The sequence below is a fragment of the Microchirus variegatus genome (assembly GCF_963457635.1).
Source record: "Microchirus variegatus genome assembly, chromosome: 16".
Classification (NCBI taxonomy): domain Eukaryota; kingdom Metazoa; phylum Chordata; class Actinopteri; order Pleuronectiformes; family Soleidae; genus Microchirus; species Microchirus variegatus.
The window spans coordinates 14,702,115-14,774,203 of NC_139817.1; the positions used below are offsets into that span (position 1 = coordinate 14,702,115).

General features: G+C 39.5%; 1 protein-coding gene across 1 annotated transcript; it reads left to right on the forward strand.

Moving 5' to 3' along the window:
• Positions 1-22,269: 22,269 nt before the first annotated feature.
• Positions 22,270-34,340, forward strand: tmem38b (transmembrane protein 38B; the record flags this gene model as incomplete). The annotated part of the gene is made up of 6 exons (XM_083903288.1): positions 22,270-22,393; positions 29,515-29,671; positions 30,780-30,964; positions 31,056-31,143; positions 32,303-32,420; positions 34,041-34,340. 6 exons carry the CDS (start codon positions 22,270-22,272, stop codon positions 34,338-34,340), a joined length of 972 nt encoding a protein of 323 aa, XP_083759414.1.
• Positions 34,341-72,089: the final 37,749 nt, after the last annotated feature.

Genomic DNA, 72,089 nt, shown 5'->3' on the forward strand with positions numbered 1-72,089 from the left:
GTGTGTGTGTGTATGTGTGTGTATGTGAAGTGAAGCTTTGTGACGCTGTATGATAGGGATGCAACGGTACAGTTTTCCCACGGTTCGGTATGCATCATGGTTTTGGGGCCACAGTAACGGTATGGTTTCGATACGGTAATCTTTATATAAAACTGCTCAGACGAGCAAAGGCAATATTACATTGTAAAAATAATTAAAAGCACAGATTTTCAGCTTTAAACTCTCTCCACCGTTCAAAAGCATGTCCTATATAGACCCTCGCTTTGCCGCAAACTTTATCTTGGCGTTTTTGACATTCATACCCAGATGTTTTAGGTTTCACAACAATAAAAAAACAATTGTTACAATAATTAATTTCGGTTTTTCGGTTTCGGGCCAACTGTTTCCTGATTTTCGCTGCATCCCTATTTGTATCGTTCTTGCCAATAAAGACATTTATTGTTCATGTGTTCCCTCATCTGCTTTACAAAGTACCAATCACCCTCCGCTCAGTCGCTCTGCTCCATCGCCATGTCCTCCCTTTAGTGAAATGTTCCTAGAAAAACCCCTCACACCCTTACCACACACGCACCTAGATGTCCAAGATTAGTCGGGTCTGTGGTGGTCATGGCCCCGAGGAGCTGCGGTGGGCGTCCCTTATTTTCATTTCTGAAAGGTGGCAACCCTAATTTGGCGGTTGCATTTGTTATCCTTGCTACTAAGACAAGACATTGCTATCTATCTATCTATCTATCTATCTATCTATCTATCTATCTATCTATCTATCTATCTATCTATCTATCTATCTATCTATCTATCTATCTATCTATCTATCTATCTATCTATCTATCTATCTATCTATCTATCTATCTATCTATCTATCTATCTATCTATCTATCTATCTATCTATCTATCTACGATTCAATCTGCTTCCCCTTTCCTCCATCTCCCAGTGTGTAATCCTGCCTCACCTTTTCCCCCTCAATGTCACTCTCTGTCCTTATATGGAAACAACAGGCAAAAGCTTTCTTTTTCTTGTCAAGGTTCCTCTCAGTGTGATAATAGAGCAGTTAAAGCAGCCATCTTGCACTATAAATACTATTAATGCTTTATTAGAGGATTATTCATTTCAACGGTCTCTCATGGACATGGAGTATTACCAACTACATTTGTAAGTCTCATCAGAGGGAAATAAGAGTCAAATTGAAATTAGGATGGAAATGTAATTAAAACAAGAATAAATCAATCAATGACACACAGAGAGAGACTTAAAATGGAACTTAAAAAGTAATATTTTAAGTCTGATCACCTTCCTCTGACGGTGTCTTAGTTATTTTGAGTTATTTTTACTCGAAAGCATCACCTAAGAGTTGCTCAACCACGTGAGCCAACTGGGTTTCCTGTGTAGCTGCACGGACAGGCAGAAAAGACACAATCAGACACATATACTGCACACGCTCTGCGCCACAGGACAAAAAGAGACAGCTAACAAATCCACCGCAGTTATAAATCAAAGGGCTGATATGACGAGACAGATGGCAGGTGTGTGTGTGTGTGTGTGTGTGTGTGTGTGTGTGTGTGTGTGTGTGTGTGTGTGTGTGTGTGTGTGTGTGTGTGTGTGTGTGTGTGTGTGTGTGCAACTCACGTTCAACACAGCTATGACTGTCATGTACATGCTTGACATAAACCTTCCCAGGTGTTGCCTCGTTCACAAGGCTTCACTAGCAGTCAGTGTGTGTGTGCGTGTGCGTGTGTGTGTCTAGATGCACGACTGTCTGGGGGCAAACCAACACTTTCATGAGTGAGTGTGTTTTTTTCTATGCTCAGGTTTCGGTGCCAGTGCACAAGTGTGCGTGTTGTGTCATGCCTTTTGTCTCAGAGCGAGCGTTCACAGTAAATCTTGTGCTGTGCCTCAGAGCAGTTGGCACAGGGAGGGAGAGACAAAAGAGCATTTCCTTGAAGCCGAAGCAGCTCTCAAATGTGCATTCTTCTCATACCGAAAGGGTAACAAGTAAGCCAACAAAGATATCTTGTACTTATTGTGTCAAAGGTCCCATGAGTAACATTAGAAATTGAACATACTGTGAAGTATATTTGTAATTTTGGTTTGGTTTTTGTAGCCCTATGTCAGATGTGAATATCTCTAGCTACCACAAGACCCTTGAGAGGACAAAGCAATAGAAAATGAATGTACGAATGAATAAATGAATGTATGAATGCCTTTCATATGTACTTTTTTTTGACGGAGGCCACCATATCGCACTATGTTTCTACAGCAGCCTGACGAAACAGCCAAAGCGTCCATTTAAAGGTGCAGTAAGTAGTTTATAGTACCATCTTGAGGAGAGGCTGAAATTTACAACAAAGAACTGCTCCTCTGCTCACCCCCTCCCTTCCCTGAGCGCTACGGTGTCCGCAGCCGGTCCTCGTCGTCTTTCTCCGTGTCAGCAGATGAGGTTCGTGAGGCGAGGGAGAGGGCGAGCTACCGCGGCCGTAGCAGATGAAGCGGAGAGAGTGGAGGCGGGACTTCTGCTACAAGTAAAGCGACACTTGATTTGTTCTCTCGCGTTTGTCTATACAGGCTCCTGTAGAAACACGGCGTCGTGGCAATGCAGTAGCGGCCCGCGACCATGTTATTTTACATGACTTTTTGAAACACTACGAAAATGAAACAAAGAATATTATACAGCGACTAGACAATGCAGGAGCACATAATATGTATACAAAAGTGGATTTTGGGTCATATAAACCCACAGTGTCCCTTTAACACACAAAACCTGTCTCATTTTAGTTTGTGTGGCTGGCTTCCTCTTTTACCCCTAACATGCCCTCACTCTGATTGAGTGGAGAGGTTCCTGTGGGTGTGACGCGTGACTGGACCTTGACGTCGCTGTCACTCGCTGGCTCCACACACCACACAGGAAGCGGATCACGACGGATCTAGTGAAGGGAAGCAGGGAAGCAGGGAAGCAGGAAGTTGGCCTGATAAGCAAGAGCAACCGCAGACAATGAAACATGTCAGCGAAGAGGACCACATACAGAGACACACCACATGACTGTGTGTTTCATGGGCGGACAGTTTATAGGGGTGATTTGAGCGACGCACTACCAACTAAGAGAAAGAGATTTTTTAATTTTTTTTCCTAACCAATTCCAAAGATCCTTAATACTAATATTCCTTTCAGCCGTCTCTGCCAGCAAAAGTAGTTATTATCAGTGTTCTAGATTACATTTGGGGCGCAGTGCGCACACATCACTAAAACCTCACAGGCAGGTTTCCACAGTTCCAGGCACATTTAAATGCAATAAATAATCACAACAATCACTATTTAATGTAACTATCTGAATAAGTACATATATTTATATCTATATCGATTGTCCCATCGCATCTGAGGGTGAGATTAATGTCTGAAATATCGTGGCTCAGCACAGCGTCAGAAAAGAGGGTTTCTATCGGCTCGTTTACAGCAACTAGGAGGTTTTTGACCATAAAAACAAGTTAATGTATGCAAGTAGACCTCCATAACTAACATATAATTATGTGCAACAGGACCACTCTATGTGAGCTTTAATAATTTCACTGCACTATCTTGTCATATGTTTGTTTTAGGGAAGACTGGGGTAAGGAGCCAAAGGGTAAGTTGAGCCACCCCTTGTTGCTAGGAAACAGCATCATTTCATGGAGTCTGTGAAGGTAAGAGCCACATGGGTAAAGTTGTTAGACATTTATTTCCCAAAAAACATTTTTCACTCTTGAAAGTGAATTTAGTCAATGATAAGTTTCATGAGAATTGTGTTTAGACCAAAATAGATCATTTTGAATGTGTTTTATACATCAATTGTGGTATCTATGTGCTACAACACAATGTCCTAACCCTAGCAAATCCATCATTTCAGCTGTGGGGACTAATAAAGTCAAAATGGTAGCTCTGGGGTAAGTTGAGCCACTGGTATTGTGGCTGATGCCTATATGTCTTAAATATTAAATCAAGATTCTGCATTTGTATGATTACAGAGTGGACATCAGGTGAAAGAGCCACCAGTGAAGTGAGAGAAGGGAAGTCTATTCGAGCAGAATAGAGAAAAGAGGATAGACAGAGTAAAGAAGGAAGGATGATGAGAGGATGAGAGTTTCAGTTCAGATTGTTCAAATGTGTTACTAGTCCATAACTGGCCTTAATGTCAACAAGGACACCAAGAAACTATGATTCTGGACCAAGGATTCAGTTCTAGTGTTTCCTTTCCAAAAACACAGCTGTTAATGTTCTCTTCCCAAGCGCACTTTAAATCATTCTCATGTTAAAATGTTTTTTTACATAACAGTTGTTTAGCAGTAATATGCAATAATAATTTAAAAAAAATGTATTGTACCTGTTGAATTATGTATAATAAATAAAAAAACACATGAATGTGAAGAAGTGACTGTTATTGAGGGAGGGAGAAGGTGAGGGAGGGGTGGGATGGAGGTGGAGAGGAGGGTCACGGTCACGTCATAAAAATCACATTTACGGTCTGTAATTAAAAAATTCAACATAAAGCTTTGTCACCTCTGCAATAGCTTTACACAGACTCATTTAGATCATCCACATTTCTTCATTAGTACATTTAAATGTTGTGACTATCTCTTGACTCCTGTCCATATGCGACTTCTCATAGTCGGGGTAATGATCACTTCCCATGAACAAACTCCTGCTAAAGAATCTGACACCAGGATAAGATCTCATGCTGCCTGATCTAATATTCATTCTTACATGGGTTGTAAAATTGACCACTCTCATGTTTCCTGCTCTTCCTATTTTGTTGAATCTTTAATGCTTTTTAAAGCTCCATCTAGACAGGGCTGACCCCAGGCCGAATTTTAAATTTCCACCCCTCCCTATTTGTTTGATTGTATTTGTAAGCAATGCAAATGCCACCAAAATGGTTTCCAAGCCTTTCACCCCTTAGGTCACTTGAATCTACGTCTACTCAACTTTGCAGTCAGTCCTGAAATGGCTCTGGGTTTGGTTTGGTTCTTTCCGTTCGCAGGGACTAGTTTGGGGCTGGAGCGTACACAGGCCTTGAATGTGTCTCAAAGATGTGAGGAGGACACCAACACTTTTCTCTGGGAAATTAACCAGGAGCCACCCGAGGAATATGCTGTTTTCAGCAAGTGGTGCTGCTTTTTGAGAAGGCTTATTTGTCTTTGTTGGGATGAATAATATGCTTCAGATAACCTGAAAAAGATACATACATTACATGTTTAATTTTCTTATTAAACAATATATAATATAAAACTAAAGGTATTGACAGAATTTAATTCGTTAAGCATAACCACAATTTAAATCTTAGCCCTAATTTTCCTCAGAATTGAGGTTCTGCCTCATAATGGACCATTTTTTTTGTCTATGAGGACTTCTGGTCCTGACAAGATAATAAATACAAGAACAACAGTAGTTGAATAAGTACTTTTTTGTCCTGCTGCTGTTACTGTAATTCCCTAAAACATGAAATTACGTGGGTTTATATTGTATTTATTTATGTCAATTCATAATGATCATTTAGAGTTTATTTATAGGTAACATGTTGGTATACACATCCTGCTAAGTCACTACAGTGGAAAAGGATTTCGACCCTTGTGTACACAGTCAACTCTCACAGGTGGTTTCCCCCCCTGTCTGCTTAACAATTACAGATGTGGACACTGTCAAGTACCTGTTTGACTGCATGTCTGTGCTGTTCACATGAAAGTGCAGCAGGAGTGTACTGTGTGGGTCTGTTGGCATGGCAATCCACAGATCGTGTAAACAGACATCATGCATGAATGTCTTGTCTTTTGCAAGGTACCAGATTGAGAGTGAAAATGGGCGGTGTTTAGTTATTTATATTGTCCTAATTGAATGCCCCCTGTTTATTTCTCCTCTTGTGTCTTCCTGTCCACACGTCTGAACCAGTCCTCTCCTCCCTTCTGCAAAAATACCACCTCAGAGCCATGTAGGTCTCTTTTTTTTCAGGTTTTCCTCAGACAGATTTCATATAAAAGAGTTATACTGTTTGAAAGGTTGAGGGAATAAGGTGAGGGAGAGTCATAGGACTGACATTATTTAGTGGCCCAAATAACCATGGAAAATATGAAAGCTAATGTTATTTTCAATAAACATCATTGGGGAGAAATGTACACTCACTGGCCAATTTATTAGGTACACAGGACAAAGTCGCAGGAGTGGCACCAAGTGTGGTCCTCTGTTGCTGATGCCCATTTGATGTAATAAACTGTATATTTTTCATAATGTAATTTTTTTAAGTGCAATATATTGTAATTTTTCATACTGTCATATTGTTTATACTCTAGTTTTCTCATCAGTGCAATATCCATATCCTTATTTAATAGCTCAACCTTGTTTCCTTACACTGTAAATACCATGTGCATACTGTGTGTATTCTGCAGACGGGTTATAATGTACATTCTACATTCTATTTTTAAACCTATTTTTATAGTCAGTGTTAATATCTTTATATATTGTACTTTATATATTGTATTTCTTTTTGGTAATGCATGTTTATTATTTATTATCCTTATCTTTATTGTCTTGCTGCTGTAACACTGGAAATGTCCCCACTGCGGGACTAATAAAGGACTATCTTATCTTATCTTATTTAAAGGTTTGACCTATTGAGGTTCTGCATACTTTGGGTATTTGAGTTATGATAGAGACAGGCCATGAATCCATGAAATGAAATAAGTCAGTGTCAGTAGTCTGTCAAATGCCACGGAGTGATCTTGTGGAATCAGAGTCTTTGGTGTGATGATACAGAATGAAAACTGGTGTCAAAACATGTAATTGTCAGGACGATATTGATCACAAAGGAAACATGCCACACATTTTAATCTCACCTTGTATTCCTACTCTTCATAATTTTTTTAAAGGACTATTCTTTTAATTAGTTTGCTGTATATTTTGTGGGTTTTATTATCTAATCCCCTGTACCACACCCTCTCTCATACTTTAGTTTAACTCTATTTCCTTTACTCTATTTGTGTGTGATATAGGTAAAAATATAAAAATGTATTATTCTCTGAATTGACTGACTGGATATTTTCTCCTTTTCAAGTAAGTAAGTAGCATGCTAGCCCTTTATTAGTAAATATTAAGCACTTATTAACACGTTATGTAGGAAAAATCTTAATTCATGTCGTAATAGAGGGAGTATTAGGTGTTATACGTGCTTAGTGATTACTAATAAAGGGTTACTAATATATGTTAGTAAGCACCTAGTTGATGGTGAATATGTGTTCCCTAATATAAAGTGTTACCATATATATATATATATGGTAACACTTTATTGTGTGTGTGTGTATATATATTATATACACACACACACACACACACATATATATATATATATATATATATATATACATATATATATGCAGTAGTGTGCAGAAGTCTTAGGCCACCATTAGATTTGTTATTTTAGCAATGCTATTCACGACAATAGAGGATCATTATTTCTATTTTACTTTACTGGAACACATCCAGAAAATATGAATGCTGTTTTTTGTTGTTTTACAAAATAATAATAATAATAAAATAAAAAAATAGATTAAAAAATAAAAACATCCTCTACAGGTGTCAAGTATTTAGCGTGATCTACCCATACACTTGAACAATAACACGGCTCTGTTAATACTGGAACCTTAATTAATGTTACTGGTAAATCCTGTGTTTGTCCTACTAATTCATTTAATCATTATCAGAAAAGATTACTTTACTTTAGGAGCCGCAACTGCTATTGGATGATTAGAAAACCCTTCTCTTGTCAAATTTTGTCAATTTCTTGACTATATTTTCTAATCATTTTGCAACTCGTTTGAACGGTAGTGTAAATAGACTGTTAACTGACATCATCAGATTCCTATCTGACTGATAAAATCTGTTTTGGAGCCACGCAGCTAAAGGCAAATCCACACGTGTGTTTTCCTTTTTTGATTGTGTTTGAATGTTTTTAGAATCTGATGAAGTACGTCGAGAAACAACAACAGTAATCCCCACAGTATCAGATTCACCCCTTATCCAAATGCAAAGCCTTCCTGTTGATTGTGTTACAGCCCACATTCCCTTTTCTAAACAGCTATATCTGTGAGAAAGTCCCGTGTTCATCCTCCCTTGGTCTTTTCTAACATGTCTGGACATGAGTCAGAGGAATGCGTGCTATGCGTAGTTGACGGACGGGTGAGACTTTTTTTTTTCCTTCTTTTTTTTCTGGACATTTAGTGCACCCGACTGTCAACACAAAGTCCAAGAGGCTGTTGCCCCCGAGGCCCATCCACCCTCACCAGATACCAGCATGACAAGAAAGACACAGTGGAATGTCTTTAAAAAAGCTCAAATAAACAAGTGTCCTCCTCTGCAGGTACTAGAGCAGATAATGTGGGGAAACTGCATTTTTTTTTTTGGTTTCCATGTCAAGGTTCTTTGGGAAACAGCAAAGTATAGCATCTGTGTTTTTGAGTACACACACACACACACACACACACACACACACACAGACAGTAATCAGCACCAATTATCCTCCAACATGAAGAGAGTGAAGAGGAGCATTCCTCCACCGGCACAACAACACCGCTCAAGTCAGCCTTGATTAATCTGCAAGTCTGGAGCAGCAACAGGAAATTAGTGGGATTTGAAAGGGGGAATAATAATAATAATAAGTAGCATTTATTCAAAGGCATAACACAACGGCCGATGATTTAATCAGCACGAGGAAGGCATAATATCGAGCTATTTGTGTTTCCAATCGCGAACGTGCTTGTGTCACTCAGGATTAAAATGGGCATAATTCATTCCAAGTGTCCTTGACGGCGAAGCTTTGCACCAAAGAGGCTGTGTCTTCTCACTCAGTTTTCCCACCGTGAGCTGCTGCTGCTGCTGTACACGCTGACTGACGCACAAAAAACACCACTCTTTGTGTGTTTCCTCACCTGTTAAAAGCAAACAGTGGATCTGACCGCGTCTCTGGGGGTTTAGCTGCTTTCAGTTGAACTGTCTGATGATTTAAGAAGGGAGAAGGGCAAACATGATCACCCGTCAAGCTCTTTTAAATGTTTAATGTTTCATTAATTCCAAAGCTTGATTTCTTTTATTTTATTTTAGTAAAGTATATATACTTAGTATAAGTATAAACCGAGTTACATTCTGACCACTGTCAAATGTGATCACAATAATGAATCATGCTTTGCAGTGGAATCCTTCCACTTGTGTCCCATATAATTTTAAAATAGACGTCTCTATATTTACCTCCACGACCTAAGTCTGCCTGTTTATTTGTTGATTTGTCACCAAGTAAACCGGAATGCGCCAAACGTGGTGGAGGGATGAGCCATGAAATGAAATACAAGTCGAGGATTTCACTTTCCCTTACATTGTGGCATTTTTGGTAATAGATAATAGTCGTGATTTGATTCCTAACTTCCTTTGAACCGGTTTCACGTGCGGTTTTGGTAAAACTTTACATTAGGGAACACATTTTCACCACTAACATAGAGAAGTAGCATACTAGCCCTTTATTAGTAATCATTAAAGACATATTAACACCTTATTCTACTCTATTATGACATGAATCAAGATTTTTCAAGAATATATGTGCTTAATATTTACTAATAAAGGGTTAGTATGCTACTTATATGCATGTTAGTAAGCACCTAGTTAATGGTGAATATGTGTTCCCTAATCTAAAGTGTTACTGCAGTATTTATAGGACTATAGCGCTTTTAAATCAAGACCTCAAAATAATAATGTGTTTATGGTTTGTTCTGTTATGGGAACAACATAGTGCCACATTCCCAGTCTGCAATGTTGTGGCTCGTCTTCTCTGACTGAAGTTAAAGGTTAATGTGGTCAATACTGGTTTGACCTCGCTATTGAGTTCTATGTCCACTCTTACACGTGTCGTCTTGATAAACATTCGCTTTTTTTTTTGTCGCAGTGTGAATCATAAGAATGATAGAAATCATGCACTATATCACCATGGCTCTATTTCAGGGATTTTTTTTTTTCTGTTTCCACTTCTTTGTCGTCACACTGTCTCTGACTAACATATAGTCACAGTCTTTTTTTATTTATTTATTTTTTTAAACTGAATAAATTGCCAGAGCCATGTCTTTCACCAGCCCCGGTGGCGTGGTTTTCTCCAGAAACAGACAACACCCAGATTTGGTCACCCTGAAATGATACGGTTAAGCCTGGTAATCGAGAGAAACACACACACACACACACACACTCGCGAATGCCGACACACACACACACACACACACACACACACACACACACACACACCCCCCACACACACACACACACACACACATTCTTGTACTTGCTGCATACTGATGACTGGGTTGCTGACAAAGTGAGGACCAGCATTTCCACTTTATAAATCAACACAATTACAAATATCTACTTCTACAACTACTGGTTGCAGTACCATAAAATGTCTGCAGGTAGAGCCCCAGAGCAAAAAGGGCTGGAAAACTTTGGTCCAACACTTTTTGGTCCAAAAATTTTGGATCAAAATTTGACAAAAACGTCATACTATACTATGTCGTCCAAAATGTGAAAAAATCTTTGACAAAAAATTTTTGGTCCAAAATTTGACAAAAACGTCATACTATACTATGTCGTCCAAAATGTGAAATTTGAATTTTTTTTTTTGCCAAATTGAGTATAGCATGTTATAGCAACCTAAGGAAGTGATTTCAATGAAAACAAAGTGAGGATCGTCCAAAATGTCCTCACTCCGTAAAAATGATCTTACTTTGTTGGTTAAAAACCCTCACTGGTCCTCAGTATGCGGCAAGTACAAGAACACACACACACACACACACACACACACACACACACACACACACACACACACACACACACACACACACATTCTTGTACTTGCTGCATACTGAGGACTGGGTTGCTGACAAAGTGAGGACCAGCATTTCCACCAAATATCTACTTCATGAATGACATCTATATAGAACTACTGGTTGCAGTACCATAACATGTCTGCAGGTGGAGCCCCAGAGCAAAAAGGGCTGGAAAACTTTTTAGATTTTTTTAGTTTATTAAATTTTGGTTGAAAATTTGACAAAAATGTCATACTATACTATGTCGACCAAAATTAAAAGAAAAATTTGACCAAAAATTTTTGGTTGAAAATTTGACAAAATCGTCATACTATATTATGTCGTCCAAAAGTTGAAAAAAAAAATTGAAAAAAAAATGTTGGTCCAAAATTTGAAAAAAAAAGTCATACTATACTATGTCGTCCAAAATGTGAAATTTGAATTTTTTTTTTTGACAAATTGAGTATAGCATGTTATAGCAACCTAAGGAAGTGATTTCAATGAAAACAAAGTGAGGACCGTCCAAAATGTCCTCACTCCGTAAAAATGATCTTACTTTGTTGGTTAAAAACCCTCACTGGTCCTCAGTATGCCGCAAGTACAAGAACACACACACACACACACACACACACACACACACACACACACACACACACACACACACACACACGTGCTTAAGTTATCACATAAGAGCCTAATGAGAGGGAGGAAATTGTTAAGGTTTGTAAAGAGGGTGTAGCTTTGTGTACAGTGCATACAGAGGTGTTTTCATTTGTTTTAATAGCTGGAGGAGCTCCAACTTTCTTGAGTGCGTAATCAAAGAGAAGGACACTCGGGCAGAGTCGCCAGCATTTAGGCTAAGCCTTCATTTGATATGTACGTAATCAGAGACTAAAACAATCTGTTTATGACAAGACTACTAATTTACCGCAATGTGACGCCAGCCACTCGACTCCCCTGCATCACCGTGCGGTCAGAATGACACGTGCGCACGTTGGCAGCCATAGATGCCATAGATAGAATACAGGGTAGTGATATGTCTCGGTCGTGTGTGGTTCAGAGAGCTTAGAGCTCTGTGGATAGGTCTGGAGGGTGACAAGTTTTTCCATCCAGACCCTCAGGCAGCCAATGTCCCACATACGTCCAGTTTTCCCTGAGGCAGAAAACAACGAGCTGACTCACTGACTGACCTTCCGTCGTGCATCTGATGTGCAGCCGACCAAACTGTCCCATGTGTCACAGTTCTGAGTTGTTCAATTCCGTTCAAGCACTTTACAGTTAGAGCTGCAACAAACGATTATTTTTGTAAATTGATTAATCTGTCGATTACTTTCTCGATTAACCGATTGGTCCAGAAAATGTCAGAAAATGTTAAAAAACATGGAAATGACGATGTTCTCGAATGTCTTTGTTTTGTCCACAAACCAAAATGATTCAGTTTTAATGATTTCTTTATTGTTTATTGATTTTTATTGTTATGTGGAGCAAAGAAACGAAGAAAATATGCACATTTAAGAAGCTAAAACGATCAGAAATCTTGTTTTAATCATGAAAAAAAGCTTCAAGTGATAGTTTATAGTTGATCAAAGTAGTTGACAGTTAATTTAGTAAACGATTCATAGAGTAATCGTTTCAGCTCTACTTTACAAAAAAAATAAAAAATCAATCACATGATTGAACTGTATAAAGTTATTGAGGTGGAAATGTTAGGAAGGTTAAGTGAGAACATAAGACATTAGATGAGTAGTTGAGTCTACTAGCAAGTTCTAGCGTTTAAGAAATTGTGGCCTTTTCATACCAATAATGTCATTTTTTAGGTTATTGTACGGTGGCCCTGAGGTGCAAAACGCAAACGCAATCAAAAAACACAACGCAAATCACAAACGCAAATTAGTTTAACGAGGTGTGTTTTCTGCTTTTGAGTTTGCGTTGTGTGATTTGCGTTTCCGTTTTGAGTTAATGTATTTGTGTTTTTGATTTGCGTTTGTGTTTTTGATTTGCGTTTGTGTTTTGTGATTTGCGTTTGTGTTTTGTGATTTGCGCCACCCTATTATTGTGCTTCCTCCTCCTCAAAACACATGAATGCTCTGGCTGGCTACTGTAGAAACAAGTTAGCACCCTCTATGAAGCTTTTCCTAAATTAAGCTATATGAAAGCCCAAACTATTTTGTGCTTCAAAGTGATATTATATTTATATATAATATATTTATGGGTAGAATGTCTACCTCTTCTACCTCAGTTTTGGTCTCATCCTTTGTAATAACTAAAATGCTCCATTACTGTTTTATTTGTTAACCATCTACTGTAGTTATCAAGTTTCTCTTTGTCCCCGTTTGGTGGCTGACAGTTAGTGAAAATGAAAGTTTGTGATGACCTGGAACAAAAACTGCATCGCAAATGAAATGTAAAACCAAAACAGGAGTGAGATGAGGCTAAAAGCTGCCTGGCATGGGCAATAATGATGTGCAGGTTTGTCACTACAGCCTACAGTACCTCTGACTACACAGACGTTTGATCCAACATATGCAAAGCTATTGATTAGAGCAGCTTTAATGAGAAGCACAATAGACAGAGCTGATCAATGTTCCATAAGACTGAGGATTTGCTGCTGGCATGGAATACAGAATAATAATAAGAAGACATTGACATGGCCACGAAATGCCTCTTCTAATGTACTGTACATTTGCTGTAGAATAAGTTATTCTCTCCAGCCTGACAGCTGACCACTTGACAATGCAGCAAAATTGCATGTTCATGAACTTGTACACTGATTATATGCACGTTGGTGAAATGATTGCTGTACTTTATCCTCGTAATTGAAACAACACCCTCCTCTTCAGGATCAGCGTGGCCTCCTTTTTTCACTGTGGCTCCAAAAAAGCTGCGTGGTCTGTTCAAATGGACCACGTTCAGCAGACACTCTGCAGTATTGTGTCTCTCTCTCTCTCTCTCTCTCTCTCTCTCTCTCTCTCTCTCTCTCTCTCTCTCTCTCTCTCTCTCTCACACACACACAGTATATACATAATGTATCATCGAGCCTTCTGTTCCTGCAGTCACCCACAGCAACACAGCCAGAGATACTCTGATATACTGCAGTATGTGAAGGGATTGAGCAAACTAAGAGTCATACTTTGCATACATTGATCTCTGGACACACATGTAAGAGAAGGACATGTCCCAATTTCACAGAGAGGATTTAATATGCTATCATTGTCATAAGAGGTTCAATGTTAAACCAATCTTATGTGAGAAAGACAAAGACATGCATTCTCCTACATATGCTATTCCTCAGGATTTTTCCGTGATTAAGCACAGATCAATGACCCTTCCTCTCTGACTGATAATGATCACAGTGGTTCAATTTGTTGCGGATCTGCACTCCAGATCCTTTTGACCTTGTCCTTCCATATAAACGTAGTGTTGGGGGTTAAAGTAACCAGCTTCCACTCCTGAAACTCCTACTGCTGCAGCATCAATTCAATTCGATTCAGAAAAAAATTCCTTTTACAGCGGACCTAGACCGGAAGTTCCAATTAACGCAGATTTTTTGGTGTGTATCTGCGTCATTACCTTGTTTAAGAAGCCCTGAAGGTTCAAAACAAACAGTTCTGCTGAGAGCTGAGAACGCTGTGTTTTATTGTTATCTCGGGCTCAGCGAGATCTCTGAAAAAAACCGGTCCGGTTACGTAAACAACGGTTCTCCTGAGCAGCAGATCCACCTGCTCCGGGCAATAGTCCGGGCACATCCGGTTATGTACATTGAACCGCAGAAGAAGAATAACGTCCATTGTGGAGGTGTTTCACGAGCGACAGTGTCTTCTGATTCTGGGTCTGACTCCGGGTCAAAGTCATAAAAGGGACTGCGGCGGGGAGTCGTGAAGAAGCTATTTTTAAACACTGTTAAAACAATGTTTTGATAATGAGTAGCAGTGCATCCACTGTTCCAGAGGGGGGAGCTGTGCTTCTGAGAGCAGGTGTGTTGATTATGTCACTTCCGGCCAATCACAAGACAGTTGGGAAGGCTCTATGCTGGCTGGCCAATCACAACACAGTCTGTCTTCTGGGTGTGAGATTTATGTCTGAAATATCGCGGCTCAGCACAGCGTCAGAAAAGACAGATTTCTATCAGCTCATTTACAGCAACTAGGAGGTTTTTGACGATAAAAACAAGTTCATGTATGTAAGTAGACCTCCATAACTAACATATGTGCAAGAGGACCACTCTATGTGAGCTTTAACAGGAAGAAATCTGTGACAGAACCAGACTCAAAAATGTGCAGCTATCTGCCTTGGCCGGTTGGGGTGTAAGGAAAAATGGGGGACAGAGGAGAGGTGTTGTCTTCTTATTGGAAGCTGATCCCAACTTTAAAATTGCTTCAGTATAAATAAAGTTATGTGGCGACAAACAAGCAACAAGCAAGCAAAGGTAACAGGTCTAATATAATCGTTGTAACCATATACGACGGCGTCTCATGTCGCTGCCGCTTGACATATTTAGGCTAACCTCAAATATGTCACCGGCTGCATCCAGAGAGAATTTTGTGGTTACTTTCTGTTTCAGGCAGTGTTGCTGGGGATTTTACATGAAGGACACTGAGTCACCGTGTCTTAAATATACAGTATACGCTGATGTAAGCAAATCTCTTCAGCTCACCTTTGGCTTTGTGAGCAGATAAGAGAGGCTGTGACACAACAATGGCCGATCGTGTTGGCAGAAAACCTCTGTATCAGGTTTATTAAAAAAAAAAGCTGAAGTCCCGGTCTAAAAATATAAGAAAACCTCTTTCACCTCTGAAAATACTAATATATTGGAACAGAGCCTATTTAAACAGCAGGTTTGTCATGTGGCTTTTTTAATGTGTTTATACGAGGAAAAGGTGTATGTTTTATTTTTTTGCGGCCATTAAAGAGCAATTTTTCCCTTGAGCCTGAGCTTCTCAGCAGTACAATCACACCCATGAGCAAGTCAAACATTTTTTTGAGACATATAGAGACGTCTGGACACCACAAAGGTTTTTATACACAAGTGAAGGCTTATGGTGCATTTTATGATACCCATGATACCCACAGTCCCATGACTGTACATTTTCATGTTAGGTCGTTTTTTTTCCCATAAATTAAACACTGGTCAACTTTGTTCAAATTGTGTGGATTTGGTAAATGCTAATTATAGAAGTAACAGTCATTGGAACAGATGTGGCGTTTACGACTTCAGCGTCTCCGACCACCTCCTGAAGTGGTCCTCCATGTGTCTCGGGTGTATTTACACCTGTACACTACCGTTCAAAAGTTTGGGGTCACTTAGAAATGTCCCTATTTTTGAAGGAAAAACACTTTTTTTCAATGAATATAACATTAAATGAATCAGAAACACACTCTTTACATTGTTAATGTGGTAAATGACTATTCTAGCTGCAAATGTCTGTTTTTTAATGGAATATGTGATGTATAGAGGCCCATTTCCAGTGTTCTAATGGTACATTGTGTTTGCTAATCGCGTTAGGCTATTGGATGATTAGAAAACCCTTGAAAACCCTTGTGCAACAAAAACAGTTTTGCTGGTTCTTTGACGAAAGAAAAGGTTGTTTTCTGTTTTCTGTGCTGTTTTTTTTCCGACCAGGAACATGAATCCGGGTCTTCTTGCTGCAACGTGTTGTGATTCAACTTTGTAATTGGTGAGAAAATATGAATATGCATGATTAATTATTTCTGATAATTAATTAAGTTATTAATTTTCTTAAAACCCTTGCAAGGGGCACCATTATGTTGTGGTTTAACAATAGTGGCAATAATACGGCAAGAGAGCTATCCGCTGTAGCAACGCGTGGCTCGTTATAAGACTTTCCATGTGCCGCAAATTCCTCATCATATCCGAACACAGAATGTTGTCAGTTTAGTTTTATCTTACAACTAATGATCACTGTATGTGAGCGTGACCACGTCCTGTTGCTTGTGGCGGCTGAGTTGATGAGAAAATTCCTGTCCATTCAAGTTTATATTAGTATGAAGTCATTTAATTCAGAGCCCAGAGAGAGAGAGAGTTTGATTAATGGGCCTGTATGCTGCATCTTGCTAATGGAATCTGCTCTTTTGCTACACACATACACAACAATATGCCTAACAGCCAGTATCGTCTGTATTAGAGTAAAAATGTCCCGCGTTTTGTGTCTACACTGAAAAAAGTATAACCTTGCTCAAATAAAAAAAAAATAAAAAAAATGATGTCCAGATATCTAAAATATTTGACTTCACAGAATCTAAATTGAGATTCTTGTTATGACCTGATTATTTTATGTTGATCTGAACAATAATACTAATGCACTTGACCCAACCTTAATTCTTTAAGGTTGGGTAATGTTAGCCAACAATATGACATTAAAGTCAAGCAGATTGGAGATTTAGTTTAATCTGTACATTTTGAAGTCAAACTATGATGACACGTGGTCACTTTATTATGACTTTATATCATATATTTTCATCATATAATGTTTCTTTAAATCATTTTATTTGGTCAATATGGAGAAAGTTGTACCTGTTGTACCTGGTGTAGCATGAAACCGACTCAAGGCATCAAAGCCACACGCGGTCACGTGATTGGCTCACTGTGCTCTCGCTCCTCCAATCAGAAGGCGGCTCTGGCTCCTCCCGCCACATCACTACTACAGTATGGCGGAACACAGAGCAGGAATTCCGCGTATGCGCTGGTGACAGCGACTCAACACCGGGGATGACCATCCTCCCGGTTTACAGATCTGTTGAGATTACCTGAAGTGAAAGAACTCGCCCAAATATAAGGTTAGCTTAAATTGGGCTACAGAAAACACTAATACTTACATTATCAGCAAATGCTTTGCTACTTATGTTTATTTTTGGACCAAATCCACCCAGGACGTAAATGATATCCGCGATGTGCAATTCACATTCGACTCAAACTAAAAATATTGCCTGCAAGAGAGAAAACAAAAACTTTGTTTTGGGTTCTTTGGACGTATATTTAGCTCAGTATCAATCAAACTTGATGTCTCTAAATGCAAAAAGAATGAATTCACAAATCAAATCAATAATTTAATCATGTTTTAAATGGCAGTTATTAGTTTGAATGAACAACTGCATGTTAGCTACACTTTTTTCAGTGTAGTCACGTGTCGTGTGATACATTTTTCAGGATGCTTTTATTTTATGATTTTTGGCACGTGATCGTCTGAGCAACAGTGTATGACTAATTCAAGATTACTCATCGTGTCTTGTGTGATCTTTCAAAAGACGTGACGTACGCTTTGCTTTCTTCTTCTGGTTTCTGCATTTTCTTTTCAAAATAAAACTCTGTCTTTTGTATACTGTAACCTGGAGGAGAAAGGATGCTGTATTAAATAATGAGAAGTTCATTTTATATACTATACTGTCCTTTTATGAGCTGATATGGACAAAAAAACAAACTATTCTTCTGGTAACAATGGAGCACAATGAGTAACAGATAGGTTTGCTTGCGTCACTTGTTTTCAGCGTCATGTAGCATCTCAGCATCTTTTAGGTTTGCAGATACAGGAAGCAGCTGTTTTCACACTTACTTAGTAAAAAAAAAACAAAAAAAAAAAAACCTCTGCACCAAATGGTCTAGAGACAACAACCTCTGCGTATCTGAGGACAAAAAACCTCACAGATTTAAATGAATTCTTATATTGAACCTTTTAGGCTGAATGTGTTAAAAAAACAACAACACACATTTGCGATAACAACTGTATGAATATGTCAATAATAATAATGAATAAGTTTAATTATATTTAATCTCGTTTAAAGAGATGAATCCAGGTGATGTTGCTGCATTTATCTGTGTTTTCTTATTCTCGTTCATTGTTTAGACCATTGGTTCTCAAAGTGCGGCCCGGAGCCCAATGGCGGCCCGCAGAAACATTTCTGGCGGCCCGCAATGAATTACAGTTGATAGTTTTAATCCAGGAGGTACTAAGCTTGTTAAATGTTTATTGGACATTACTGGATACAGAGTGTAAACAAAAATACTGGGTATTTACCTGGTTTCTATATGGTGAAGTTTAGTGTATTATTGGGTAAGAAGCAGGTAGCTACAGCCCCCAATTACTAGCTTTTTACCCAGTAAATATATGGTAACAGAAATGTGTTACATGGTATTAACCTGTAATTAGAAAGTAAGAACAATGGCCAAAATACTGGGGAATTTCCCAGTAAATTATAAAGCGTTATTATATTAACGCTTAAATTACATTAATTCTTAAATTACATTATATAAACGCTTATATTACTTAATGCTAAACTGTAGAACTGCAATCTGGTCATTAAAATTATTACAAATGGGATTTCTTTCCGTTTTTTTTCTGTTTTTTTTCTGGCGGCCCTCAGTTCAATGTTGGGTTCCTAAATTGGCCTTCAGGTATCAAAACTTTGAGAACCCCTGGTTTAGACAAACAACTGAAATTCATGGTTATGATGACGCAACATTATGATAGGTCATTTTCTGTTTTAAAGTGACCTGAAAATACTTTTTCTACCACACGAGAATGAACAAAGATGTGTTTTTCCTTCTTCCTGTGACCTTCACTTGTTTGACATGATCATAACAAACTCTCCTTCACCTTCACCTCAACATGGCTCCATAATTAAGGAGGTGTGGGTGTGACACACGAGGGACAGGCTCAATTAAAGGACGATTCCAGTTGTTTTTTTGAAATCCTGGTTTCGTGGTGGGCCCCAGATATTTGAGGAACGAGGGGCTGTCCCTGTGCTGTCAGCGTGGTGGTGAACACAGTTTAATCCTGCACTGCTGGCAGAATACTGATGTGTATCAGTGTGTGTGCGTGCATGTGTTCAATCACCGAGCCTTGAACCTGGAAGACCTACAGGCCTATTATATATTTATTGCAGGTGAGCTGAGTCATATCTTAAAAGCACTCTCTGGAAATAATGCACATCTTCCAATGACGACACACGAGGAGCAATTTAGAAATGGGTTGACAAGCCGATACACATCTGCTGCTCCGCTGGCAACCAACACAAACAAATGACTGGTCTCCACTGGAGTTTCAGTGTTCAGTGGTGTGTTACATCACCAGGTAATCTGTGTCCTCCAGCTATACATCAGTCTGTAGTCATGGCAACTTTCACATCACATCACTTTCAATGGCATTTTCCATCACAGCTGTAACTGGCAGCTGTCAAAGGGCTCATGCTCTTGGATAAACAATCACTAAAGGGTGATTTAGCCTTTACATTCACGACTGAAATGTACCTAATACTTTATTCCATCTTTAGTTCAGGTTACTTTGTTAATTATTTACTTTTAGTGACATGGATTTATCAAAGAATATGATATTCCAGTTGCATTTGAGGATCATACTGTTTGTGAGAAATGTAAGAGAAGGTCCACTGCTGTCATCTAGTGGTCACTTTATAACATTACAACTTCTTAAATGGTACAGAAACGCATCACATCCTGCATCTGCTTTAATGATCAAAAACATAAAACTATAAAGAAAAAGGGACATTGCAAGTTAATTGTCTGACTATCTAGTATTCGGATGAGGATGACCACAACTTTTTGGCTGCAGCTGCTTCTTATGCAGGTTTAATAACTAGTGTAATATGATGTCTATGATTATATAGTGTATTTTTTACACTTTACAAGTTGTATAAAATGAAAAACTGTTTCAATCAATCAATCAAGCAATCAATCTTTATTTGTATAGCCCACAGTTTATAAAACATAGTTTGTCTCACGGGACTTCACAGGGTTGGTAACATCCTCTGTCCTTAGACCTTCGACCAGGGTAAGGAAAAACTACCAGGGAAAAAACCCTTATTACAGGGAAAAAAGGTAGAAACCTTAGGGAGAACCACAGGTGAGGGATCCACTCCCTGGATGGACAGACGTGCAGTAGATGTTCCCAAAACATACAATACACAATGACAAAGAATAAAAAGTAAAAAGTCTTCAAATCACTTAAGTTTGAGTGCCCACTTATTTTACTTTAAATGTGAAATTATGACACTGTTAATCCTTGTGGTCAATTTAACCCCAGCAAATTAAACCTAAAGAAAATGATTATAATTTGTTTATGGGTCAGGTATTTTAAGTGTCTTTGTTGACTATATAGCCATTTAAAAAATATGAAAATCATCTTAAAATCTCCTAAAGTTGCAACGATAGATCTGTTTAGTGAATTTCCAAGTACAGACTTCTGTTATTTATAACATTTAATTTGTGTTTCACTCATTTTCTTCCCACTTGGTCAACTGAAGAATACATTTAAAATAATGTATGGTGCTGCTGTCATATGTTATTACAGAGCTGGATTAAATTTGACCAGTTTTTTAATTATCATTTTGAATGATTTCTAATTATTATTAATTATATTATTTTTTCACCCAGACAGAAACGCAGTAAGGAGCAATGTCTGGCTTTTATTTCCATTGAAGGAAGTGACTTTGACGTCAACTTTTTGTCAATTTTATTGAAATTTTCTTTTCAATCCCAACTTCCTCTGTTGTTATGGGAATGAGGCATGTATCTCAGAACCACTGTCTGATGATCAACTAACACATTTTTCTGTATATATGTATACATACATACATATATATGTATGTTTATATGTATATGTTTATATATACATAAACTGTATATTTTGGGGGGTTAAGTGGCCCTTTTTTTTAGATACATGAAACATTAAATGTGGTCAAATTAAACACAATGACAACATGAGGGTCAGCAAACACTTAACAACAACATTAGCTAAGTGCTGTGCAGTAATGTTAGCCAACAATATGACATTAAAGTCAAGCAGATTGGAGATTTAGTTTAATCTGTACATTTTGAAGTCAAACTATGATGACACGTGGTCACTTTATTATGACTTTATATCATATATTTTCATCATATAATGTTTCTTTAAATCATTTTATTTGGTCAATATGGAGAAAGTTGTACCTGTTGTACCTGGTGTAGCATGAAACCGACTCAAGGCATCAAAGCCACACGCGGTCACGTGATTGGCTCACTGTGCTCTCGCTCCTCCAATCAGAAGGCGGCTCTGGCTCCTCCCGCCACATCACTACTACAGTATGGCGGAACACAGAGCAGGAATTCCGCGTATGCGCTGGTGACAGCGACTCAACACCGGGGATGACCATCCTCCCGGTTTACAGATCTGTTGAGATTACCTGAAGTGAAAGAACTCGCCCAGCTGTGTGGCGCGGTGTCTCCACGTCCACTTCCAACTCACACACACACACAGCTGTGTGTTCACCTGACACACACACGGCGGATGACGCCCAGCGTTAGTCCTGATGTCCTGGGTTGAAAGCTGTGCCTTTCATCGTCGTTAAGCTCCTCTCTGGGATGAACTCGGTCCGTTTTACTGTCGCCGAAGAGCCCTAAAAATAACAGGATGGATGTGTTCGGGCTCCTGTATTTGGACGAACTGTCCCACGGACTGGCCAACTTGTCCATGTTTCCGTACTTTGACATGGCGCACTACGTGGTGTCAGTCATGTCTCTGAGGGAGCAGCCAGGTAAGCTAAGCTCTCACACTTTTTGGGCCAACACGACAGCTCATGTGTAAGTTTAAAGACATGCACCTGAACGCCACACAGCCACAGTGTTGCGTTCAGAGACGAGGTGACGAGTCAAACTCTGATGTAGTCATGTCGAGTTCTACACTACACGGTTTGTCAGTAGACGATAATTTAGATGTACGTGATATTATCGACAGAACATACAAATACATTAAACTACGAATTAATAATATTAGAGATTTACAACATTGGAGCTTTTGCCGATATGCAGATATATCGTGAGTGCTTGGGCCATAACTGATACCAATATTATGTTTCAGACTTTTCGTCTCTTCTGTATTCACATTAAAGTACTATTTTGCCTACTTATATTACAGAAGATGGAGATAAATATTTTATTCATTGAGCAAAATAAATAAATGTAAAAACAACAATAGTTGTAGAGGGCGACCTATTTATCCTGCTGTTGTAATCATTAGTGAGATGGTGTGTTTGCCGATATCCAATAATACATTTTAATAATAATATTGGGAATCCTTAAATAATATTGATTATCTTTTTTTAATATAGGTCATATGTTGCAAAAGAGTCTAGATTACGACATCAAACACCAACAAGTCAAACTTTTGTCCATTCAATTCAAACTTTTACGAGGTACAATGAGGTACGAGAAAACATGCATAAAGCAAGATATGGGTGCAGTATATCACACCCGTCATCCTACTTTTGGTGATCCTGTGTAGTTTTGACCCATTAGCCACAAGTCAGTCATAGTGAAAGAGGTGGGGAATCGCAGGGTTCCTCACGATACGAAACGCAATACATGGTCCACGATACCAATAACATCACGATACAACAATTCTGCGCTAATCAATGTATTGCAAGACAATCTTATCGCGATACATCACAAAATCTATGTAACTGTAGAAAACAAGACTTTGGGATTTCTCTTTTTATTGATCTATTTCATGATTTAAGGCTACTTAATGATTAACCTTTATTTTTATTTATTTGTTTTCTTATTATTTAGTGTTTTGTGTATTTAGTGCTGAGTTTATTAGTTTAGAACATATAAGGTACTGGATTTTAGAGCTACCAGAATTAGCCTTTTTGGTTAAATGAATCAATCAGTTATACTGTATCAGTATAACTGAGTGATAAATAATCTCTTTATAGCATTACTAAAAAATGTAATGGCGGCCTTTTGCACAGCTCTAGTAGTAAAATCAGTCCGTCTACATTAATACAGTAAAACTTGGGCTCGTTGATCCTATAGCAAGTGATCAAAATGTGTAAACTGAACATACATGACAACTTTTTAACAATTAAATCAGTGTGATTGATTCTACTTTACCATTTTTTCTTATGTAAATGAGGCTTAGCAGTGTGAAACTTGCATTAAACACCGGTTTCCAAATGTGACTTTGCTTACGTTTATTGCATTTTTAAGTTGGAAAACATTCTTAGTGACTATGGATGTATTATTTAGTCATGCTAATATTCATTTTGGTCGTATAATTCTATCTCGAGATTCTCCGAGGCCTTTGGATTTGTATGAAAGTACGTGTAAAATACAACATTTGTTGGTCTAAATTGTATTTCTTCCTCTCTCAATTAACAATTGTCTGTCTGTTGTGTTACTTTCTATCTTTGTCTGGGTCGCTTCGATGTCATGGCAACGACTTGGCAACCATGGCAACAGTTTGTGTCGCTTTGATGTGTCAGTGCGCCGCGCACGCTATGCTGAGCTGGCAATTAGAATAAAAACATGTTGCCATGAATTTACACATTTGCTGATCTAAATTTTGTTTTATTTTGTTTTGACCTGGACCTTGACCTCCTGATCTACAGTATTTAATAAATCAGCTGGACGTCACTTGAAGCTTAGCGAGTTGCTCATGTTTGCCGTCTTTATTTGACTGACAAACACAAACTCAACACTGCACACACAATTATGCTGCAGAGAGTCTGATACATAAAGGCAAGGAATTGAGTCAATGCTATGTTGTGGCTCCAGGGACAGGTGGACTTTAAACACACACACACACATACAGTCCATTGTAGTCCCCGCTGTACAGTCTATTTTCGAACTTGCCTCGTGAAGCATCCGAGCCGCTCTGACCTTTTAACCCTTTGTCCTAGACTATTATACTTCATCGTATCTGTAGCTGAAAGATACACAGATAGTAGAAATATGGACAACCCCGTGTCAGAGGTTGAGCAAACAGAACATCAAATCTGCACTTCAGATTTCACCCCAGTTGTGTGTGTGTGTGTGTGTGTGTGTTTGTGCATGTGGTGACAGAGATAAAGAGAGATATTTACCACCAGGGAGTGAATCATGTGCACAGTATCATATTCATAATGGTCATGTGTTTGTCTCTGTATGTTTGTGCTCATTGTAGTTCCCTATACTGTGTGTACATTAACACAAAAGCTACTAAGATAAAAGTAAAGGAAATTAAAATAACAACACTTTCCCTACAGTAGAGCTGTATTATTTTCGTAATCGATGAATCTGTTGATTATATTCTCGATGAATTGATTAATTGGTCCAGAAAATGTCAGAAAATGTTAAACGTTGATAAAATTATGATGTTCTCGAATGTCTTCTGTTTTGTCCACAAACCAAAATGATTCAGTTTTAATGATTTCTTTGTTATGTGGAGCAAAGAAATGAGAAATACTCACATTTATGAAGCTGAAACGATGAGAAATCTTGTTTAATAATAAAAAAAAGCTTCAAACCGATTAATTGATTATCAAAACGGTTGACGATTAATTTAGTAATCGATTAATAATTGATTCATGGTTTCAGCTCTACACTACAGTACATTAACAATATAGTAATCATTTCATGTTGACATGGCGGTAGTGTTATGGTTATACCACCTTATATGTAATGCAATTTCCATCTTTATAATAACCATGGTAACATATGTTGAGATTTAATCCTCCTCTTGGCATTACCACAGTATAACTTCCCTTTTATAAAACTATTATCATATTGTTAAGGTACTGTAATGTAATATGTCACTAAAAAGAAGTTCAATGCAGCTGGAATAAAAGTCTAGACAATGCTGATGCTGTCAGCTCCAGTTATTCCCCAAAAAGGAAAGGAATGTCGTGATACATTCAGCCCTCCTTTCTTTTGTCTTTCCTGTGTTAACGTCTCCTTCCTGTGCTGCAGTGTGCATCTAATCTGGGTCCTCAGTCCTGGAGCAACACGTGTCTCTCCAGTGCTTCGATGAAAAAAATCTTTAAATCTGAAGAAGAATGCATTGTTATTATGGAGTTATTTTCAAGCACACTTCCAAATATCTGAACTGTGTGAGGATTGAAGGGGAAGCAGGGCGAGAAGCAGTGGTTCTTTGTCAGTAGTCCTGCTCTTGCAAAGCCAAAAATAACCGAAGATAAGACACTTTTATTTCTCGTCCAGCTCTGCTTATAGTGGAGAGAAGAGAAGAAGGGAGGGCCGAGGAAGAATTGTGAAGTTGTAATGAAAATAAAAAAGGAAAATGAGTAAAAAATCAGCTCATGAGGAAGTGCGGGGTGAGATAATTTAGTCAGAGCAATGACGCTGGTTAAAGGGAGCAAATTATAGGCATGCAGTACAAGAGAATGTGAGTGTTGTTGAGTTTCAGGAGGAGGGATGGAAGCTCTTGTTCCCAGGAAAAGGTTATGTTTAGAGCTGAATCGATGAATCAATTATTAATCTATTTCTAACTTATTCGTCAACTATTTTGATAATCGTTTAATCGGTTAGCTTTTTTCATGATTAAAACAAGATTTCTGATTGTTTTAGCTTCTTAAATGTGAATATGTTCTTTGTTTCTTTGCTCCACATAACAAAGAAATAATTAAAAACTGAACACTAGAAGAATTCTGACCTGACAATAAGCTAAACTAATGCTAACAGCAGCTAAGCTAATTGTTTTATTTTTAACACTTATTTATGTTCCTTATTTTCAACTTTATTATGTCACACATTTACTGTATATGTTTTATTTATTTGTCTATCTCTGATGTACAACACTTTGTTTCAGCTGTTTTTAAAGTGCTTTATAAATAAAGTTGGATTGGAATCACTTTGGTTTGTGGACAAAACAAAACATTCAAGAACATCGACATTTCCGGGTTTGACAAACACTGACCGACGTTTAGCATTAGCATTTTCTGACATTTTATGGACCAAACGATTAATCGATTAGTCGGGAAAATAATCAGCAGATTAATCAATTATGAAAATAATCGTTAGTTGCAGCTCAAGTTATAATAATCCCCTTCATTTGTGTGCATTTGCAAAGATGTTTGTGTCAAGTAATCAAGTCACGCACAGTAATGTACCTATATATATATATATACATATACATACATACGTATATGAATATATATTATATTTATATGTGCTTTTACAATAGAGGGAAAGAAAGAACCAAGAAAAAGGAAGAGAAAGTACTACCAACACAGACTGGCACATTATTACACCTGTGCTTTCAGATTTGACTTGTAAATGTATTTCCTTGAAATGGAACACCCAGATAAAGCATCTGGTTTGTCAAGTTTGTTTTTAGTTTATCATTCAGTGCAAGCCAAGTGCTTAATAATTTGTTCTATTTTAGGTTAATTGTGCGTCTCTAATGCAGATTATGTTCAAATACTCTTTAGGAACTGCTGCTTACGTAAACCTCCTAACACTTATCGTGCACTATTCTCCACCTCGAAACATAATTTGTCCTGCTTTCGTAGTTGCTGCTTGTGCAGACACTGACTGCTGCAGTGCTTTTGGACTGAATCTGATGACAAAGCAACGCTGTTTACAGCGTAAGCAACAGCACTGCACATCATGTGAACTGTGGATAAAAGGTAAAATTCCAAAGCACTAATGCTTTGGGCTTATGTAGGCTTTCACTGGGGGGGAATAGGGTGTGTGTAATCTTCCCTATCTGATGTTTGGCTTCAATTTAGGCACACATTTTTAGTTTCATTGGACTCCGTGTGCACACAGAAGGAAAAATTTTATGTCACCGGTTTTCTTTTGTTAACGTTCTTGTACGTTCCACAATATACGACCAGAAGCAAAGGTGAAATTCTGACTTCTTTTATCCACTTGTTTGAATTATTTGAATCGAATGAGTCATTTTAGCTGCGATAGGCTTAGGTCATACATCACTAGACAACAGTTATTTGTCGTTTGATTAGATCACAAAGCTCCACCTTGAGTGGGTTCAAAGATCAAGTGCTGCTTAAGAATCCATTGGATCACATGAAACTAAAATCAATCAAAATGTATGGTTATAAAATGTATGTTGTTTAGAAACTTAAAAAAAATAAAATAATTCATAGCTATAAACAGTCTTTAAAAAAAAAAAAAAAGTAAAAATCATAACTATAAACAGTGGTGGTAAATGTTGCAGTGTTTTGAATTCCAACCAATAGAATATATTTTACGAGCAAATTGAAAACTGTCTGTCCTCTGCAGACTCATGGGTTCACAGAGCTATATAAATCCAATCTCTCTACAAGAGTCTATAATCTGCCTGTAATCCCCAGATTACCAGTAGGGTCCTTTGTCCAGCTACATAGACTGCATAGACAAAGAGTTAACTGTGTAATCTTAAGCAAAACTAAATAACAAATGCTGCTAGCATAAATATAGCTACAAGTATACAGGTGTAAATGCTAATGCTAACATTAAATGCTAATATGTGTAGCAGCATTTATCTGGGTCAATATAGGACTTGTATACTGAAGTATAAGAATCAAACCTGTGTCTGACAGCTTACGCTAAATTATTATTTCAGAGTGAATGGAAAAAAACAAGACTCTTGTCACACAGTTATTGTGTAAATGTTGGGTTCTTTTCAGCAGGGTGTGGACACAGAGGGTGGAGCAAGCAGCTGATAGTTATCTGCAGCGCTGTAACTGTCAAAGTTTGTGCGTCTGCTCTGCACTTTGAGCTAAAGACCCACAGGCAAATAATGGAGCTATACTCCATTCACCTTCCTCTCATCTCCGTCCCTGTGTCGGTTAACTCTGAGCAGGTTAATGTTTATACAGTGCCCGGGAGTGGGGGGGTTGTATTTCTTATCTAACCCCTTTGTCAACGCTAAAGCTGCTGCTGCCACTGGCCTCTACTTTGGTTTCTTTAGTCTTCATTGTAGTGTCATAATTTGTTATATCTGCGACAGATACACTTACCGTTCAAAAGTTTGGGGTCACTTAGAAATGTCCTCATTTTTATAGGGAAATCACTTTTTTGGAATGGAATATGTACATAGGTGTATAGAGGCCCATTTCCAGTGTTCTAATGGTACATTGTGTTCGCTAACCACGTTAGAAGGCTATTGGATGATTAGAAAACCATTGAAAACCCTTGTGCGATGATGTTAGCACAGCTGAAAACAGTTTTGCTCGTTATTTGATGGAAGCAGTTATAATTTTGAGTAAAAATCATTATTTTTAATCTTGTCAATGTCTTGGCTATATTTTCTGTTCATTTTGCAACTTGATGAATAAAAGTGTGATTTTAATGGAAAACACAAAAATTGTATAGGTGACCCCAAACGTTTGAACAGTAGTGTAATATAACTAAGAATCTCATTGTATTACTCCACTAAATACTGTAAAACTGCTGTAAACGTCTGTCTGTTAATCATAAAACTGGTAAAAAAAAACAGATCACTAAACAAGCCACTTCCTCATGCCTAAACACAAACGTGGTAATATGTAGTATACACGTGATGCTGAGGCATTTGAAGCCTGAGCCACGTGTGTACACACACTAGTATTTAAAAATAACACGTGAACCTATAAGACACTGAGTGACTGTCTGAAAGTCTTTAGTAGATGAATAGTTTAATAATTGTCTATTTAATTAAATCCTTTTCAGTTTTGTCTCTCATACAAATAAAGGTGATTTCTCTGATTTCAGCTTATTAAATGTGAAAAGTTTTCTGAAAATGTGTCATTTTTCACCCCTTTCTGACATTTGTGGACCAAACAAGAAACAGATAATGAATGGGATTGTAAGCAACAGTCGTATATTATTTGTGAGAAATAAAGAATCAGTAAATATTTTTTACATATTTACAGTATATCTGTATGTTTTTGTGCAGGAGCTCTCGAGGTGTCCAGGGTCAGTCCAGTGGCCTGCTGGTTCAGCTGCATGCTCTTCTGTTTTGGTGGCGCTGTATTGACAGGGGTCATGATGGCAGAGCCGCCTGTAGCACCTTTGTCCAACAGCACCGGCATTCTGCTGGCCTCAATCATCTGGTAAATACCCAAGAAATGACAAATGTATAGTCTGTGTGGATTAAAGAATAAAAAAATAAAATAAAAAACAGAAGAAGAAAGAAACACAAGTAGAGTATGATCGGATTAGTAGGTTAGAGACCCTCACAAACACATGACACTGTGGTTTTCATGGTGCCTCCCTACAGCTTAATGCCAAATAATGAAGCTCTCTCATTGAGGAAATGTAGAACACATTTTCTGTGAAGGGAGCATGACATGCAGAAGACATGAATGAATGAATGAATGAATGAATGAATGAATGAAACAAGAGGGTTTATTGTCGAGGCCTCATCTATAAATAGGAAGCCTTTGGTGCCCTCAGCTGGTGTCAGATACAGTTGCACTCTGCTTAAACTAAACAGAAAAAAACACTTCCCTCTGCTGGAGAATTGAGGTACTTCACCTCACAGACACCGTGCATGTGATACACTAGTTTATGTAAAAAAAAAAATAGGGGAACATTTAATCAAAACAGTCTTTGATTTTCTGTGTGACTTATAAATTCATGTATCTATATGTATATGTTTATGTGTATGTATATATGTATATCTGTGTATATATGTGCAAATATATATATGTATGTATATAAGTGTATATATGTATGTATATATGTATATATATATATATATATGTGCATGTATATAGTATGTATATATGTGCATATATATATATATATAAATATATATATATGTATGGTTATAAGTATATATGTGTATGTATATATATATATATATGTACATAAATATATATATATATATATATAATATATATATTTTATAATCTATAAGTAATATTGAATATTGGTATGACTATCATGCAACATAATACTTTTTTCTAAGGCTTTGAAGTCATACGGATCCTCCATCATATCCTTTAAACTGTTGTTTGTTTGCAATCTGCTCTTGTTGTTATATTTGATTTGAAGTGGTATTGAAAAGATCTTAAAAAAGACTTACATTTGATTTGAAGAGCCCTAACATCCTGTATCCTGACGAAAATGATCCTGAAACATTTCACAGGTGTTAATGTCCTTCCCTGGCGTGAACACGAGTTAAATAGAGCGATGCATGTGTCTGCGTCTCCACAGGTACCTGGTGTTTTACTGTCCCATGGACCTGGCGTACTACTGTGTGACCCTGCCGCCTCTCAGGCTGCTGCTGTCAGCGATGAAGGAAGTGACCAGGACGTGGAAGGTTCTCACCGGTGTCGCAATGGCTCAGAGCAAATATAAAGACAGCCTTCTTGTCATGATTGCTATCGGATGGGCCAGAGGTCAGACTGTGTGTCACATGTCAGTATTTTGTGGAGTAAATGAAGTATTATAATTATATTGACCGTGTGTCTTTTTCCCCCCTCACGCCAGGTGCTGGAGGAGGTCTGATCAGTAATTTTGAGCAGCTTGTCCGAGGTGTTTGGAAACCAGAGACGAATGAGCTCATCAAAATGTCGTAGTAAGTTTTCTTAAGGATATCTTCTGATATTTTATTATCATATTTTTAATAGTATAGTGTAATTATAGTGCATGCAAGTTTGGGTAAGTGTAAAATCACTTAAAATATAAGGGTTGTTTAGGGTTTTTTTGGCCTTAGAATAAACCTTTTTAGATGTAGTTTTGTATGTGTTGGTTGCGTCCATCTTTTTCTAGAGGAGCCAGAGTGCGTGTTTTGAAACAGAAGTTTTTACAATGCAAGTGCAAACAAAGAAAAAAATGACATTCTTTCAAAAAAAAAAAAAAAAAAAAGCCCAAAACCACCACATTTACAGGATATACTTGGGAAAGAGAGGGGTGAGACAAGGTGTCCTCCCTATATTGCAATCTGCAGTCTCACCACTAGATGTCAGTATTTTTTATACTCTGTCTGGACCTTTAAAGCAAAGCCACAGTTTGGGGGAAATGTGCTTGAGACTCAGAAATAGAAAACGTATAGCGAATAAAGCAATAAATCGAGGTGAAATAAATGTGTTTTGTTGTAAATAATAGAAACAAAACAAAGCTAAATCTTAGAATATAAATAGAACCAAAATGAATAGCACAGGAACATAAAGTGCACAACTTTATTTCTCACTTACTCATGTCTCCATGATCACTACCCGTTCAAAAGTTTGGGGTCACCTATACAACTTTTTGTGTGTTTTCCATTAAAAGTCACACTTTTATTCATTAAAAAAAGTTGCAAAATGAATAGAAAATTTTGTCAAGACATTGACAAGCTTAGAAATAATGATTTTTTTATAGCCTTCTAACGCAATTAGCAAACAATGTACCATTAGAACACTGGAAATGGGACTCTATACACCTATGTACATATTCCATTAAAAAACAGATGTTTGCAGCTAGAATAGTCGTTTACCACATTAACAATGTATAGAGTGTATTTCTGAAAAAAGGTGTTTTCCCTTGAAAAATAACAACATATCTTTTCAATGGTCATGTATGTGTATATATATATATATATATATATTTACATTTATATATAATTTCAGCTCAGAAACTTCTCTGTGTGTGGTAGCGTGATAGAAGCGTCATATCACATTAAAATAGGAGCCCTGACCTTTAAATATAAATCTAGTTAATAATATCTTCAAATTTCTCATTGCGTGTTTGTCAAGCCCGACCAAGATCTCCCTGTTCGGGGCGGTGCTGTTCACTCTGCAGCAGACTCACTACCTGCCCGTGCACAAGCACCACCTGATGCTCTTCTACACCGTCTTCATCGTCGTCAACAAGGTCAGTCTGCTTCCGTCTCGTACATGACGCCGCTCACTCAACAATGCTTTCTCTCATGATTTGGTGCTGTGGCGTCCTCCATGTCTTCCAAATGACCTTCCCTCCTTTTTTGAAGTTTTAGCAGTGGTGACTCACATTAGTTGAGTATTACCCATAGGGCTACAGAGTTTGCATCATTTTCATCAGCTTGCATCATCCTCCTTCTTCTCATCTCTGGGAAACTTGTGCTCTTGACTGAGACACAGATAAATCTACCATGTTTCCTTTCAACTCTCATTCTGTTTGCTCCCTTTACGTCTGATCTGTCAAATTAACGCAGCACCATTTCATCACATTTGGAATTTGTGTCCAACCTGATATTTGTTGTTATTTTGTGTTCCCCGTGATGCAGATATTATGGACTCGATCCCTAATTCAAAGTGAATAATAATACATTATTTAGCGACTGCTTTTATTATTATGTCTAAGCACACAGATGATAGTATTGAGTGATTATTTTGACAGGGATTGCGATTTCAGAGGGAATGGAAATCTTTACATCACAATTCTTATTTTCATTCGAATAAAACATATTTAAAATGATTTGCTTGATGATGATTTGAACAAAGATGCTCAAGAAAATCTGCCAACTTTTTTGTCAGAAGCAGTAATACTTGATGTTTTGTCACCATTTGAATTGATGTTCTATAAACTGTATATTAAGATAACATATTACTTAATTAGGGATGAACAGGTGATATGGTTATCGAAATTTATCAAAAATGTTCAAATCGCAGGAGGCGTAATGTTTGTTCAAGCCAAAATGTGTGTCAAAAATATCATTGTAGTTGAATTACTGTCTTGACCTGTACACATTTTATTCTACAGACTGAGGGCAACATCTTTGTTTCTCACAGATATCACACAGTCATCATTTTAAATGTGTTTTTTGGTCACACTTTAGGATTAGGGAACACATATTCACCATTAACTAGGTGCTTACTAACATGCATATAATTAGCATACTAGCCCTTTATTAGTAATCATTAAGCACGTATTACACCTTATTCTACCTCTATTACGACATGAATTAAGATTTTTCCTACATAAGGTGTTAATACGTGCTTAATATTTACTAATAAAGGGCTAGTATGCTACTTCTATGCATGTTAGTAAGCACCTAGTTAATGGTGAATATGTTACTTGCCATCCTGTCACAATTCCTGTCAGAAATAATCACAATTTTAAAGACATTTATTCAAAATCGTTCAGCCTTTGGTGTGTTTGTTTGTATGTGAAGGGTTAATATTATGAACACACACAAAGCAGACCTGGCCAAAGGGCCAGGTTATATTTGCTGCTGGTGAGGTTTGTGTCTTTTGGTGCCTTTTCTACTTAATTCTGTGTTTAGTGCAGCAACTCCTGGTGGAAATATTTGCCTCTGCAGCTGCCAGTTGCTTCACTGTTATTGCGATGTATTTGAGGCTTTATTGCTTTTTTCTTTTTTTGCTAAAGCTTAAGGAAAAACATATATTTGTTTTGTTTTCCTCTTGCACTTGATACAGAGCAGGGGAAGGAACAAAACTTGGGTCAATATAGCAAACAAACAAACCCCAAATTACATTTGTCCTCTTTTGTCAGACGAGGATGATACTGACGCGCTCCTCCGCCTCGCCGTTTGCAGCCATAGAGTCGGCCGTCTACAAGACCCTCTTCGCCGGCTACGCCACCCCGTACGCTGCCCTCACTGACAACGTACACAAAACGAGTGTTGACACCTGCAAAACAAGCAGCACGTCCAAAACCAAAGAGTCCAGTGGGAACGGAGCAGCGGCCAAACACGAGTCATCAGATTGTCCCGTCAAGACGGAAAGTGAATCACTTAAAGCCAAAGAGGAATCAGAGAACGCAGAGGCACCAAACTGCAAAAAGACCAATTAGTCAGCGTCCGTGCCTGTGAGCATCATTTCACCTCTATGCAGGGACCTGGTGGTGGAGTCATTTCTGATTCAGATTATTCACATCAGGACTCTCTCTCTCTATTCCGTCTATCATATAGAAACAAAGATTTTTCTATTCCATTATTGCTTATTATTATGATCATTATTATTATTATTTGATTTTCAGGAATCGAAATTCAAGCCTTCTGTTGAAGAAGTCACCCTGTACCTTATTCTGGGATAATCACCCCCCCCCCCCCATCCTTAAAGTACTGCAGTATGTATGCTGTTGGATGTGAACATCCTAAAACCTGTGGGCTGATTGCACACTGGCAGTACACAGTGTAGCTTAATTTTTTATATATATTTTTTGTATATATATATATACATATACATATATATATATATATATATATACATATATATATATATATATATATATATATATATACATATATATATAATTTTATTTTCTTTTGGGTTTTGGGAACAGAACAGTGCTGTGCACCTGCTGATCTATGAATGTCTCTATCTTTTCTTTCTATATATAGAGTATATATATATATATATATATTTATCCTGCTTCCATGTAAATGCTATATTTCCTACTTTGAGACATTTTTAAAAGAGATTATATTCTACGACAATCAGATGTTTTATTCTATTTATACTGAACACTTGCACTCTTGAACGTAACGAATGTTTAAAAAAAAGACAAATTCTTGCTGTGTTTGTCTTGCGAATGCGTTGAATTGCAATCCAAAAGCATGACAATAAACACGTTTGAATGCTTTATAAAACGTCTGCATATGATTCTCGAGCCTTCGACGTCATATTTAAATTTATATCCAAACAACCTTTCTACACAGTATCATGTTGCAAAAAAAAGTGACTTATTATTCGCTGCTTCTGAGCTGAGAGAAAGTAGCACAGTGTCCAGGATTAACCTCCTCCTTCATAGGCTGAAAGATTGCATCAGGGTAACATCAGCACCTGATTGATACCGCACCCTCTTTAAAAAGCTGCTGGAGAGATATCCCTCCGATCCCCTCTGTTCTCATCTGTGTAACCTCAGACGGTGAATGCCTCCACTGTGGATAGGAATTAAGAAAAAGAGGCAGAGATGTTCAGAGATGATCAAAAGTGGTTTTCGGGGGGGGGTTGAGATGACATACCTGCCTTTGAATATCCTCAAAGTCTTCAGATTTCACTGGTATGCATGTCAATTTGCTGAGTGTTTGCTGCAGCATTGCCTCCAGTTGGTCTGCGTTGATGTTGCCGGCTCTAACGTTGAGTTGTGTGTAGACTCAACGAATCATTTTGGTTTGTGGACAAAACAAAGACATTCGAGAACATCGTCATTTCCAGGTTTTACAAACACTGATTAAAGTTTTTTTTTTTTTTTTCATTTTCTGACATTTTATGGACCAAACGATTAATTGAGAAACTGATCGACAGATAAATCGATTATGAAAATAATCATTAGTTGCAGCTGTAGTTGTGTGTGACCTGGGAAACTGAGAGGACACATTAACAAGCAGCTGTTTTCCCCTCACGCGGCCTCCCTGTGACAAGGCGGCAGGTGACAAGTCTGAACTTGGAAGTTCCCAGACAGTTTCACTTAATGAGGTCCAGACCTGTGTGACCCTCACTACACACCTAGCCCCCCCCCCCCCAAACACCAACTCAGCCTCTTGTCATCCTCACAATTCTGTGTGTTTTCCTGTCGTCAGTTGCAGAAAACAAATCCTTAGTCGTGCACTAGAGCTGCAACGAATGATTGTTTTGCAATCGATGATTTCGCGATCAAACGTTTGGTCCGGAAAATGTTGATCAGTGTTTGTCAAACCTGGAAATGACGATGTTCTCCAATGTCTTTGTTTTGTCCACAAACCAAAATGTTTCAGTTTTAATGATTTCTTTGTTATGTGGAACAAAGAAACAAAGACAATATTCACATTTAAGAAGCTAAAACAATCAGAAATCTTGTTTTAATCATGAAAAAAGCAACTGATTAATGGATTATCAAAATAGTTGACGATTAATTGTTTTAGACCTAGTGTGCACAGACTGACTTGTATAGTCAGATATACTGAATGTGTGACGTGTGTGACACTGGAAGAGGCACGAGCAAGACGTATGAACTGTAGTATCCATCTTGACCCATTTCTCTGAATATACATCAGTAACAAATTTACATTTGTACACACTAAATTTGTTTTTATTTTAAACGGATAAATCTTCCACAAACCATCTGCGGGTCCTCTCTGACCCTCTCTCTCTCTCTCTGAGAATGAATGAGTCAGTGACGGTGATTTTGTCACACAATAGTTCACACAATTCCATTTCTTTGATTTCCTCTAGTTGAATGTTTTCTAAAAACAGTGCCTCATACTTATTTTACTTCTTGCACTTTGTTTCATCCTCATCCAAAATGATCCAGTGTGCTTCAGGTTGAGTGTAGAGCTGCAACTAACGATTATTTTCGTTATCGATTAATCTGTCGATTATTTCCTCGATTAATCGATGAATCGTTTGGTCCATAAAATGTCAGAAAATGTTAAAAAACATTGATCAGTGTTTGTCAAAGCTGGAAATGATGATGTTCTCGAATGTCTTATTTTGTTCACAAACCAAAATGATTCAGTTTTAATGATTTCTTTGTTATGTGGAGCAAAGAAACCAAGAAAATATTCACATTTAAGAAGCTAAAACAATCATAAATCTTGTTTTAATCATGAAAAAAGCTTCAAACCGATTATCGATTATCAAAATAGTTGGCGATTAATTTACTAATCGTTTGAGCTCTAGTTGAGTGCCATATAAATAATACTGTTATATATCCCCCTGCTCATCAGCAGTGCAGGACAGGTGACTACCACTTGGTGGCGTGAGGAGATGTCATCTGTGATGATGGCTTGATGCCTGGGAACTGACAGGCTGTCCAGCAGCTGCAGACAAGAAGGGATGAGGACAGGAGGGGACCCTCTGTGTGCAGAGCCAATGGCTGCTGCATGGCTGCATGTGTGCTCTCTGGTTTTTAGCTGTGCTTGTGAGGACTGAACATAGCCGCTGCACCGCTCTTGTGGGAACATTTAAAGTCAATTTGGACTTGCTATACTTAATGTTGTTAAAGCGGCTTCAAGATTTAGATGTGTTGCCTCGTTGCAGTTTTCTTTGGGGTTAATTCTTACAATAATGGCAGTAATCCTGTGGATGTGTGTGTGTTTTTGTGTACTGATGTGACGACACACAGTGGCAACAAAGGCTGTGTCCATCAAAAAGCACAAAGAACACACACACGGTTGTTACTGTAGTCTTCGTGAGGACATAATGCCTAACCTACATCTGATTCTAACCCTAATCCTAACACAATAAGGTCTTAAGCCATAAACAGCCCTTTTAAGGTATCCTTGAAATGTATCTGGTCCTCACAAAAATACAAACGTACAGTTGCTGCTCATGAATCATGAGTCTGCGGATTGTCCAGAACTGTTGTCACCATTATCTCGTTCAAAAACCCAAATGTATTTTTGGCTGCTGTTCTGGTTGTTGTTGTTGTTGTGTAACTGCAGTCAGTCTTCGTTGTGTCACTGACATTTTTTTGCCTCCAGGATCTTCTGGCTCGTGGCAGTGCACCTGCTCCGTCTCAGCAGTGTGATGTCACGTGCTGGACGTTATTTGGCCTTTACGTAATCTCTGGTGAGACTGTGTGCACTGATTATCCTCTGAGCTAATGTCCAACATGGATTGTACAATAATGTGTTTTCATAACAGCAAAATATTCACTTTTTCTTCTTCTTTTTTTTTACTGAGGTTACTTGGCATGTTTTGGAAAATGATCAAAGTGAGTCAGAGAATTTCAAAGTTTTGTTCACTCAATCTGGGGTGATGCAATCAAAGTCGTCATTATCTGCTGGAGTGAGATGAAAGTGATGAGAGAACACACACAGGAAAAGCCTCTGTTGTGTTGGTGAGGAGAGAAAAAAAACCCAACATAGTAAAAATATTTTGGCCATGAGTCAGGAGTCACCCCAGAGGGCTGATGTCCACCACCATCCAAGTTCTGACTTGTAGAAAACATCTGCAAGGGGAATGAAACAAATGAAGAAGAAGCTACAGTAATATGACATGTTATCTTATCGTGTCGAATTTCAATTTAGAAACTCGCTAAACATGAAATTAGTTCACGAGGAGCAAAAAGGTAATCAAATGTGGGTTTCTATGGCAAAATGAAGCATAAAATAGCTTTTTGTTTCATTTCCTGCCGCTGAATCGCTGTTTAAGCAGGACTTCATGAAGACAAACGTCTTTTTGAGCAGGAACTTTTTAGAATTAGCTGCACAGATAGTGTCTATATGCACATCTTAGATTGAAGATTGAAGTTTTCCCAGCGAATTCATTATATCAGGCATGACTTCAAACTGTATTACACATTAACCGCACAGCAGCACAGACGGAAAGAGGGAAATTCACTCCAAAATATTACACTTTTTTTTTTGTAAATATTACAAATATTTTCTTTCACCTTTCTTATTTTTAAATGCCACAAAACAAAAAGCTTCACAGAGATGTTGTAAATGAATTATTGCTGGGCTGTTGCAGTGAATTGCATTAGACTGAAAACCTGATAATGAAGTCTAACCCTCTCTTCTTGGCGCTGACCTGATTTGACTTTGTATATATACCTTTTAAAATAAATTAATAATGACCAAAAGCATGAAAACTCCTGGATGCTGGACTCACATCTGCAGCCTTTTACAGTAGAATCTCTGCTCTCCGTCCTCCTGAACTGTAAATATAAGCAGCTGTTTGCTAATAAGTTCCCTATATCATTTTGAAAGGTTGTCAATGTTGTGCTCGTAACTTTGAATCCTGGTTTTTGCGTCTTATAGGAACGCTGACAATTTTTTAGAAGCTGTGCCAAATGCTTATTTTTCTATCTTCGTATGATGTAGTGACTGTGAGACTCAAACAGATGTTTAATTTCAATTTTACGGTCACTTTTGTGGCCATGATTTTTATTACATAGTGCTTGATAGTGTTATTTTTAATCAAACCAAGGCTGTTGACATATTTTATCCATGTAAGGTTGGTTACAACTTCTGCCAGTGTTGCTCACTGAAGCTAATTTGGTGTCTTCCAATGGTGCAGATTTGTTTTTTTTTAAGAAATTCTTCAGTTGGTGCTTCCTTCTGCTCCCTTTCTGGTTCAAGTTCCACCTTGGAGATGTGGTGATCTCTGGCTGCACAGAGTTCCTTTGTTCTCTGTGTTTCTGTTCACAGAAGCATGGTCAGTGTAGTTGGGTACATGGTGTGCTTCTGTCACTCCCCCTCCTCTTCCTTTCCTTGTCCTCCTCCTCTTCTTCTTCTTTTTTTTTCTTCTTCTTTCACTGAGGAAGCAGATGGTGTTTAGTGTTGGTCTTTTTCTTTTTCCATAAAGGACCTACTGGATATTCTTAGCCCAGGGTCTGTGTGCGGGGGTAAATGTGACCTTGCTAAGTTACCACACCACAATGACTACACCCTACAGCGGGTTATTTACTACAAAATGAGAGTCTTGTCATGTGAGTGGTTATGCTCAGAAGAATAGTGATGATGTTGTGTGGTCCAGTTGCTGGGATCTGTCCATATTTCTCATTGTTCCATCTTTTCGCTTCCACTCCATCAGCCTGCTTTGTTTTCTTCTGCTAATCTGCTGTATATCTTCCTCCTTTCTCCTCTCCCCTCCTGTGTCTCTCTCTCTCTCTCTCTCTCTCTCTCTCTCTCTCTCTCTCTCTCTCTCTCACACACATCCTGGGGGACCCTCATTTCACCGTCGCTGTCCCCTCCCCTCCTCTGCACTTGGCCCCTCCTGTATGCAAAGCAGGTGTCAGCCAGGACAAGGAGGACAGCGGCTACCTCACAAAGGAGGTGACAGGGTCTTGGGGGCAAAACGCACACTTAAAGACACACACACACACACACACACACACACACACGCTCGTAGAAAGAGAGACTCGTTCGATCTCCACGCACATGCACTTCACACACGTGTGCTCCCCTCTCTTCCACTCACACACAGCCACAGTCACACACGGCGTCCGTGGGCAGGGCTGAGGCTGAGGGACACAGAGAGCTGGTAACTGTCTGTCTGTCTGTCATTAGTATTCCAGCAGGAGGCTCCTGGCCCCAGCCAGACATCTGAGCAGAGCAGCCGCAGCAGATAAAGAAGAAGCCATTAATCCACGGAAGATTACCAGCACTGATACTTTATCCCGCAGTAATACAGCAATGCAACCAGACTCATTCCATTTACAATGTCGTCAGAGGGAAGAAAGAAGGAAGGAAGGAAATAAAGGGGGGGGAGGTAGAGGGAGGCTCACCTTGTGGACAGAAAGATGGCAAAACACACAGGAAGCCGGCTTCTTAACTGCCGTGATTTGAATTTTTGTCCATGTATGGCCATGCATTTGATTTCTAGATGTTGTGTGAATTCACAATGGGTCATTTTCAATCAGCGTTGCCACAGATGGGCAACTGTTGGAGAAATCCAAGTTGGTCGTAAGAACAGCTGGTTGTCTCTATTTAAACCTAATATCCTTAAAGCTCCCATAGACCTGAAGTTCCAACTAACACAGTTTTTTGGTGTGTATCTGCACCATTACCTCGTTTATGAAGCCCTGAAGTTTGGAAACAAACAGTTCAGCCACTGCTGAGAACAACTGGGTTTTATTGTATTCTAGGGCTCTACAAGCGCTCTGAAAAAGCCTGGAATCGTGACGTGAGGATTACTTCTGCTGAACAGCAGATCCTTCGTTGTGGAGGTGTGTCACTTGTGTGTCTTCTGACTCAGTGTCCGACTCTGGGTCAAAGGCGTAAAAGGGACTGTTTTGTTTTGATAATGAGTAGCAGTGCATCCACCGTTCCAGAGGGGGGAGCTGCGCTTCTGAGAGCTGACGTGCTAATTACGTCACTTCCAGGTACCTGGCCAATCACAAGACAGTTGGGAAAGCTGTTGTTGGCTGGCCAATCACAACACAGTCCGTCTTCTGGGGGTGAGATTTTGGTCTGAAACAGCGCGACTGACGAGAGCTTCAGTTCAGTTCGTTTGGCGTTTGCAGCAACTAGGAGGTTTTTGATCATAAAAACAAGTTATTGTATGTAAGTAGACCTCCATAACTCACATATGCGATAGGACCACTCTATGGGAGCTTTCATCAAGTGTGTTTGTTTGGATCTGTGCACGACACCCGACCCAGAACCTTACACCAAAAAAGTGTCAGGCGAGAGATTATACCAGAGCTGAAAACCATCAGTTACGGTGTGACTATCAGCACTGACTGGAGAACATAATAGGGGAAACAGTTTGAAGATACAGCGAAACAAAGAATAGAGGAACAATAGCGCAGCAGATACAGTACATACAGAGATTAGATAGGAGGTTAGAGTCATTGTTGCTGACTGATATAAGCCCAGTCATGTTAGGGATTTCTGGATGATGAAACAAAGCCAGGAGGAGAAAGAAGAAGAAGGAACTGTTGACTCAACAAGAAGCAATGACAGATGAGCTGAGGGAGAGGAGGAGTCCAGATCAAGGAGACAAAGGAATTCTGGGGCAACGAGGAGGAGAGAATGAAACATTCAGTGGAGAATGGAAAGAAAAGATGAAGATGCAGGAGAGACACGGAGAAAGACGGCGAGAGCTGAGAGTCTCCACCTCTGGTAGAGCACTGAGCTCGTATGTCCTGTAAAAAAAAAAAAAAAATCCGATCCTTCAGACTTGGCAGATAGTGTTACCATGAGAACGGCAGTGTGGGGTTATTGTGAGGAGAGAGAGAGGGAAGTGAAAGAGAGACTTCCTCCAGCAACCATCTGTTAGTGCTCCAGCTAAACCTGGCAATGAGACTCAACCTGCCTCTGGTGAGGAATGTGTCCAAACACGGGTGAGGATAGAGGTTGGACACCAGGTGTGGTTGGTTGGTCGTGTCCAAGGCGAGACCTAGTGACCTAGTAGACGTTTGATTTATATGAAGTACACTACCGTTCAGAAGTTTGGGGTCACCTATCCAGTTTGTTTGTGTTTTCCATTAAAAGTCACACTTTTATTCATCAAAATAGTTGCAAAATGAATAGAAAATATAGTCAACACATTGACAAGGTTAGAAATAATGATTTTTATTCTTTCGTCAAAGGACCAGCAAACCTGTTTTCAGCTGTGCTAACATCATTGCACAAGGGTTTTCAAGGGTTTTCTAATCACCCAATAGCAAACACAATGTACCATTAGAACACTAATGGAAATAGGCCTCTATACACCTATGTACATATTCTATTAAAAACCAGATGTTTGCAGCTAGAATAGTCGTTTATCACATTAACAATGTATAGAGTGTATTTCTGATTTATTTAATGTTATATTCATTGAAAAAAATAAAAGTGCCTTTCCTTCAAAAATAAGGACAATTCTAAGTGACCCCAAACTTTTGAACGATAGTGTAAGTCTTTTTAAGATCTTTTCAATACCGCTTCAAATTCAATATAACGGCAAGAGCCCCCGCTATGTTCATGTGTATGATAAAGTGGTAGAAAATGGATGGATGGAAAGAAGTTTGACCAAGAACAACATCATTTAAAAAATTTTTTTTAAATAAATAAACCTGTAAACATCAGCTTAGCGTGGCATCTTCCATAGAGGTATAGACAAAGCTATACCCTGAGCTTCTTCTTCTTAGCTGCTTCACACAAAAGCCGTATCCACTTTCTCAGTGAACTGAAGGGACAGCGGTAAGAAGAGAACGCCCTTTAAACTTAGACTGATGAAGCTCCCAGACACCAAACACCCAGCTGCCAGTCACAGCCTCAGATGGCAGAGTAGAAACCTGAGATCTTTAAGTCCAACCTCATCGGGGGACAGAAGAGAAATGTGTGCTCTATTGTTGAAGGCCTTCACAGACCTTCCCTAAAGCTAACCGTTTTTCCTTTCTACTGAAAGTCAACAAACATGAAGAGCAAGATGAACGTGGAATCTGCAGCTGCCACTTTACATACAGACAAAGAGATGTTTTTCTTATTAAATAACTTTAAGGTACCATCTGATCTGCAGTTGCACGTCTCGGTCACTTATCACCACCAGATGTTAGGAGTGAGGTCGTTTAAAAGATCTGAAATGAACCCAAACATGTTGTTAGGGTGAACTGGGAATACATGTCTGAGTCTTTACTGTAAGTTTTATCTTCAAAATAACTCACAGTGACGAGATTAAAAACGGAGCAGAGATGCTCACTTTTTCAGCACAGAGGCAACTCTAATTGATGTGCACGGCTACAGCCTGATCCCAGCTCTCTAAAGCATCAGTATTTATAGTTGTTTTTTCTCTCTCTGTCTCACTTGTTTTCAATCATTAATCCTTATTACCCCGGGAGCAGGTTTGTGCTCATATTTCTGAAGGAACTCGGCCTAGCATCAATACAGAGATGGATATGCAGACGAAACGTGGATTAAATCAACCTCAGTCTGGGTATACGATCAAAGAATGGGAACTCAGTGGCATGTATCTGAAGACGGTGGAATGTTTGTGTGATTGTGGCTGGAATTGATCTTGCATATACGATGTTACTTTATTTTAGGGCTGCAACGACTACTCGAGTGATTCGAGTAACTCGATTACGAAAACCCCAAAAAACTCTGCCTCTAGTATTCGTTTAATTCCTATTTCGCGCGGCCTGTTCAGCGCAGGGATCATTGTTCCACACGGACCGTTTTAGCAGACGCACATCCGGATTTCAGCTGGTGCGATGGCGGAGACGGAGAGTGAAACAGCCCGTAAAAGGCAGGAAATGTCCAAAGTGTGGGACCATTTCACGATTACACGAGAAGCCAACAAGGTGCAGTGTAACCACTGTAAACTACAACTGGCGTACGACAACAGCACATCTTCAATGATTCAGCATCTGAGCCGATAGCATCCAGTTGCTAATGCTTCCGACACACACTAACGTAAACATTGATGTTAGCTGATTTACTGTAGCTTACTAGGGCTGCGGCTATTTATTATTTTTGTAATCAAGTATTCTACCGATTATTCCTCGATTAATCGTGCAATCGGATTAAAAAAAACAAAATAATAATGTTGCTTATCTTTTGCGATTAATCGAAAAATAATTGGTTGAATACTCGATAAACCAAAATATTCGATAGCTGCAGCCGAACTTTATTTATCTATTAACCATTATATGAACATACTGTATATTGTTTCTTCTCAACATCAGGTATAGTAGGAACTTGATTTCACATCTGTGAAACTCAAACAATGAACAGTTAAATCACGAAAATCACGAAAAAGACAGAAATGAATGCTAATTTGTTCATTTTTATTATTATTTCTCCAATTAGTTCAGCTCCATATTCAACCCCGCACATCCTGCACGTCCTTTCTTTCAGTCACTGAATTATTTGCATAACCTCAAGAGACTCGTGTTCAATCTAATTAAGCTAATAGTCCAAATGTTTACAACAAATGAACATATTTGTTGATGTTTTTTTTTAGGTGATATACTGTCAAAATAGCACAAAATGCACAATTTCATGTATTAAAACTTTCATTTGAACCTCCTTTGTTGACTTTGGTAAATTAGTCGTAGGTTTCGCTCAAACGTTATAACTCACTTGTGTCACATTGACTCATCTTCTTTTGTACGATGTTCTACAAAGGGCCCGCTCCACACGCCCGTCTTTATTATTGTGGCAATCGTTTACTTTTAATAATGCCGTCTCCTTCTGAGTGATCTAGTTTCTGCGGTCTCTGAGGAAGAGGTTCAATTCCCAATCCGTCCAATCTGACCTCGACAATTAACTCGGCGGCCAATCACATCAGAGCGAGATGGAAGAGGATGTGAGACATAAAGAACTCTGGAGACTGCAGGTCCTCAATACTTCATCATTACTGTCATTATCAGACATAGACCTCCAGACTCTGTTACCAAGAAATGACGGATAGTAGAGTATCATCGGGAAATGGGAAAGCGATAAAAGGAATTACTCCAGAGTAGATCTCGATACATATTTTGTAAAGATAGTTTCCTAATAAACCCCCTGTTACCCCTATTATTTTTTTAGGGTTATGCTTTTAACTTGAAATTAAAAATAAAATAGGTCCATTCATGGTCTCAGTAGTAGATGACAAAAGGACAACTTTTCAGTAACACAGTTTTTATTTATTTAGTCAAACATTTATTCGACTTGTTGGTCCACACTTTAACTCTTACGCACTCACTCACCACCTCTGGTGGTTTACATTTTTGTTTTTCTTTGAGAAGAATTTGACATAAAATGTTCTCGATTTGTCCCTGGGTTCTGGAGCTTTGGAAAAAGGTTGATGACTGATAAAAGCTGCAGATGATCCAGACTGACATCTCCAGTGTGCGACTCATGTCGTCAAAACACCGCCAGTGTCAAATATCAGAAACTGACAATTACTGACTTATTTCCTCGTTGCATTTCAGAGAAAGTCGTAGCAGATAAAACATTGTCCTCATCTTCTTGTTTTTTGTTTACAAATTCTGTCCTCTAGTCGTGGAAGGACATGTGTGAGTGATCACTCTACCTATTTGAATCATTCTCATGGGACAGGAGTGACAGAGCAACCAAATGTTTTATCTTTTTCTCCAACTCATTTACCATCGTCTGTCTGTGGCTGCTTATTTACTGAGCTGTGAAGTCAACCGCAGCATTTTCCCCACCCTCCAACAGAAGGTCATTGATTTGTACTTGGGGGGGATATATGCACTTGAGTGAAAGGAAAATCCCCAGGGTTCATCGAACAAAGGGCATTGTTAAGAGTAAGTTGTTTTAACGTAAGATTTTCTACAATGCACGTAAAGAACGGCAAGCGTACACTACCGTTCAAAAGTTTGGAGTCACTTAGAAATGTCCTGATTTTTGAAGGAAAAGCACTTTTTTTCGATGAATATAACATTAAATGAATCAGAAATACACTCTATACATTGTTAATGTGGTAAACGACTATTCCAGCTGCAAACGTCTGGTTTTTAATGGAATATGTACATAGGTGTATAGAGGCTCATTTCCAGCAACCATCTCTCCAGTGTTCTAATGGTAAATTTTGTTTGCTAATCGCGTTAGAAGGCTATTGGATGATTAGAAAACCCTTGAAAACCCTTGTGTAATTATGTTAGCACAGCTGAAAACAGTTTTGCTGGTTCTTTGATGAAAGGGGAAAATTATCATTTTTAATAAAAATCATTATTTCTTATCTTGTCAATGTCTTGACTATATTTTCTGTTTGTTTTGCAACTCTTTTCGCCACACCGGATGATCTGCCTCCATCTGGCCCAATCCCCCCCATGTACTCTCTTGTTACACCAACTGTCCTCACATCCTCCTTCACAACAACCATGAACCTTCTCTGTGGTCTTCCTCTTTTCCTCCTGCCTCGACAACTCCATCTTAAAACCATCGACCAAACCAACTTCTCATGCTTTGTTTTAAAGCTCACATAGAGTGGTCTTGTTGCACATATATCTTAGTTATGGAGGTCTACTTACAAACATTAACTTGTTTTTATGGTCAAAAAACTCCTAGTTGCTGTAAACGAGCTGATAGAAATCCTCTTTTCTGACGGTGTTTCCCAGCCGCGAGACTTGAGACTCAAATCTCTCAACCTGGAAGTGACATATTCGGCACACCCGCTCTCAGAAGCACAGATCCCCCCTCTGGAACGGTGGATGCACTGCTACTCATTATCAAAACATTGTTTTAACAATAGCTTCTTCACGACTCCCCGCCACAGTCCCTTTGATGACTTTGACCCAGAGTCAGAAGACACTGTCGTTGTGAAACACCTCCACAACGGACGTTATTCTTCTTCTGCGATTCAATGTACGCAACCGGATGTGCCCGGACTAGTGCCCGAAGCAGAACGATCGGCTGTTCCGGAGAACCGCTGTTTACGTAACTTTAGCGGGATTTTCAGAGATCTCGCTGAGCCCGTGATCACAATATAACACAGCGTTCTCAGCAATGGCTGAACTGTTTGTTTTCGAAACTTCAGGGCTTCGTAAACAAGGTAATGACGCAGATACACACCAAAAAACAGCGTTAATTGGAACTTCCGGTCTAGTTCCGCTTTAAATAACTTGTCTCCTCACTGATTCATCTTTTTTCAAGATGACATAATGTCAGTTTATTCACTGGACCCCAAGCTTCTTTTCCTTGTTTGTGCACAACAACAACAACAAAAAACAATAGAGAAGAGCAGAGCTTTAAAACTGCGTCATCATTCCAACGATGATCCTTCAATGAGGGATCAAGGAAAGAGTGTGCGAGTGCAACAACCTCGGACACACACACACACACACACACACATTAAGAACACCATCTGCAGTCAGCACATCTTTTGAATCTCAACCTGATCTTCTCTCTCCGCACCCACCCACCCCCCATAATCTCATCTTTGTCCCACAATGCACTTCCTGCATCCTCATCTCATCCGGTTTCCTCTGAGCCGAGGAAACATCTCAGCCCTGCTTTGAAATCAGGAAATGAAAGAAAGTCTCAGAGCATTTGGTGCATGTGTGCGGAAACCATTCCTCCATAAACGCTGTATGATAAAGGTTACAGAGTCACGGTAAGAGATAGAGCACCACTGTTTTCAAGAAAAGGACTTATTCCCATTGGTGGTTGGCTTTTTCACATTGAGTAAAGCCCCAGGTGAATGATATAGCCTGTCTGTGTTGACAGGCTGCAGATAAGGAAGTGCCCTCAGGTATTAGTTGTCATTCCTTTTCACTGGCAAAAAAAAAAAAAAAAGCAGCAGCCTGAGAAGTACCTTTCTCCTCAGTCAAGCACCTTTCCTACCTCCTTTTGGATGAATAAAGAAAATTCACAACAACAAAGCCTTCCACTCTCATTAAGTCAGCCACTAAGCCCAGCCCCACCGAGAAGCACAATATCTGAGGCAGATGAGTAATCCCCCCACCCTCCAACACCCAATCTAGAAGCTGGCACAGAATTTCAAATGTCCATAATAACTGCTGCAGAAGGAAGTGAAGGACAAACACCATCTCACCGAGCCCACACACAAATGCACTCGCTCCACTCACACACTCGTTTTTGTTTCACTGTCCATGTCCCTTTCGACTTTGCCCTTTACCTCAAACTGAACCATCACAAGTCAATGCCTAATCCCAATCTAAACCCTAAAACCCAAGTGTTAACCCTCAGAAACCTCAGTGTCAGCTCAGTAAGCTGTCCACAGGGACATGCAGTGGGTACACAACACACACACACACACACACACACACACACACACACACACACACACACACACACACACACACACACACACACACACACACACACACACACACACACACACACACACACACACACAGGTTTGGACAACTGTTCTTCTTGGGACACTGCATTGAATTCCGTTCATTTGGGCGACCTTGACACAACTAACTCTAAACTTAACCTAACCTGAGTCAACCACTTCCTCAGAAATGAGGTTCTGCCTCATTAGTTGGTTATGTCTCTCTCTCTCACACACACACACACACACGGAAGGAAATAAATCTGTTACTGACCATTAGCCCACTGCAGCAGAGCATAACTAAAACGTCCTTCATCTCCGAATGCCACACTGTGAGCTCGAGCATCTGAATATTTGTGTGCACCAAGTCTTCCACGCCGGTATCTTCAAAGAGACAGACATTGACTACAGTCACATTCTCAACTCTTTAGTGACCTTGGCTTTTTTTTATGATGATGCTTAAATGAAGGATCGGGGGTCAGATAAGGCTGACTTTATGTTGGTGTGTGTGTGTGTGTGTGTGTGTGTGTGTGTGTGTGTGTGTGTGTGTGTGTGTGTGTGTGTGTGTGTGTGTGTGTGTAACTTAGGACTGAAACTTAGTTTTGATCGCCCGTGTGCTTTCATGTGCACCCAGCATGACAGGCACACAGAGAGGGCTGGTAAAGAGACAGATAGGGCAAACTTGGAAATGGACTATAGATTGTTCAACTCAGGGCCTCATTTGAATTAAAGCTCCCATAGACTGGAAGTTCCAATTAACGCTGTTTTTTTTGGTGTGTATCTGCGCCAGTACCTTGTTTATGAAGCCCTAAAGTTTAAACAAACAGTTCAGCCACTGCTGAAAACGCTGGATTTTATTGTTTTCAGGCACTTTTTGAGCGCTCTGAAAAAGCCTGGAATCGTGACTTAAGGATCACTTCTCCTGAACTTCTCCTGAACAGCAGATCGTCCTGCTCCGGGCACTAGTCCGGGCACATCCGGTTGCATACATTGAACCGCAGAAGTAGAAGATCGTCCGTTGTGGAGGTGTCTTCTGACTCCGGGTCAAAAAAGGGACTACGGCGGGGAGTCGTGACAAAGCCATTTTTAAACATTGTTAAAACGTTGTTTTGATAATGAGTAGCAGTGCATCCACCGTTCCAGTGGGGGGAGCTGCGCTTCGGAGAGCTAACGTGCTAATTACATCACTTCCAAGTAACTGGCCAATCACTAGACAGTGGAGAAAGCTCTCGTTTTTCAGTCTGAAAAAGCACAGCTGACGAGAGCTTCAGTGAGGAGAGATTTTGGCGCGTTTGCAGCAACTAGGAGGTTTTTGACCATAAAAACAAGTTAATGTATGTAAGTAGACCTCCATAACTCAACATATATGTGCAATAAGACCACTCTATGGGAGCTTTAAGATGTAACCTCATGAGGCAGCATGTGCCTTTGAAAATTATAGCGCCAACACTGCATTCATTTGATGCTGTCTGAGAAAAAAAGATGAATTGAATGTGCAGTGATACATTTTGATAGTGCTCCCTCTTGCATTTTCGGCAGTAGAACAAGAAGAAGGTAGCTGTAGGGTGGCGAGGAGACGAGACTATTGGTAAAGCCATTTAGCTCCTGCCCACTTTGGAAATATGGAGCGGAAATGCAGTGATGAGTCAGCGGTTTTTTTTTTTTCTTCACTGAGAGGATGAATCATTCATCATGGCCGCCAGCAGGGTCCAGGACCAGGATGGAGGGGCGGAGGGGGGTTGAAAAGAGGTCGATCAGGACCTGATGGCACATTCCTCTGCTGACTCCACACAGACAGTATATGAAGCTGCAGTAGCTGTTGGCTCCTGATGCTACTGTGGACAGTGTGAAGATTAAAAGAAAAAGGAGGGAGCTAAACTGCAAACATCAAGGTTAACTCAATGTTTTATTTACTGAGAGAATACAAAATTAAAGAAACGGTCTGCGTTGATTGCACACTATTGGTCAGTGTCCTATATGACAGGATCTGTTCATTTTGGATTATTTTTGGAGGATTCTGAGTGCACTTCTACAGCATCCCTTCTTTACAAATATTTATGTAATATTTACATATACTTCTTAAGTACACAAAAAAAAAAAAGTCCACAGGACGCCTCATAAAGAGGCAGGGGTGCAGCACCTGGTGTGATCTTCTGCTGCTGAAGCCTGTCTGCTTCAAGGTTCAAAGTGCAGTCCATTCAGAGCCGGTCTCCTGGTTGTAAAGACGGGTTGTTTGAGTGACTGTTGAGAGGTGATGTTGCCAAACCAGTCTGACCATTTGTCTGACCTCTTACAATAAACAAGGTGTTTTCACCCAGAGAACTTCCACTCACTGGATATTTCTTCTTTTTCTGCACTATTTAAAGTCACTTAAATCCCCTTTCTTCACCATTCTCATGCTCCCTTTGAGCTTCTGGCAGATGACAAAAATGTATATGGTAGCTGACATGTGATTGTCTGATTTCGATGTTTGTGTTAACAAGCAGTTGAACAGGTGTACCTAATAAAGTGGCTGGTCACTGTATGTACAGGATGTTCCCCGATGTTCACATTTGCATAAAAATTTGCATTAGCCTCCATAAAGAACCTGAAGAGAGGGAAGAAGGACGGAGGAAGGAGGAGTTACAGTCTGGTAGGACAACATCACCCAGAGGGCTGGGGAGATGTCGAGAGAGGGAGGCAGGACGAAGAAATGAGAGATGGGGGGGGGGGGAAACAACACGTCCGAGAATAAGAGGAGGGCCAAAGAGAGCTGAGTCAAGTGCAGGAGTGGCATCAAGTGTCCTCCTCCCTCTCCATTGTTAAAAAACAGAAGAGAAAGAGGCTGGCGAGAGGCCACCACAGGGGTAGAATACATTAGAAACCAGCCAGAAATAGATGGAAGAGAATAGTTAGAAAGAATTAGGAAGAGTGTATTCAAAACATCAACACTTACATTGGGTTTTTTTACACTGGCTTTATAACTTTTGTTAAACATGTGGAAACATAGGAAATGAATAATCATGAGGAGAACAGGACTGGGTTTGGATGGATGGTGAGGACAGGAAGAGGAAGTACACATTATGACACAAAGGAAATGTCTGGTAAGGACAGGGGAAACAGGCGCTGGTTCAGTGTGACAGATCAGACTCTGAGAGGAATGGTGCTTCTCAGCAACTTGGGTGATAACAATCAGACAAGTTGTGACTGTTAGATCATTGTCTTCTGAATAAACCCTGATCATCACTGACCGAGACGAGAAAAAATCCAAGGACTTACAATAAAGTCCTACACTGTCGCCAAATAACTGAAAAACCAAGAAAAGTTGGAATTCCTGGATTTGCATTTGTCCATGCAAGGAAACCTTGATGGGACAGAGGTTTGACTCTAGACTCTTAAATAATCTCCCTGCACAATCTGCTTCTAATCTGTCTCCTCCTACATCAAGGACAAGCTGCTACACCGTGTCTGTGCTAATGAGTGGGTGAATTGCTGTCAGCCACTCTCCACGACGGAGCTGCGTGATGCCAGGGTGACAAAAAAGGGCAGGAAGGGTTGCCCACCCAGCTTGCACACCCAGGCAACCATCTGCTCTGAAAATGCTTCCTGTGGGAGACAGTTGTACCCTTTATGGCCCCCTATGGAACTGTCGGTAAAAACTACCACGGTTACCGTTAACGTGTTACTTAACGAAAAAATAAATCCCGATCCCACTGCGGCTGTGAAAAGTCTTTGCGCTATGGCAATGCTCTTTTATCTCTATTTTACCTTCATAGTGACTGCATTGAAATATGATTTCTGGGGAGTAGAATGCAGGGGAGTCGTGAAAATATTTCCCATTGGGCCCCAAGGGGCGGTAACACTCGAGTCAATATAGATATGGTTCATATGTTTAAAACACATATGCGGGAGAACAGCGGGAGAAATCGCTATATTTGATAAAATGGAAATGGAAACTTTTAATCTCATATATCTACCACTGCCACACTCGTATATGCCACTTTTAATAAAATGCCACAGATTTGCAGATTTTGTAAATCTGCAAATCTGAGCCCGAAACAAATCAGGGAGTGTAAAGAGCAAATCAGGGAGTGCAAGGAACTAATCAGAGAGCGCAATGAACAAGTGAGGGAGCGCAAAGAACAAGTGAGGGAGCGCAAGGAACTAATCAGAGAGCGTAAAGAGCAAATCAGGAAGTGCAAAGAACAAATGAGGGAGTACAAAGAACAAGTGAGGGAGCGCAAAGAACAAGTGAGGGAGCGCAAATGACAAGTGAGAGAGTGCAAAGAACAAGAGAGTGAGCGCAAAGAACTAATCAGGGAGCGCAAAGAACATGTGAGGGAGTGCAAAGAACAAGTGAGGGAGTGCAAAGAACGAGTGAGGGAACGCAAAGAACGAGTGAGGGAGCGTAAAGAGCAAATCAGGAAGTGCAAAGAACAAATGAGGGAGTACAAAGAACAAGTGAAGGAGCGCAAAGAACAAATCAGGGAGCGTAAAGAGCAAATCAGGAAGTGCAAAGAACGAATGAGGGAGTACAAAGAACAAGTGAGAGAGCGCAAAGAACTAATCAGGGAGCGCAAAGAACATGTGAGGGAGTGCAAAGAACAAGTGAGGGAGCGTAAAGAGCAAATCAGGAAGTGCAAAGAACAAGTGAGGGAGCGCAAATGACAAGTGAGAGAGTGCAAAGAACAAGAGAGGGACCATAAAGAACTAATCAGGGACTGCAAAGAACAAATGTATTTTCTTTTTTCCCCACACGTGATGCCTCACATTTGTGACATGCTTTTACTATTTTTTTCCTATTACAGCATGGAGGTCGCCATGCTTTTTTCATCTCACCAGAGGGAACTCCTGACACTGTTCTGCCACGTGTTGTCCCACTGTCTCTTTCCTTACAGTGAATTAACGCTGAATGATGATGATGTTGATGATGATGATGATGAAGATGATGATGATGATGGATATGGCTGTGCTGAGGTAAATGCCATAGTGAAGCAGTGATCGAAGGCTGGTGAACCAAAGGTGTAGTTGATGCTGTCTCCCTTGTTGTAAAGTGCTGGTGTGGAGCTCATGTATGTCATGGCTCGTTAGCTCAGAGAAGGTCAGCGGCGTTCAGCTCGTGCACTCAGTGAGTATAGTTGGAAACTGATTCATCAGTTCTAACAAGTAGTAAAATGTTATATTTGGAGGAAACATTTAGTAAGCTAGTAGTTAGTAAGCACTAGGTGCTCACTGTTGTAGAATAAGGTGTAAATACTTAATGATTACTGATAAAGGGCTAGTATGCTACCTATATATGTTAATAAGCACCTAGTTAATGGCGAATATGTGTTCCCGAATCTAAAGTGTTATACCACACTTTTTAATAAATGATTTATTATGCTCTTTAATGACATTTTAAGCAGCTATTTAAGGATATGTGTTCATTCAGAGGTTGATCATCATGTGTGATCAACGTGTGATGCCAGTCTGACTTACTAGAGCTGCTTTTTGCTGAATGGTGGATGTTCAGGTACACATTATTAATAGATGTCACGCGTGACCTACACACACACACAAGTGGGACAGGAGAAAACTGAAAACTCATTTATCCTGTGTCCTGTTGGAGCATTGCAACAGGCATTATACATAATTAACTATGTAAAAGATTGTCACAGTGCAGCAGGTAGAAGTAGTTATCTTTTTTGGGGGATTTTGACACATTTAAAAAAAAATAAAAAAAATATTATATATTTCCTTTTAGTTTTCACATTTACGATGCTACTTTGTAATTTGGAAGTGAAAGCAATGCCGTGGGACTTAAATAGCAGTGTGCTTTGTCTGGGAATGGCAGAGACATATTTGCAGTTACTGCTACTGGGAAAGTTTAATTGGCCATTGTGCTGGATTTGTCACACAGACCTGGATATACCCTGTATTACACTCAAGGAGAGCAGCACATTCAGTGGAAATGCAAATGTTTTATTATCCCAGAAAGAATGCAGACATCTGTGAGTTATAAATTACATTTATTATTATAGATTGCATTGTCTCGTTTTTTACTTCCTTATTTGTTCCATTTCGTACACATTTGGACAAAGCTGGTGTGAAGAAACATATCCATGTAACGAGCGGCTTCAGTCAATCATTTATCACATTACATGTGACCCAATTCTGACGCAGGTTCTCGCGCCCACAATTAAAGGCTAAACAATGGTAAAGGGCAGAAATGGAGTGAAAATAATTACAGTGTAAAAAAAAATTAATTGAAATGAAGGCCGTGCACTGCAACGGTAAACAACTCTTGCATTGTTTTATTCTATTTTTCTTCTTTTTTTCAGTCATCACTCTCAGTATTCAGCTCACAGCTCATTCATCTCCCCATCTCCATACAGTGTTTCTCCCTCACTCTCATTTCCTGTTATGCCTTTGCGCTGTGTCACTCAATTATATTTATTCATGCATGTCTCAGTTGATATACAGTATGAATATTCTTATTAGAGGCTGTTGTTGAGACCCATTTCTTTAAGGAGTGTCAGATTCATATTCATGACCACGGCAGCATATTTTGGAGGTGTGTAATGATGGAGGGAGCCTTGTCTTTTACCACACAGGGATGTAAAGGAATTACTACGTGTTGTATTTGCATCTGCAGGAATGAGCCATGTGTTGCACACACCAGATGACACAAAAATAATAATATATTGGTTCGCTGTTTGACTCATCGTCTGTTTTGTTGGTAATGTGACGCAAGTCTAACACGGGGGGAGAGCTGCTTGTTGTTCACCGATGAGTCCAATCCAATCCAACTTTATTTTCTAAAGCACCTTTAAAACAACAACAGCTGAAACAAAGCGCTTCAGAGATTAATAAATAAAACATTCAAATGTGTGACCTAATAGACCTAAGAACAAACAATAAAATACTGTAGAAAATATAAAGACAAATAAACGGGTCATACAATAAAACTAGAATAAAAAGATAAAAAGTCTCATACTGGAAAAGAAAGACGTGTTTTAAAAGACGAGTGATAGAGAATAAATAAATAAAAACTGTAATCAGTATTAACTCATTCAGAACATATTTTTTAAAATGCCATGAATGTAGGAATTCAATTGTGACCCTGTGTTGGATGAGAGGAAAGATTACAAAGCAGCCTGTTACTGTAACTGTAACAGTGTAGTTTGTTATGTCTTTATTATTCCAAGTATGGCATTAATGTTGTCACCATTAGTATTATTTTGATCATATTACATGATGTTGTTGTTTGATTATGCATTTAAGTTGTACTGTTAATTTAATTAATGATTTTATGTAGTTAAATGTTATAATGGGCCACGGCTGTAACACGCCGTTTAGCAAACACAATGTACCATTAGGACACTGGAGAGATGGTTGCTGGAAATGGGCCTCTATACACACGTACATATTCCACTAAAATGCTAGAATAGTCGTTTACCACATTAACAATGTATAGAGTGTATTTATGATTAATTTAATGTTATATTCCTTAAAAAAAAAAATTGACATTTCTAAGTGACCCCAAACTTTTAAACGGTAGCGTACGTTGGATAATTCGTAAAAACTTTTAAAAAATACAGAGATTTCATGAGTACTGAAACATTACAACATGCACTTGAGGTTGCGCTAAAGATGATTATGCTCTCATCAGCACGCTGACACACAGTGACTGTTGTCAAGTTAACGTCGTTCACTGTTGGTCGTTTTTGTTTCCGTGAGGCTGACAATGACACTTTGAGCTGACGCGTAAACTGTCGGTCTCACGCTACAGTGTTTGTTTGTGGTGAACATCAGAATCATTAAGCTTAATCTTCTGGTAAAGAAGGTCTTGTTTTTTCGGAGATGTTGTTTGAGAGCACTCTCCACTTTTCCCCCCAAATTATGCACAAAGTGTTGTGCATTTGTCACTTAAAATATGGCTGTTTTTAGTCCCTCTTTATTGCACCAATTTTTCTCTGCAATATTAAATCATGTCACCTGCTTTATGGTTAAAACATGCACACTTTAGTTGCCTTAAAAATAGCATTATCCGCTACTAGTTTACAGTCTATTTCTAAATACTACAATGATACTAAATATTAAATAATAAAGGACATTGTGCCAGTGATCGGGTGTCTTATCTGACCACCATCAATGACTTTGCAGCTAGAATAGCTGTTTACCACATTGTATAGAGTGCATTTCTGATATATTCATTGAAAAAAAAGAGAGCTTTTCCTTAAAAAAATAAGGACATTTCCAAACTTTTGAACCGTAGTGTATGTGTTTTCCAAGCAGCAGAGAACACACTGCATCTTTGCGGACGTCCTTGGCTGCAGCAGAGCCAGTGTCACTCTGTCACAACATCCATCACGGGGGCAGACAAAGCCAAACTGGGCCTACACACACAGTAATGCTAAACATCTGTGTGCATTCCTCCATTGTCTCCATTGTGCTTTGCTCCAGAAGCAGAGGGATGTGATACTGGCCTCGCTGCAACATCTGGAACAATGTCAGTTTCCACTGGTCCATAGCGGATATTTCTGTGGAACCTTGAAGCTTCATCTTCCCTCATCCAAATGCTTTTAACACCACAATGGAGTTTTCTTCTCTGTGAAAGTGAAGGTGTTGGAGTGAATTTCCAGTAAAGAAAAAAAACAAAAAACTCTCTCCAGGCTGAAGAAACTTACAGACACAAAGCTTTGGTGTCATGCCTGGAGTTTTTCTTGCTGCTGGCTGTCCAGTGTGAGTATTGTCTGTGATGTCTAATCATAACTCTGGTTAGTTGGAATTCTGGGAAGGAGTAGATGACCTTTAAAAAAAAAAAACAAAAAAAAAACAATTCTGTATTTATAGTTTGTGTGTGTGTGTGTGTGTGGGGGGGGGGGGGGGGATGTTGTGCAATGCATTCATGGAAACCTTTGTTTTCCCAAACCTAGAAATAACCAGACAGAAACAATGAATAACAAATGGACGGATGAAAAGACACATGACAAGTCAAAAGCAGAGAGAATGTACGACAGGGAGCTACGAGGGGAGGAAAAGGCACAGTGTTCTTCTTTGTTTGCTTGGAAGAAATTGAGGGAAAAAACATCTCTTCACTTCCTGAAGAATAGATTGTCATTATGACGACCAGCTGCCGCACAGCAACACCATGGTGACAGCTCTGAGATTGGAAATATGATTAGCTAATCCTGCAGGAAGAGACGAAATATACTGTGCCTTTCTGACGATCCAAGGTAAACTTCGCTGAGGACGGGGGGAGTTAATTGAAGTGTCACTCCACTCCTGATTTGAATGACGTCTCGGACAAATGAGAATCACTGCTCTCCCTTCTACCTTCACTCCCCCGCTCTGCATAAATCTCTGTTTTGGAGGTCACTGACTCTGAAAACAGCATCCGGTCAGTTAGTTCACACCAATATCTTAGACAGTATCCAGCATGAAATGATCCCTCAGCTTTATCTGCTTGACTGACATGCATATTAGCTCCTTTCTCCCAGGGCTCTGAAAAAACACATCATATTTTCCTCCAACTTTCATTTTCTCCCTTTCAGATTGTGGCCACATTGCGGCGTCTTTGTTGCATACTAATTGCGCCGTCCTCACCTTTGAGAGGAAAAAAAAAGAAAAGACATCTATGCAAGGAAATTTTTCACCCGCTCTGTCGCAATAAAAAGTGTCACCTATAAGACAAGTCGCTGAATATCTGAGATCCAGCGTCGTTGGTGAAGTATGAGTGGAGATCAAAACGCGGATGAAATGTGATTGTTTGGGGACAAAAAGTCTACATGGTAATATAATATAAACCCAGTCTCCCCCCACCCCAATCTGCAAACCCCTGGAACAACACCTTTTGCTTCTCCCAGCCTCGAGTGATACGCCACATCTCAACGAGTTGTTTCCTGCTCTCTCCCTATTCTAATTCCACAGCAATCACCTTTTTTTGCTTTTGTTTCTGAATTACATGACACAAATCAGGCCTCTTGTTCTCTCCCTGCAGGATATGAGACGCATCCTCTGATGCGTCGCTCAACCTTCACGCTCCGACTGCCGAGATCTTAGATAATGTTATTTCTTGCCTTGAAGAAAAGATGCCTGCAAATAAAGAAACGTCGGTATGACGTGTGAAAATCTGAAAATACTGTTCTGAGGGAGAGAGAGAGAGGCTCACTCACGCAGGTTGCAGTGTGTATAGATTTACCACTTGATTGCAGGGTTCGGTACAGGGAGAGAGTTTGAAAAATACCTGCACAACAAATGAGCTGAATTTGTGTCATCCTCTTAATTATATCTACCGGGCTTTTTCATTATTCTGAATATGTGGAAACATGTCTCAAGGAGAAGGAGCTACTAACAGAGAAGGAGACAAGCAAGGAAGAGCTTTTACCCTGTGTGTTATGTAGTGTATGTGTGATAAGAGTTTGGCCTTGTGTTTGTTATGTATAATATACATAATATGTATATAAATGTATGTATATATAACTGTGCTTTAACTGCACACTTTCAGCTTTAATTTGAGGGTATTTACATCCAAATCAGGTGAACGCTGTAGGAATTAGAACACTTTCTATATACCCCTATACTTTTTAGGGGACCAAAAGTAATGGGACAATTGACTGAAAAGCTATTTCGTGGACAGATGTGGGCTATTCCTTCCTTATGTCATCTTCAATTAAGCAAGTTGTGGAGTTGATTCCAGGAGTGACATTTGCATTTTGAATCTGTTGCTGTTAACTTTCTATATGAGACCCAAGGAGCTGTCACTGTCAGTGAAGCAAGCCATCATTAGGCTGAAAAATCAAAACAAACTCATCAGAAAAAGAGCAAAAACATTAGGTGTGTCCAAATCAACTGTTTGGAACATTCTTAAAAAGAAAGAATGCACCAGTGAGCTCAGCAACACCAAAAGACCCGGAAGACCATGGAAAACCACTGTGGTGGACGACAGAAGAATTCTTTCCCTGGTGAAGAAAATGCCCTTCACAACAGTTGGCCAGATCAAAAACACTCTCCAGGAGGTAGGTGTATGTGTTTCAAAGTCAACAATCAAAAGAAGACTTCACCATCGTGAATACAGAGAGTTCACCACAAGATGTAAACCATTGGTGAAAAACAGGAAGATGAGATTAGAACTTGCCAAACAACACATAATTAAGCCGTTACAATACTGCAAGAAGATCAACTTGTACCACAGTGATGGGAAGAGAAGAGTGTGGAGAAGGAAAGGAACTGCTCATGATCCACAACATACCACCTCATCAGTGAAGCATGGTGGTGGTGGTGTCATGGCATGGGCATGTATGGCTGCCAATGGAACTGGTTCCCTTGTGTTTATTGATGATGTAACTGCTGACAAAAGCAGCAGGATGAATTCTGAAGTGTTTCCAACAATATTATCTACTCATATTCAGCCAAATGCTTCAGAACTCATTGGACGGCGCTTGAAAGGAGCAGCATGGTGGTGGTGTGTGTGTGTGTGTGTGTGTGTATGATGCAGCCAGAGGATGTACGAGTTGTACTGGACAACACAGGGAATGGCACAAATAAGACAGACATGTTATATGGTATATACATATATATATTGAGATACATGAGCTTTTCTTCCTACAGCTGGTCTGTGGGTTGACCGTGACTGTTCTCACCATCCTTCACCTCTGCTTATCTGAGATTTCTCTTGGTCTGCCACTTCGGGCCTTAACTGTGGTCTTCCAATTCCTCACAATGTTCCTCACAGTTGAAACTGGGAGCTTAAATCTCTGAGATAGCTGTATCCGTATCCTTCCCCTAAACCATGATGTTGAACAATCATTGTTTTCAGGTCATTTGAGAGTTGTTTTGAGGCTCCCGTGTTGCCACTCTTCAGAGAAGATGCAAAGAGGAGAAACACTTACAATTGGCCTCCTTAAATACCCTTTCTCATGATTGGATTCATCTGTGTATGGAGGTCAAGGGTCACTGAGGTTACCAAAGCTATTTTGAGTTCAAATAATTATTCACCTACTTCTCAGATATCACTGTGTTTGTCTACTATAACTGAAATGTCTTACAACCAATGATTTATAAAGGAAAATCATGAAAATTTACAGGGATTCCCAAACTTTTCCGTACCACTGTATATATATATATACATATGCATATATATATATAAAAGTAAAGCTAGAAAAACAACGATATATATACATATATATGGAGGAAGAAGAGATCACGTATCTCAATGGGACCTTCTGAGCTAAATATGTCGGACTTTCTGGAGGCTCTGACCCAAAGACGACCACATCTGGTCCACAGAAATCTGAGGCTGCAGTAGACACACACACACACACGTACACACACACGCACACACACCAAAACATAAATAGAGTAGCGTGGTCTGATTTCTGCTGAGGCTGCAGGTTGTAGGGTCAGAATTTAGTGTTGACAGTATAAACGGAGGTGGGACAGATTCTCTGTCGCACCAGTCAATCATTCTTTTCAATGCCAGACACAGACTTTTTGTCTGTAGAAATGTTTCCAACTGCTGTGAGAACAAAGAGATGCTTAGTTACTTATTATTGTTTCATAAACTGCCGCGTTACTATGTGCATTGGAAGAAAGAACGCTGTCTTCCGTGTGACGGTAGACAGTAGCTCGCTTCATATTTAAGTAGATTGTCGCGTCGCAGCTCGTAGGTGTTGAATCAACGCTCGCAGCACTGCTCCTGCCAGCTGTGTCTGTCTACATAACATCAGTTATAGAGCGTTTAATATATTTTATGATAAGCAGCATCACTGTTTACCCTCTTTCAGAGCCAACAAGAGAGAGAGAGAGAGAGAGTGAGCACGGGGAAACTACAGCCCACACTGTAAATTATTTCCACAATTTCTGTGGCCATAGTTGTAAACTTCACATAATTACTTCACTGGCTTTAACTGTCATAATTCACAATGGAATAATGTGTTTTTGTGTTTTATTGTGAAATTAGTCCAGCTACTTTACTGGAAAGTATTGCGATATGGCAGTGATGTTAAAAGTAAAATGTAAAAGTGCAGTATCTATGACCGTAATTCACTGTAAATATACATTCAATTATTTGTATTGCTCAACATCCTTTTTGACACATTTAACTAAGTCAATGTCTATATCTGTGACATTTAGGCTTTATTGTATTGGGCTAATGGTTGCCAGATAATATTTGCAGTATATTTAAGCAATTTATGCTAAGATTGGACACCTCCTCCTCCACCCAACACCTGAGGGTGGAGAATGCTCTAGCCTCATCCTGGTACCTTGCTATTGATGTCGACCCTAAACAATGTAGTCAGTGGGTTGGAGTCGACAGTTTTTTAACAACCAAAACATGTGAATGAATAAGTCTGGGTCAAGCAGAACCTTAAACTGCAGCGACCCATATGGCTGATACATATTGATGACAAGTGCACCAAATGTAGCTGTCAGTTTGTAGCTGATATGGTAGTTCCTGATTCTTCCTCCCACTGCCTCACCGAGTGGTTAAACACACACATGAACAGATAACCGTCCTGTGGGGGATTAGACTCCATGCAAATGTGTGTTGCATGTAATTACAAACGTAAAAAAATATATAAAAACAAAGAAACACACACTAACTGACAGAGATGTCTCGCCGGTGCAAGAGGGGCCAAGTTGTCAGAGGAGATTCTACAAATATGAATATTAATGTACAGAAGCTGTACTAGACTGTCCACACTGTGAAGCGCCGTCCAATGAGTTCTGAAGCATTTGGCTGAATATGAGTAGATAATATTGTTGGAAACACTTCAGAATTCATCCTGCTGCTTTTGTCAGCAGTTACATCATCAATAAATACAAGGGAACCAGTTCATTGGCAGCCATAAATGCCCACACCATGACACCACCACCACCATGCTTCACTGATGAGGTGGTATGTTTTGGATCATGAGCAGTTCCTTTCCTTCTCCACACTCTTCTCTTCCTATCACTGTGGTACAAGTTGATCTTGGTCTCATCTGTCTAGAGGATGTTCTTCCAGAAACAGCTTTTTTAGGTGTTGTTTGGCAAATTCTGATCTTGTCTTCCTGTTTTTGAGGCTCACTAATGGTTTACATCTTGTGGTTGAACCCTTTGTATTCACTCTGGTGAAGTCTTCTTTTGATTGTTGACTTTGAAACACATACACCTACCTCCTGGAGAGTGTTTGTGTTGATCTGGCCAACTGTTGTGAAGGGGTTTTTCTTCACCACAGTGGTTTTCCATGGTCTTCCAGGTCTTTTGGTGTTGCTGAGCTCACTGGTGCATTCTTTCTTTTTAAGAATGTTCCAAACAGTTGATTTGGCCACACCTAATGTTTTTGCTCTTTCTCTGATGGGTTTGTTTTGATTTTTGATCGTCCACCACAGTGGTTTTCCTTGGTCTGTGGAAGGCCCATATAGTAAGTATTGTAATTCCTACACCGTTCACTTTATTTTGATGTAAATACCCTCAAATTAAAGCTGAAAGTGTAGTTGTGTATATAGCCAAAAAGAAGAGAATTGAGTGGATGTCCCAATATTTATGGACCCGAGTCTGTATGTGTGAATATACACACACATATATAGTAAAGCAATACTTTAAGTGCAGCAAAAGAGTGCAAAAGCCAAAGGATTTACAAGAAAACAAAATACTGGATTGTATTAGACTGAGACTATCTTTTTTTTTGTCTTGGTATGGCCTGTTGCACAAAGTCTCCAGTCCCTGCTGGTGTGTGTGTGTGTGTGTGTGTGTGTGTGTGTGTGTGTGTGTGTGTGTGTGTGTGTGTGTGTGTGTGTGTGTGTGTGTGTGTGTGTGTGTGTGTGTGTGTGTTCTTGTATTAGTGGCTTTGTGAGGAGTGAGAATAGTTTTGTCAAAGTGAGGACATTTTTGCTGGTCCTCACTTCTTTATAGGGATTTTAGGGGGTTAAGACCTGGGTTTGGGTTAGAATTGGGTTTAGGGTTAAGGCCCTGGTATACTTCCGGGTAGGTTATGAAGTAGGATCCTCACTATGAATGAAGCGCAGACATGTGTTTGTGTTTGTTTGTTTGTATTGTGAGAGAAAGACAGAGGGGGTAAGGCGTCCGACAGTCAGAATGAAATCAGGGCTAAATCTGCCCATCAATAAGCAGCTTGGGCCTGCGCCAGGAGGGCTACATGCCTCCCTGTAGATGCAGCTCCACTTAAAAAAAAAAACTAGAGATACATGTGGATTTCAAATTGTCAGTGTGGGCATCTGTGTATTAGTGTGTGTGTGTGTATTAGTGTGTGTGTGTGTGTGTGTGCGCGCGCGCGCGTGCGTGTAATGCATGTGTCACATGGAACTTGGTTCTCCTTCCAACACGGATTAAACTCAGATATAGACTCATCTAATCACCGGTGGCCCAAATGGAGAGAGGAAATCCAATCCCCAACACAACAGAAGCAAAATATGCACCACAGACCATGGCTGAATGAAGAACCACCCCTCTGTCAGCTTGTTTTCATTCAGTACTTCATCTAAATGACTCAGTACTTCCTTTACCTAGTGCATTCAACTACCGCCGCCTCATAACAGAAAGGATGTTGTTATCCTAAGAAGGTGGCCTCTGTAAAACAAGGCCCTATAATGTACACTTAAAAAGCTTAACATTTTTATTAGATCATTATAGTATAAAGTGATTATACACTCTCTAATAAACCCCACTTAATGTTACAAACTGGACCTTTAAGTCTGTGTGTGTGTGTGTTCTTGTACTTGTGGCATACTGAGGACCAGTGAGGGTTTTTAACCAACAAAGTGAGGTCATTTTTACGAAGTGAGGACATTTTGGCCGGTCCTCACTTTGTTTTCATTGAAATCACTTCCTTATGTCGGACACATGCTATACTCAAAATTGAGGTCCTCAATTTTGTACAAAAACCCGTTTTCCAGCCCTGATGTTTCACACACTTTTTGCTCTGGGGCTCCACCTGCAGCCATGTTATGGTACTGCACCCAGTAGTTCTTTATAGATGTCATCCATGAAGTAGATATTTGTAATTGTGTTGATTTATAAAGTGGAAATGCTGGTCCTCACTTTGTAAGCACTTTTACCCAGTCCACAGTATGCAGCAAGTACAAGAAGTGTGTGTGTGTGTGTGTGTGTGTGTGTGTGTGTGTGTGTGTGTGTGTGTGTGTGTGTGTGTGTGTGTGTGTGTGTGTGTGTGTGTGTGTGGGTGGACATAAATGAAGTGGATCTAGCCTTACAGTAACAGATGCTCAATTATAACAAAACACACTGTGATTTGTATTAATTTAAATCAATTTATAGCCGAAAATATATAGTTAAACTGTGTGGGAAATTTAAAATAAACTAAAGAAAGTTGCTGCTTGACAGGGGAGATTTGAAAACCTGATGTTATAAAGTGGACGTCAATGTTAAATGCAATAAATATATACTTGTACTGTATGAATGTGAAGTATAGAGATAAAATAAAAAATATATATTTATTGTTATAGGTGCTGTGACAACAGACCACAGTGGATTTGAAGTAGAATTAAACGAAATGGGGAGGAAAAGAAGAGGGAGCTGTAGCAGATATGACTCAGCTTTGATTGAATTTTGCACAGACAGTGGCCAGATACACCTGGGTTCTTCTGTTCATCTAAATCCAGATATTACCCCTGAATATAAAACACGTAGAAAGCTGACAAGCTGCCTCCAGTCTTTCTGCGATAAGGTGGAGCTGTCTTTGTGAGGTACTGCCCTTCTGACATGATTATACTGTATGTAAAGAGGAGTGTGGACAGCAGCACGTGCACAGAACATGCAAGAAAATTAGCGACAAAAGATTTGTGCTTCTGATTCTTTCATTTAAAGCAAAATGAATGTTTTAGACATGTATGTACACCATATCGGAAACCACTAAGCACTTTTCTCATTCAAAGCAGACATGATCACGTCGCAGCTCAAAGAGCCACGCCAGTTTCTGCAGAGCCACTCAGAGCCGTCACTGTTGATGTAAACCAATGGGTTCACAAACTGGCTGAGTCATTAACATGCTGTTTTTCTTTCTGCTGCACTGCTGTTGGCATAATTCTCATCTAAATTCCATCCCAGTCGACAGCACACAAATTAATCAATGCCTAGAGCTTATATATATTTAATGCTTTCTGTATAACAAATATGGGGAAAGAAAATAATGGCTTTCAGCTATTTAAAGTACATAAACATAAGCCATTTCTACATGTACCTGCAACCAGCCCTGAAACCTCACCGTGAAAGAACTGTACTGAGATCAGAAAGGTGTCACTTCAGCACTTATTCTTCCAGAGTTGTGTGCCCAGGATGACTAAAACATCCAGAAACCATTCATATTTTCCTTGTTAAATGCAAAATTAAGATGGATATTTGTATTCCTTTTCTTAAATGAGAATAGACGAGCCTGAAAGTTTTAAACTAACTACCTCTGACATTTATCTGTTTCTGTGATACATTGTAAAAAGTGCAAAATACATGAATAGTTCTTTTACGGCTGCTCTATTTGGGGACTTTGCTGCTCAGTGTGTGTGATTGATTTCCTTTATCCATTTCTTACAAAAGCATGAATATCCCTTAGCGAGTAACAACAGCAGATATCGCATCACCACCAGATGTTAGTGAGCACGAGCAGATGCTGTGTGGACACATGTTTTTTGGTCCCTCTATCACTATCCTCTGCCACAGCAGGTTCACCAAACATGTTGTGGGTGTTACCATTGTTGTCTTTCCTCTTCGTTGTAGTAGTAGTAGGAGTTTCTTCGACTGATCAACTGCTAGTATCCACGCCAGAGTTCTTAGTTTCCAACTTTTCCAAGTTCCAAGAAAAGATTGCAAAGATGTGATGTCTTTCCTGAGCAGCTGTGGTGGTGCATGATACCATGCTCGTATGTCACAGTGATTGTCTCTACTTCCTCAGATATTGGGAGCTGATGTTATACCCATCGTCCTGGGATTGGCACCAGCGCTGCTTGTGACCCTCATGTGAAGGATAAAGCTGTAGAAGATGAATGAATTTCTGGTCTTGCAAAGGTGAGACATTATTATGCATATTAACCTATTTATGCCATGAATTGTAGCATTGGTGACCTACAGGAAGTAATCGCTGTTTGCAGACATGCACTGAAGTCCAGACATTCTCAAAATTGTCCAGTAGGTTCTGTACGTCGCAATACACACAGTCTACAAATGTTACTCTGTCAAATGTATGGAAAAATGTCCACATGAGCTCATCAGAGAAGCCAGAAGGAAAATTCTCAAGGAGGAACGTTCTCAAGGAGTAAAAATGGGTATGTACCTTAGGTCTACAATTTTATGTGACCCACCACGGCAAAAGTAGCAACAAGTCAGCCCAGCACAAACCAAGTAAACAAAGAAAACACTTTTTTTTTTTTTCAAAATTATGCAAGTTGAAGTTTGGAAGAAGCCATTAAATGCTTCAAATCACAGTATTTTGATTTGAAGCATCCTCATTTGAAGGTCACAGCTGTTTTTGTGTGAATAATAGCAGTCGCTTTCTCAAGAACAAAGTGGAGCATCTGTGTGAATTGGTTGCCACTGCTGGAGATAAAGTGAATGGGGTTAGCGCCGAAGTTAGCATCAAATTCAGCCCCGTGCTTCCCGACAATGGTCTGATAGCTGAACAGGAACAGTTGACTGTGTGTTCACTGTTGAAGATGGACAAGGGAAAAACGCAGAAGAACTAAATCATGGGTGTACATCTTAACGAAGACAGAGGCTTCTGGTCATGCGGACGACAATCTCACTTCTGCTATGCGAGCAGACACGTTAGCGTCAGCATTTAAGCTAGCAGTCTTTTATGCTAACGTGTTAGCATTTAAGCTAGCTGTCTTTTATGCTAATGCTTTAGAATTCAAGCTAGCGGTCTAAGTTAGCAGACTTCATTGTCACAAACGTTCAGAGCTCGTTTACAACAAACGGATGGATTTCATTCAAAATGAAACACTGTGTGTGGTGATACTGGACTTGAATTGAAAAAAATATATTTGATTAACACTATTCAGATACAAAAATATATCTGGATATCTACTTTTCTTTCAAATGTTAAAATACTTGGCCTACTTGTTGTTGGTTTTGTGACTATTTTTCGGGGCAAATTTCAGCTTAATTTTGCACAGATTAACCCCCCCACAACCAGCTTGTGATCTGCAATCGTATGGTCTGATGTAAATCAAAGTTTTAGTCGTAGTAGAGCTGGAGGTTTTCAAAAAAGCACATTGTATGCCCAGCAGAGTGTCCTGCCTCCTGTATGTCACACATTGCCTGCAGGCTTGTTGTTTTTATTGTTCAGTCATGGACCAGCTCAGTCAGGTAAAGAGGGCTTTATCTGCTGTATTAACAACATTTCTTTTTACAGTCACTCAACCGCTTTCCTATGAAGATATAATAACAACACTGACTGCTGTTAATGGGTTGCATACCCCTCACTAAATCCTCTCTCATTATGCCTCAGTTCACACTGTCACCGCACACAATTAAACCCAATTATGTCGTGTTCACTGCAACGGATGCAATTTTGAAGTCTTCAAATATCAAGGAAGCAGTGTCTGTCTTTGCCGTGACATTCAGCACAGACAGTCATCAGATCAATAACTTCATAACGATTTTTGACAGAACTGGGGGAGGATTAGACCTGGGCAGACCTGTGCTGCAGCTCCAATCTCGCCAATTCAGAAGACAGAGTGCAGCCATAGTCTGGATCCAGACATTACAACCATTCCCACATTTTTCTCAGATATAATCTCAACCTACATATGGCTGCTGCAACCCCCCAGCAGGTATGAGTGGTGTCATTTGCACCCGGTTACATCAGCAGCTCTGTGAAAAACCTGAAACACAGGCTCCTGCCATTTGGTCATGCAAAATTAATGAAGGTAAACTTAGTTGTTTTTTTTATTTATTTGTTTGAGCTGACTGTGTGTGCACTGTATGTTAGCATATATGCTGGAAGGTAGGGTGAGGATTAAAGCGTTACTACTTTGGTGTAATTAGCAGAAACCCTAATACACACCAACTAGCTCCTAATTCCTAACCCGCTTACTTGCAGACCTGCACAACTAATTCACGTTATGAAATAAAAAATGATAAAATAAAAAGATGGTCAAAATTGTAACTGACAAAAAAGGGGGGGAATTAAAATGTGATTCATTCATCGTTCTCTTACAGTAGAGCCCTCTACATTAGGTTTCACCAGGGTAGTATTTCATAAACTTGTACTTTTTTGAAGAACTCACAACCTAGATCACACAAGTTTGTTTATAACATGATATTTTATTCATATTGTTTGACTGCAGAGAGAGATTTGATAAATACATCATATCTTCATTTTTATGTAAAGTATGGGATGCAAAACCTGGAAAAAAACAAACAAATCTGCCACACCATGGTGTTCTGTCAAGCAATACTTTCAGACCAGACTTGGGGAGCGTTTGTGTGAATACAGTGGCAGCGTAGAGGTGGGCCTCTGGTTTATCCCATTCAGAATGTTGAAATACCAGGTTTTTTGGCAGTAAAATTCACCTCTGAAACTTAAGGAGTGCCAAGCTGTTTGCAGCTGTCTTGCATTACAATCATAGTGTTGCTGTTGCCTCCGTCTGCCTTGAAGACATTTGTCATATTATGACAAATGATCTTCCTGTGCTTGGGAGTGATGCAGTGCTACAGGCCCTTACATCTTAAATGATCTAAACACTGCTTCACTGAGAGGCTTAATCAGCATTGTATGAACTCAATGGACAATGGTTAGAATGTAATGTAATTCTCATTTTTAATGTAATCTTTGAAAGGTCCCCAGATCTTAAGGAATTTAGGATGCACATGAGACAACAAGAACCTTAATTATTCTAGATCTAAACAGGAGACCATATCATTCAACCATTTTTTTCCTCTTTGAAGCATGGAGGAGAGGTACAGTACACGTCCGGTCTCTCAGAATCTCTCTTTTTGCAACAACAACTAAACCAAACATCAGGCACAACAGTTTAAAGTAAAAGACTGGACCCATGATAAGCCTGTTGCAGCCCAGTCTCTGGGAGTGACTGCTCTAAAGCACACAAATGTATGATAACACCTGTCTGACAATGTCAATACTGATAACTTTTTATTGGCACAACATTTGCACAGGCAGACGATACACAATGTCGCTTCAGTTCAGTAGAGGAGAGATGCATTTAAGAGAAAAGCAACTCCATATTCTGGCACATAATTTGGCACAGAGGTCGGGTCGGTGAAAAATGCGATAGTGGAATAGGGCACAAATCTATTTGTAGCCCCAGGGCTCTATAGCGCCCCCAGAAGTCAGGTCATGGTCAGAAAAAAGTTGTCGGATCGGGACGAAATTTGGTGAGTTTGTCAGGCCTTCTCCATTTTTGGGGAATTTTGGACGCAAGAGAAAGTGGCCAAAATTGGATTAAATGCTACATTTTAGATTTTTTTCTATCGTGTGTCCCAGTCGCACATAGTTGTTTTGATTTTAACCAAACTTGGTGCACTTCTTGCTCTCATGATTCCAAACAAATGTCCAATGTACTTCCATTAGCTCCACCCACCCAGAAGTCAGCCATTTTGGAAAAACAAAAATGGCTAGTCTAGACATTTGAACAAACTTGTCCTGGCACGTTTGAGCTAGCCACGTCAAACTCGGTCCATATGTTCTCGACAAGTTAATGATAAAAAGCTGCCAAAGGATGTTCTCTATGTCAAAAGGCGTGGCCTCAGTGCTCCAAGAAATTTGACATTAAATTGGCAGGAAAACTACTTTTAAAATTCCATTTTTCGAAAGCGTTAACGTAAACCGAACTACATGAAATTTCTGTTCCGTGGGGGCCCTATCATGAGTCCTACATGTGAGTCCTACAAGCGGTCCTAGTTACATGTTCTTTTCACATGACATTGTTCCTATTTTTTTGTCTGGAACATATGGTGGGGGCACCTCCACCCTTGTGCCAATGCCTAAGTCTAGGCCTGAGTCAAAAGCAGATCTGTCAGAGGCGACCATACAAGTTCTCATAGTGCTCAGCCAAAAAGGACATGCTCTCAGAAATGCCCAATCCCACAGACACACCATTTTTATTTGTCCTTATAATTTGGGTTTACCTCGACTGACAAGTGTGGTGTCCTTTCACACACAGGCTGAGAGGAGAGAAACTGCTGACATGGACACTTGTCCCATGAATTTTGTTCCAGTGGCTGCCGGAATCTGCTGACGCCGCCGACTGTCTCGGGAAGAAATCTCAACAAAGAAGTGAAATTAAATGCCAACAAGTTCTGTGCTCCCGTGAGTTACACCTCAGCTTTAATATTTCATACCTGCTTCAATATCCTCTATGTATTTTTTACAGATGACTGACATTACCAAACATCCAGGAGAGCCAAGATTTAATTTCATGGTCACTTCTCTTTACAGCGTGTCCTGTAGTTACTGAGCATATGTTTTTTCATTTAAATATTCAACTAAAAAATGTACTTGTCAGACATTCTGGGTAGTTCAACACACGCGTGTTAATTTGATGTCGACAGATAATATGGAGACGTTATTTTCTTCTTCATTTATCCGTGAAATGACCAACAAATTGGAACAAAACTAATGCTGGCTTTCTTTACTGAAATTCACAAAGTCAGCACCTATAAACACAGCAATGACTATTATCATTATCATCGAGTAATTGTGTAAAATTTGTGTATCTGTTACGATGAAAGATTGGATTTGAGATGAGGTAAACTCTGCAAAAAGAAGTGAAACAAGTAATGTGAGAGAGGTGGTCACACACAGAGAAATATGGGTCACTATGTTGCCTAGAGACCTGTTTTTCAGTCAAGATTTGACCAAAAAAATCTCTCCAAAATGAAATGCCCAAACACTGGGCCTGTCATCTCGAGCAGAACATTTCCAAACGCTTTTTTTTTTTTGTTTGTTTTAAATAGATAAATGTATATTAATATATGATGATTTATGAAACGTGGTGGACAGTTTTCCTAATCCCCCGTTGCGATTTTAGAAACCAAAGTGCAATGTTTACTGTAGCTAACCCCCCACCCCCACCCCCCCCAGGATGCTTCATGCTTTTCATTTATTTCTCATGATTGCATGACAGCCTTGGCGGAGAGATGAAGTGTGACCTTGGAGAAACTGTGGCACCTAGTAGCGCTGTGTGTGGACGCAATGGCAACATCTTTTTTTTTTTTTTTATCCCCCTCTGATGATGATGGAATGTTACAAATGTGTGATTTTGAAAGAGTAGAGCGTTATCCCCACAGTTGTTTCCCCTTGTGTTTACTGGGAGATCACAAGGCTGTAATCATAGAACTCAGCTCACATAAAAATCTTGAGATGCTTGTGAAGTGCCTTTGTAAAGGACAATAACCTGTCACCGTACTCAGTGTCCTGAAAATACACACAGACACACACACACATATATATATATATACACACGCACATCTGGTCCAGCTTAAAATAGCATTTGTGCTCGTG